The 72,089-nt window shown below is 37.2% G+C and overlaps 3 protein-coding genes and 1 non-coding gene across 4 annotated transcripts; 2 read left to right on the top strand and 2 right to left on the bottom strand.

Moving 5' to 3' along the window:
* Positions 1–1,758: 1,758 nt before the first annotated feature.
* On the top strand, positions 1,759–2,244 carry LOC131604973 (secreted RxLR effector protein 161-like). The gene has a single exon (XM_058877382.1). It carries the CDS (start codon positions 1,759–1,761, stop codon positions 2,242–2,244), a length of 486 nt encoding a protein of 161 aa, XP_058733365.1.
* Positions 2,245–2,799: 555 nt separating this feature from the next.
* LOC131604974 (uncharacterized) lies at positions 2,800–4,128 on the top strand. Its single transcript, XM_058877383.1, has one exon. It carries the CDS (start codon positions 2,800–2,802, stop codon positions 4,126–4,128), a length of 1,329 nt encoding a protein of 442 aa, XP_058733366.1.
* Positions 4,129–26,959: 22,831 nt separating this feature from the next.
* On the bottom strand, positions 26,960–27,066 carry LOC131608359 (small nucleolar RNA R71). The gene has a single exon (XR_009285624.1). It is a non-coding gene; the product is annotated as a small nucleolar RNA R71 (small nucleolar RNA).
* Positions 27,067–46,498: 19,432 nt separating this feature from the next.
* LOC131601821 (mitochondrial fission protein ELM1-like) lies at positions 46,499–52,049 on the bottom strand. Its single transcript, XM_058873715.1, has 10 exons — positions 51,667–52,049; positions 50,029–50,261; positions 49,431–49,527; positions 47,922–48,071; positions 47,680–47,806; positions 47,441–47,553; positions 47,281–47,344; positions 47,083–47,176; positions 46,869–46,977; positions 46,499–46,736 (listed from the first exon to the last, which is right to left on the bottom strand). The coding sequence occupies exons 1-10, from the start codon at positions 51,853–51,855 to the stop codon at positions 46,635–46,637; spliced, it is 1,278 nt and encodes a 425-aa protein (XP_058729698.1). The 5' UTR covers positions 51,856–52,049; the 3' UTR covers positions 46,499–46,634.
* Positions 52,050–72,089: the final 20,040 nt, after the last annotated feature.

Raw genomic sequence — 72,089 nt, forward strand, 5'->3', positions numbered from 1 at the left:
ATAGAGCTAAAGGAGAGATCAAAGGGGTTTGAAAACTAGAATGTCCTGGAGTTCCAAAACTGGATAATGTTATGCTTGTAAAAGGACTGACTGCAAATCTGATCAGCATCAGTCAGCTATGTGATCAAGGATTCAATGTCAGATTCACCAAAGATGAATGTGTAGTCACAAATGGAGAAAATGAGGAAGTCATGAAGGGATTCAGATCCAAAGACAACTGCTACTTGTGGGAGCCTAAAACCTTTAGTTATTCCACTGTATGCTCTATGGCAAAAGAAGAAAAAAAGGTTAAATTGTGGCATCAAAAACTTAGACATCTACATCTAAGAGGGATGAAGAAGATCATATCCATGGAAGCTGTGAAGGGAATACCAAAGCTGCAAATTGATGAAGGAAAAGTATGTGGAGAATGTCACGTTGGCAAACAAACCAAGATGTCACATCCAAAGATCAAACATCTTACCACTTCCAAAATTCTGGAATTGCTGCATATGGATTGATAGGACCAATGCAGGTAGAGAGTCTTGGTGGGAAGAAGTATGCCTATATGGTAGTTGATGATTACTCTAGATACACCTGGATAAGCTTCATCAGAGAAAAATCAGATGTGTTTGAGGTGTTCAAAGACCTATGTACAAGACTTCAAAGAGAGAAGGAAAGTGGTGTGGTCAGAATCAGGAGTGATCATGGGAAGGAGTTTGAGAATGCCAAATTTGCTGAATTCTGCTCTTCTGAAGGAATCAGTCATGAATTTTCCTCACCTTTCACTCCTCAACAAAATGGAGTAGTGGAAAGGAAAAACAGGACTATTCAAGAATCTTCTAGAGCTATGATCCATGCAAAGAGGCTACCTATGTACTTTTGGGCTGATGCAATGAATATAACTTGCTATGTTCATAACAGAGTCACATTGAGGAAAGGAACTTCTTCCACACTATATGAAACATGAAAAGGAAGGAAACCTACTGTGAAGTACTTTCATGTATTTGGAAGCAAGTGTTATATCTTTATAGATTGTGAGCAAAGAAGGAAAATGGACCCCAAAAGTGATGAACGTATATTCCTGGGATGCTCCACACCTAGCAGAGCATATAGAGTATTCAACTCCAAAACACAAGTATTGATGGAATCCATCAATGTTATTATTGATGACCAACATGAAGACTTCAATGTCACAGAGGATGTTGGAACATTCTTTGAAACTCAAGCTGAAAGATCAGTCAAAATTGAAGACCTCAATGATTCTCCTCCAGAATCTGAATCTGAAGCACCCAACAAAGGACCCTCTATTAGAATTCAGAAAGATCATCCCAAAGAAGTTATCATAGGAGATCCCAGCATGGTATAATTACTAGATCTAAAGAGATCATTTCCAACTCATGCTTTGTATCCAAAATTGAACCAAAAAATGTGAAGGAAGCTCCGACTGATGATTTTTGGATCAATGCCATGCAAGATGAACTGGAACAGTTCAAAATAAATGAAGTATGGGAATTGGTCCCTAGACCTGAATGAACAAACATTATTGGTACCAAATGGATATACAAGAAAAAGTCTGATGAAAAGGGAGTTATAACTAGAAATAAAGCAATGTTGGTGGCTCAAGGCTACACTCAAGTTGATAGGGTAGATTTTAATGAAACTTTTGCACCTGTTGCAAGACTTGAATCAATAAGATTACTCTTAGGAGTAGCCTGCATCTTGAAGTTGAAGTTATTCCAGATGGATGTAAAATTGCCTTTCTAAATGGGTACTTGAATGAGGAAGTGTATGTGGAACAACCTAAAGGCTTTGTTGATCCAAATGTTCCTAACCAATAATGTTAGTCACAAAAGAACACCTGCACCTACTCATTTAAAGTTATCTAAAGATGAAGGTGGCACTAGTGTTGACCAGAGTCTGTATAGGAGCATGATTGGAAGTCTGCTATATCTAACAGCTAATAGACCAGATATTGCTTTTGCAGTTGGAGTATGTGCTAGATATCAAGTAGAATCCAAAGTAAGTCACATAAATCAGGTCAAGAGGATTCTCAAATATATGAATGGAACTTGTGATTATGGTATATTGTATTCTCATGGGTGTGAACCTATCCTATCTGGGTATTGTGATGCTGATTGGGCTGGAAGTGCTGATGATAGAAAAAACACATCTGGAGGATGTATCTTCTTGGGAAACAATCTCATATCATGGTTCAACAAGAAGAAAAATTGTGTCTCTTTATCTACTGCTGAAGTTGAGTAAATAGCAGCTGGTAGCAGCTGTTCTCAACTAGTTTAGATGAAGCAAATGTTGACTGAATACAATGTCACACAGAATGTCATGACATTGTATTGTGACAATATCAGTGCCATCAACATATCCAAGAATCCTATTCAGCATAGTAGAACCAAACATATTGATATTAGACATCATTCATAAGAGAGCTTGTAGAAGACAAAGTGATTAGCTTAGAGCATGTATCCGCTGAATTACAACTAGCTGACATTTTCACAAAGGCTCTAGATGTTACTCAATTTGAGAACTTGAGGGACAAGTTAGGAATATGTATCTATGAGGAATTATAGCAATTAAAGGTGTTGGGGAATAATGTTTTGGACAATTTAAATAAACAATTTATATTGTGGCTGCTGATTGGATAAACCCTTAAGTTCCCTCCTATTTCTCAATTCTTTCAATCTCAACTCCACGATCACTCTCTCTATCAAGAACCTCCATCACCCTCTGAACTGTTTCATCTCCCTCACTCTCATTAACATCCAACCAACAAATTTTCATAACTTCTCAAAGATTCTGAAAATGTCTCAACCTTCAGAACCTTCTTCTCCCCAGAAGACGTCCCCCATCTCCGCTCCTGAATCAATTCCAAGAAATGAACCTGTCAAACCTAATCAGGTTCTTGTTGTTTCTCCCTTAAAAATGGTGACTACTGAAGATCTTGATGTGAAGAAGGCTCACACCCCACATGCAAGAAGAGCTAAAGAGAATGTTCGTGGTAAGGGAACTAACCCTTCATCTTCTACACCACATGAAGAGTTGACTAAGAAAGGATCTGAGTATGTTCACAATGCGATTGCAAAGATTGTTACTAGGATCTTGGATGAACAACATCAGGTTCCTGGAATAATCGTTCCTTTGCAATATGTTATTTCTAAAACCCCCCAGAACCCTGAACTCAATGAAGATACCATAGGGAAGACTGCTGATGATGATGGTGTTCACACAACTGGTGGTGATGCTCACATGGCTGATGATGATGTACACATTCCCAATGATGATGTACAAATGACTGAGGAGGAAGAGGATGATGTTGGAGTTCAAAAGAATAATGATAATGCTGATGTTACTCTGGATGTCACTAACAACACTGAAGATGGACCTGATGCTGATGAATGTATAAATGTTGTCAATCTTGATGATTTGTCTGATAGTGATTTGGTGGCCAATGCGAACCCTAGCATAGCAAAACGCCTCATGACAAGAAGAGGGAAGAAGGTTGTTGATCAAAGTCCTCCCAAGAGGGAAGTTGTCCTTAAAAGCACCTCTGGCCCTATCAAGAGGAAAGTTCCAAAGAGTACCTCAACTGGACCCATCAGAAGTAAATATGTGTCCCAATGTACCCGCAATGGACCTTTTAAGAGTAAGGTTGTGCCTAAGAGCACCTCTGTTGACCCTACCAAATCCTGGAGCAAGGTTGTTCCCAAGAAAATGAAGGCTCAAGTTATTGCAGAATCAGATTCTGATGTTGCTATGGATTATCAAGACACTCCATTGAAGAAGAAACCAACCACTAGCAAGCTTGTTGCTAGTGTGCCTGAGGTACCTATTGATAATGTCTCTTTTCACTATCCTTCTAGTGCCAACAGGTGGAAGTATGTGTACCAGAAGAGGATGGCCTTGGAGAGGGAGTTGGCTCAGAATGCCCTTGAGTGTAAGGAGATCATGGACCTGATTAATGAAGTTGGGTTAATAAACATTGTAACTCATTTCTCTAAGTGTTATGAGATGCTGGTGAAGGAGTTTATTGTGAATCTATCAGAAGACTGTGCTGATAGAAAGTCAAAAGATTTTAGGAAAGTGTGTCACATTCTCCTCAACTGTTATAAACAACTATCTAGGAAGATCTGATGAAGCTCAACCTGAGCTGGAGGTGTCTGACAACAAAGTATGTGAGGTCATCACTAGTAAGCAGGTGAAAATCTGGCCCCTAAAGGGAAAAAATTTTGCAAGCAAGCTCAGCATAAAGTATGCCATGCTACACAAGATTGGAGCTGCTAACTGGCTGCCCACAAACCACAAGTCAACTGTTGCTACTGTCCTGGGAAAGTTTATATATGCAGTTAGAACCAAGACAAGGTTTGACTATGGTACTTACATCTTTGATCAGACTATGAAGCATGCAGGCAGTTTTGGTATAAAAGGTCCTATTTCCTTACCATCTATTATATCAGGTATCATTTTGAATCAGTACCCTAACATTTTAAATGAAAATGACTCTGTCTGCAAGAGAGAAAGTACCCTGTCCTTCCACTACAAGCTGTTTCAAGGAATCCATGTTCCAGACATTGTCATGACTTCTGCTGAGACATCCAAGGGAACCTCAAAGACAAGTAAATCTGAAGTAATATTAATGCTCAGAGAAACTTGCAAGGAACTGGATGCCAGGAAGGTGGCTCTGGAGAAGATGATAAGCACATTGGAGATGGATGAGAATGATACTTTTGTTGATGTTGCAGAGACAAAAGGACAAGCTGACAGGAAAATAGTAGTGATTCTGATGACGAGAAGGAAGAAGAAGAGGTCAGTTTAGCTGATGGCACAGATGAGGAAATTGATGATGATAGCTCCAGTGGCTCTGAGTTTGATGACTAGAGTATTTCTGGTCTTTTTAATGGTGATTTTTAATATTTTTGTTGAATTTTGATCTGGTCTGTACTTAATATGGATATCTAGTTGCTTTGGCAACTTTTATGGCCAAAAAGGGGGAGTGAAATGTCACCCTAGAACAGATGAACAACTTTTCCTGATTAAGTTGTATGGATATCTAGCTATTTCTGAAGTTCTAAAGTTCCCTCTAATGTGATATTGTAGCTAACGAATGCTAATTAGTTATGTGTTCTGATTGGTTGGTATTATAGTTAATGATGTGTAGTGTAGTTATGTGTTATGATTGGTAGATGTGTGGTAGTGTATTAGCTATCCTGTATGATGAAGTTGTATGATGTTTTTTTGCTGCATGTGATCTCTGATATGGTGACAGGTTTTTTTAGCCAAAAATTTGCCAAAGGGGGAGTTTGTAGATGTTTGTGATTGGCTGCATTTTATGGTAAAACATAGGTCTGTGTTAAGATGTCTTTACTGATGTCATGACATGCTTGTGTAGTGTACTACAGGATTTGTGTGCTAAGCTAATACAGAGTTTTACTGGATGTCATGTTGAATGTTGTGACATCAGTATCTGGACATAATGGGTTGTTATGTTTTATGTTATGTTTCCTTATTTAACTCAGGCTATATTTTAGGAAACCATCTATTCAGTGCTGATTGAATAACAATAAGAGACCACGCCTATGGCTTATATTGTAGCACCCTGAAACTGTGGAAATTAGGTTAACTTGGTTAACTCTAACTTATATACTTTAGGCCCAAGGCCCAGAATCTGCCTATGAGAAGATTGCTAATCCTACTTGCAGAGGCAGAGATTTTGAAGTGAAAAATTCTGTGTTTTGTTAACTGAGTTTTTACGTGTGTTTGTGTCTTAGTGTTTTCTTGTAATCCAAACAATAATCACTTTGATGATTGTATTGGAATAGGGTGTTTAAGTTGTAATTGGTTGTGTCACTCTAAGCTTTTAAGCACGAGTATTGTTCCTCTTGATTGAAGCTTTTAAGCAAGATCAAGATTTGTTTGAAGTGGGTCTTCAAGTTGAATTTATTTGTGTTTGCTTGTTTGTTATCACTGGTGTGATTGAGGGGGAGTGAGTAGGAACTCAGGTCTAGAATTAGATTGATATTGCATTGGGTAGGTCTTAAGTGAGGAGAGTAAACTGGTTGTTTAGCTCTGAATTAATACTACTTATAGTGGATTTCCTCCCTAACTTGGTAGCCCCCTGAGTAGGTGTTGTTGTACACCGAACTGGGTAAACAATTCCCTCTGTTCTTTACTGTTTTTATTTACTTACTGCTAAAAAGTAATAAACTGTTCAGTTGTGGATGTCATAACATCCGATACGACATCGATTGTCTGTTACTAGAATTTTCACTATTGATTTTATAAATTTTTTGACGTTCTTTAAAATCTAGGTATAGTCTACCTGTCATGTCTATATTTTAGACCTAGATTAATAAGTCGTTGTTACGTCTCGCCTATTTTTTAGGATTGGATTGAATGGTTAATCAATTGGATTTTGTTGTGTGTGGAACGAGAAACAATTGGATGGTTTCAAGAGAAACAATTGGATGGTTTCAAGAGAAATAATATGGGTCGATTTATTTTAATATAGAAATTTTATGCCTTCAAATATGAAAGTTATATTTCAAAATTATAATTTGTAAATTCTAGTGCTTTGAAATATATTTAAAATCGTGTTTATACTCATATCATATTCTTGAGTTTATTGAAATTATATATGTTTCCTAATTATTTACGTGTCACTCATAAAATATTATAATTATTTTGTAATAGGCAGTCTAAATTGTATCATCCTTAAATTATATCAATTTATAATTAAATTCTTATATATGTTATATAACGATTTACTTTTTATTTATGAATTGATTTTGAGATGATTATATAATATTCTAAAAGTCATCAAAGGTCAATGACTCTGCATATAAGAGTGAATGTCACATTCTCTGAGGTTAGCTGTAATTTAATTTTAACATATTTTCAATCTCTTGTGACTAATTATATAATTGCATATAAGGAGAAATTATTTTTCAATATTGTCCTCTCCTTTTGAAAAAATATAAAAAGTGCATTTATGTAAAATTGTTAATTTTCCAGAATATTTTGAATTAAAAACACCTGATTTATTGTCATAAATTTATTTCTTGTTATATACTCAAATAAATAAATAAAATATAGTTTTATGAGTATATTAAAATCTTATTATTTTGAGAGTTTTATTCCGGAAAATTAATTAATCACTATTAATTTGTATAATTGTAATCTCGCCTATCGTGGATACAATTATACACATTTTCCTATTTTGAGTAAAATATAATTATTTTTATTTGTATGATTATAACTAACCTATCATGTAAACAATTGTAGAAATCTTGTGTGATAAAATAATTAGATTTATTTTAATTATAATAAATATTATATTGATAATGATTCTATCCTATCGGTGTATTATTATTAATATAATTTATTTTGTTCAATGTACTTGTTATTTATGATTATGTAAATTATGATTCGAGTACTCTATCGGTATTAGAATTTTCGGTGACGTAATATTTGTACATTGTTGTTATATTTCTTATTAGAGAAACTATTATTTAATAACAAAAAATTATTTTAAAGACATGTAATACTTTATGAAATTAAATAATTTATTGTTAAATTTTTTTAATTATTAAAATTTATTTCAATTCTCTATGTATTATGTAAGTGATTGACATACCCTATCGGTGTGACATTACTTGACATGATCAGTTGTGATAAAGAAAATAGTTGAGTATTTGTATAAATATGTTAAAACTCTTACATTAATAATTCAACTATTTTTCTCTATCAAGTGGGAGAATTTAACATGTCAATTATATAGAAATAAGAAATAAATATTAATTATTTAAAATAATATTATTTTATTGAGACTTATATTGAGGATAGTGTAGTCTTATGTTATTGATGGAAATTTATGACTACTTGTGTTATATCTTCAATATTAATTGAATTAAAGTCTCATATCTTTCCGCTGCGTAGAACATAATATGTTTCTCAAATGTGTGTAGTTATATTTGTAGCATTTGAGTTTTGAGTGAGTTATTAAGATATTGTATATAATATTATATTTAAAATTATAGAGATTTGATGTCATTCAAATGATGGTAAATCTTTTATATGATCATAGTGTTTCATGTGAAATTATATCTTGGGTTAATGAACTTTTTTGTCCCTTTAAATATTTCAAATTTCGTTTTTAGTCCCTCCAAAATTTTCCTTCAAGAAATCGTTCCTTCAAAATTTTTCTTCCGAACTATTGAGTATGATATTGTATTAACAAGTAAATATCAATACTCCTATCGAGTATGATATTGTATTATGAAGGTACTTATGATTAAATGTAATTACTCTCGTAATAGGATAAGCCTATATGTAATTACTATTCGTAGACCTATGTGGATATTCTATGACCTATAATTTAAAGGCTTAATTGGTCTCTGGGTCCTTTAACTTAATTTAAGAGTTCACTTTGATCCCTTATTTAATAAACGTTACATTTTAATCCCTTAAAAACTTTTCCGTTAACTAATTTGATCCATTCCGTTAACTTTTAACCTTAAATGTGTTAGGTGTGAAACTAGTGTTGAGTGTCCATCATAGACTTTATTTTTTCTTTTAGTTTTAATCATTGATTTTTTTTGATGAATTTCACACCTTGGATCTTGAGAGTCCACTAATAATTACATTACACCATCAACACATAATACTCTTTAGGTATCTTCATCTTCTTCTTCATTTTTCTTCATCTTCTTCATCACCATATTCATCAAAAACTCATAAACTTCCAGAAAAAATAAAATTTATCAAAAACTCATAAATTTCCAGAAAAGATAATATTCATCAAAAACTCATAAATTTCCAAAAAAATAAATCTCATCCAATATTGATAATATTTTAATAACAAACAAATTGTACACCTCTCTTCCATAAAATTAAAATCACAATGTCAAACTTATGGCTACTACTCTTTCTATTTTCTATTATGTGTAAAGAAACAAATTAAATAGGACTTGTTTGGAGTTTATTTACAGTCTCTGATAGAAGAGTATTATATGATTTATATGATTAGTATTGTTATTGATAGGGGTAACAATAGGACTTATATTATTAGTATGTTATTGGGCTTTTGTGTATTTGGGCTTTGAATGGAACATCCATTATGAGAACTATATATGTAGTGTCTTAGACACAATTAAGGGTACCAATGAAAAATCAAAGTTATCTTTTAATTCTATTTTCTTAGTTTGTTTACTTGTTTCTCTTAGTTTTGTAAGTCTTGTTAGGGTTAGCATTTTTGCTTCCTAACAATTGGTGCTTTCATCCATGTACTCAAATCCTCCTATGGATTATTCTTATCATACACCTTCATTTCCATACCACTCCACCATAGACACCACTCCTACCGCACCATCCTTTCCATCTTTTCCATGGGAACTTTTTACACCTTGTTACACTCATGTTGGTTCATCATCACCAAGTTTGTATCCAAATCATGGATACTCACCCCATATACCTAACCCATATCCCTCTTATTCAATAACACATCCTTCATATTCACATGTTTATCCAAATCGGAGTCACGAACCGCACAACTACCCACAAAAACAACTTTTATCTTCACACCAACCATTCATTCAACAACAAACACTCACCGAGTCCACCTATATGAATAGTTATTACCCAGAAGCCACACAACAATTTCACTTGTCTGAAACTAACTATCAGTTTCACTACCAAGCAATTTCACCAATCAACCCTGCTCCTCAACAATTTAGGCATCCAAATCATTGTAGGGATAGAAGGGATTTTGCAAAACAAATTCCAGTTTCTCACCCCTGTTTCAAAAAATCGTCAAAAAAAATCCCAAAACCGCCATTGATTGACAACAAATCACAACCGGGATTATTAAATCGAAGCAAGAAAATGGGTGGTGGAGGTAGAAGAGGGAGCGGCAGGGGAAGATACAACAACAACGGAAGCAGCAGTGGAAACCCTAATTTCCGCAAAGGAGGTTCAGTCGCTAGAGAAGCACTTTTCATTGAAGGCTTACACGTCTCTTACGATGCTGGTTTGAATATTCCAACTGCAAATCAAACCCAAGTTTATTCCATCGACAACAAACGTGGAGATCGAATACCTGAATGTGTTCAAGAATTGTGGAAACAACAAGTTGCTGATTTAAGGTATGCAGTTTCGGATACTAATGAGGATTTATCTAGTAAGCTGGAAAATTTTAGAATAGGGTTTAGAAGAATGAGCAATAATAAAGGCAATGTGGGTCATGAATTGAGGCTTTCTAATCATATTGATCACCCTGGTCCACCCTCTGGGAGTAATCTTCATTTTGATTATGACGATATTGATGCGATTGGAGAATCTGATAGCAAATTTGCCGTCGGCGCACCCGTCTACCTCTCCCCCATCCTTGAATATCTCGCTGCTGAGGTATTGGAATTGGCTGGGAATGTTGTGAGGGACAACAAGAAGACTATTGTTCCAAGGCACATTCAGGTTGTTGTTAGGAACGATGAGGAACTTAGTAAGCTATTGGGAGCTGTAACCATTGCTAATGGTGGTGTTTTGCCAAGTATTCACCTCTTCATCGATCAAACTTTGACCACCGCTCCCCTTCCAGAACAACTAGATTTAAATAGTTTGTTATCAACTGATAAGTGTTATTTGACATATGACCTTAATGCACCCTGGTTGCAATCACCATCCTCAACGCCGCTACCGCAAATGTTGCCCAAACCACCTGATCAAAGTGTTGCTACAAATCCAATCCGTGCAACCATTGAGGAAAATTTAGAAGAATCACCTAATCTGTGTAGAACACAATCAGAGCAACCCGATTTGTGTGGAACCAAACTGCCGATGTTCGCGGAAGAGTCGTATTCAGACTTGAAGTCTTGTTTCACTTCTCCATTACCATCGAAGACATCCTATTTCAACTCGTATGAGACTACCGAGAAATTATTTTTCTTTCTGACAGATTCAACAGGATCCAGCACTGTGTTGAATGCGTTCATCCCTAACACCGACCCATATGACACAGGACCACCGAAAGCTACACTCATAGCCACAACAATGATTCTCACAAGTGGCTCACATTTCATTTATGTCGGAGATGAGCACGACTTGTTTTCTGCTGAGAATAAAAACACGGATACTCCAATTCACGAGGCTTGCCGACAAGAGAATGATAATGTTTTAATGTGGCTGCTGGAAGTCAATTCAATGGCTTCTTGCAAGGTTATTCCTACTCGGTTTGATCAAGCTTGTTTTCATATTGCTGCATCAAGAGGTGACTCAAATGTTGTTAGAGAGTTGTTGAACAAGTGGCCAGATCTTACTCAACTTATCGACGAGAATGGGAATTTGACATTGCATCATGCTTGTAATAAAGGACACAGAGAGATTGTATGGATCATACTCAAACGCGATTCAAATCTTACTTTACTATACAACAACAATGGTTATACACCATTGCATCTTGCAGTGATAAATGGGAAAATCTCGGTCCTCAATGATTTTGTGTCGGGCAGTTATGATTCATTTCACTTTCTCACAAGAGAAGAAGAGACATTGTTTCATTTAGCTGTGAGATATAGATGCTATGATGCCTTGGTTTTATTAATGCAAATTACCAATGGCATAAATCTATTGCACTGTCAAGATAGATTGGAGCTGATGAGAAGCTATGGTGATCTTTATGTTTTCTGCTGCTACGGTTTTATTTACATTAGTGGAGTTTTTCGCTTCATGGTGTGGGATCCAGGAAAGATTAATGTAGCCATAACAATTTAACATCTTAAGTTTTATTTTTGAACCTTGAGGACAAGGTTCAAGTGAACCCCGCGGCAATGATAGAAGAGTATTATATGATTTATATGATTAGTATTGTTATTGATAGGGGTAACAATAGGACTTATATTATTAGTATGTTATTGGGCTTTTGTGTATTTGGGCTTTGAATGGAACATCCATTATGAGAACTATATATGTAGTGTCTTAGACACAATTAAGGGTACCAATGAAAAATCAAAGTTATCTTTTAATTCTATTTTCTTAGTTTGTTTACTTGTTTCTCTTAGTTTTGTAAGTCTTGTTAGGGTTAGCATTTTTGCTTCCTAACAGTCTCTCATGTTGATTATTTATAATGTCAATGCAAATCATCATGGAACTTGGAAATGAATCGGTGTCAGTGTTGAATGCAAACATTTTGAAGAACCCAGATTATGCTTCCCTTTTAAAACCAAACATCCTCCCCACAATTTTTTTCCAGAAACCCATTTGAAGAACTTACCTTAAATCCAAATAAAACCCAAAAGAAATTTTGTTGCTATTGCTACCACAACTACACGAAGAAGACGACGAATTAGAAGATGAAAAAAAGGATCTTCAATGTCATAAGCAACAACCCTTAGTTAAAAATTTATAATTAGTGTTATAATGATTAACAAGATCAAAAATAGGATTAATAAATTAGAGATTAAGTAATTGTAATCTATATTGAGTTTTAGGATCTAGAAAAATTCTTGGAGAAAAGTTCTCAGATTTTAATTTTTCTGGAAATTTGATGAAGATGGTGATGTAGAAGAAGATGAAGGAGGGGAAGAAGATGAAGATAGGTAAAAAATGTTAGGTGTTGATGGTGTACTGTAATAATGAATAGACTTTCAAGATCCAACGGTGTAGAGTTCATCAAAAAGATCAAATGGTTAAAATTAAAAAAATAAATGAAACCTATGGTAGATACTAACAATAGTATCACACCTAAGACATTTAGAGTTAAATTTAACGAAATGGATTAAGTTGGCTAACGGAATAGTTTTTGAAGTACCAAAATGTAACGTTTATTATATACGGGACCAAAGTGAAATCATAAATTAAGTTACGGGACCAAAAGATGTATTAAGCCTAATTTAAAACTCATTAGTATAATCACTACCCAAAGACTTATACACATGAGTAAATCTTATGATATTTTGGGTTAGTGAGAGTTTATTATTAGCATATTCATATGCTTGGGAAATTCTATATAACATATTTCTCTTGACTTAAATATGTTATTCTAAATTCACCATGTTTAAATAAATGCGAGTCTTTAATATATATGATACAATTTCTGCACTGTTGAAGCTTACTTATCTTTTTGATTGATTAGTGTTTTGACCATTGTTGATATTCTAATATTGAAACTTATATTAGAATAATTAATTAGTGTCATCCAAGTGGGAGATTGTTAGGTTAATTATTTTAATTAATCAAATATGGATTGACACATTTAATTATTAGTAAATTATATTATGGTCAATTGATATTAAACACTAATTATATATGAATTATTTGATTGGGTTTTGTGCCTGAATGGACCGTGATGGGTTGGACCATTCAGTTAAGCCCAGTGAGAGGTCCCTTCCCTCAACCGTTTAGTTATTTAAGAGTTTCTCCATTAGACGATTAATATACTATGAAAACCCTATACGGCAATGAGGGTAGTAATCCTCTCATATCACTTTTTGACGGCATTCTCTCAAATCCTACAAGGTACACCGTTCCTATCATTGTTGATTATTATTTAATATAACAATATACTGTTAATTTGTATCTATTTGAAATTGTTAAATCCATCACTTCTTTCATTTGTTCAACACTATTTCCATCATCACCATTCGTTTCCTTGAAGCAAGTGCAAACACATTCAAGTTCCAAGAGCTGAATTTATTTCTTAGAAGTTTCGTGCTCTAATTTGAAGATTATTCATCATCATCATCAAGATCTAAGGAGGAAAGTAGCTTGTAGAATTGTCTTTGTTTTGATCCAAGATCCGTTTCAGGTAAGTATTCAAAACTTTCTAAGCATGCTAGAAACACGTATTAGGACATTTGCATCTGGGAGCTCCTTCCACCGGGAGGCTGGGTGATTAGAACCACATGTATGAGGTGGTTGATTGTTGCATATGTTTGATCTTGCAAACACTACTAGAAAATTCGCTTTTAGTGACCGATTTAGTAGCCAAAATTCACTAATATTCTTTGTTTTCTTTTTCTATTTTTAATCCTCTTTATTATGTTATTATTTCCTTTCCATTTTTTATTAAGATTTTAATTCTCTTTCAATTTTTAATTTTTACTAAATTTTCATATTTTTTATTGTTTTAGCATATAACATATTTATATAAAACTATATGTATATATGTTTAAATATAAAATATAACAATAGATATGAACTGGTGTAGTGGCAAGTTCTTATTTAAATACACAGAGGTCACAAGTTCAATTCCTATGAATAACAACTTTTGAATTTATTTTATGAAAAAGAACACTATAATCGGTCTCGTCACAAAAGCTTAGCGACTAGCACTTTTTCAACCAAAAAATAATGGTCACTAAACCGGTTGCTAAACACGTTTTAGTGACCGATTTTTAAGCCTTTTCGGTCACCAAAAGAGAAATTTCTAGTAGTGAAATTTGTAATTTCTTTGACTATGCGATGATTGTTTACGATGCGTTTTGATGTCACGTTCATACTCTATGCTTGAAAATGAACTGAATGATGTGTATGGTGTTGATTCTGGGGAAGTTTTGTTAAGCTACAGTTTTAGAGTTGTCTTCGGATAGCATGATATAGGATTCAAATGGAGATATTAGTGGTAGACTCAGACTCAATGGTGAATTCCGAGTCGGACGGTGCCGGTTTTACGTTTTTCTAGGCGGTTTAGGTGAGCTCATGTGGCAGTGTGATCGGAGAAGACGACCGGAGCTTAACCCCAACGTCTGGTTAGGGTTCAATATGTTTGCATCCGTTTGGCATAGGTGGCGCATGTTTATTGCTTCTGTTTCCATCCTTTTGCAATTTTTTCTTTTACCATATGATTAGTTGATGTGTTGGTATGTTGTGATTGGCTCTAGCATTATTTTGTCTTCTTATGACTTAAGTCTGAGGGTGGCCAATTGATTTCATATCTAGATATTATCATGTCACATTTGATTATTTAAAAACTATAGTATAAAATACATAATGCATATTGATAATAAAATGGAATGGTAGGGTGTTGTTAATGGGCCACAAGTTGGATTCGTTTTGGGCTTAATCTAATATTGTTGAACATACTCCCTATTTGCTAATACCACGCGTGCGTGTTAAATTTGGCCCTAGCGCCACTGATTTCTACACCCATATTTTTGGGCCCATGCACCAATGAAATAGAAACTTAGTTCAATAACAATTGCTGATGCAACTCCATGTTGAAAATGTTAGAAATTGTTAAATATTGTTTCTTTTCTAATTTCTGTTTGGTAAATCATTTTCTCTTGAAATCAAAAATGTCCAAAAATATATTTTGAATACTTTGACATGTTAGGATAATTCAAAATAATTTTATGATTTTTTCTAATTTTATTTTCTATTTTTAATAATGTTTTTTCTTGCACTTGTTCATGAACTTCTTTGTTTTGGTACCTTATGTGAACTACTTTGATTAGAGGGCTTAGAAATTGAATTTTGCCACAATTTTTTGTGTGAATACAGTAGAGACACATGTGATGTCATGTATAAAAAATCAAGCTTTGATATTAACTTTTGGTAGGGTTTTAGACTAATTCTTTGACACTCGACCCATGTATGCTTGTAAATGGTCACTTGCTTGTTTTGGCTCATAAATAAGGATGCACTTGTGCAATAATTTGAGGTTATTTTAGGGACATATTAGAGGACCATTATAGGTATTAGGACCAGTAATTTGTTATTTTTGTAAATCATTCCTTTGTGCTTTAATTGAAGCTTCTTTTCAACATGTAAGCAATTGTTTTTTGGTTGATGATTGTAACACAACTTGTCATATTGACTTGTAATTTAGTGTGAAGCTTTTGACATGATATCTCAGGTGTTTGAGAACCTTTTAGAGGTTCACTAACTTCTGAATTGGTTGAATTCCTTTCATGAATAACATCCTTCTTATCGCCTTCACCTTTTGTTACTTGGTTAACCTAGTTAACATGTATAGGTGCAATGAATTATTTGGTTAAAACTTGTTCATCAACATGATTTGATGAGAGGTCCTTAAACTATAATAAAATGTGTAGTGGCTGCCTATAGCTAATCTCTCTTAGGTTTCGTATTTTCAAAATTTCAACTCTTTTCAAACTAACTTAGTTAGGTTTCTTTTTGAAGTGTGTTCATTGCTTGCGTATAGAACTTGTTTGTTGCTTGTTCTTAGGTGTTGTCAAGCACTTATGTTGTTCTTTGTTATCATATATTGTGAAGTTGTAATTTATCTCCTTATCCATCTTGAAATTGCCTGCTCCCTTAGGATAGTGACTCTATCTTAGTTGAGATAAGTCACATAGACTTTAGGTTGACATCTTTGACCTTAGGACCACCATTGTATGATAACATTAGGATAGAGATTCCCCTTTGTTAGTCATTACCTTCATCTTTTTCTTTCAACTTTTAAAACATCTAATAAGTAACGATGTGAATCATACTACTTTTTTTAGTGGAAAAGAAACGAGTGGGGTGTAGACCCTAGTCTGTTTCTTTACTACTTGCCTTAGTGGGAGAGAAACGAGTGGGGTGTAAACCCTAGTCTATTTCTCTACTACTTATATACTTTTTGTATGATTCAAGTCACAAATCTTTCCCTTAAAAAACAAATAACCAAAAAACACCTGAAACACTTAATAAATACTCAAAGGTTAAGCAAAGTAAAGAAGTGACGCGAGGCCTAGTAGTGGGTCTCGTTCATCATTGATTTATATCAAAAAATACAAACCAATTCATTTTTCTTTTCTTTTAAGAACATACTATTTCCTTTCCAAGAATTAGGCGTATAAGTCTCCCAAGGTCGAGCATCGGTGGAATGCGAACTTAGTATCATTCACCTAAAAAACACAAAACAAACAGAAACTATTGAGCCGAACTATGGTGCTCTAATTCCTCAAAAGGGATACGTAGGCATCAAGTCGTGGGGGCTTGAGCACAATTTTGTAAATATTGGTTCTTTTCCCCGTGTTTTCTTTTCTCTCTTTTTGCATGCATTTCCCTTTGGCAGTATGCTTTAGACATAAGTAGACACCCATTGATTAGAAACAAACATTGTTGGATCCCTTCGAGTACGAAGGACGTGAGGGGTGCTAATACCTTCCCCTCGCGTAACCGACTCCCGTACCCTGTTCTCTGGTCGTAAGACCTTGTTCTTGTCCTTGTTAGGTTTCTTGACATTCCTTTCCCTTTAAGGGATAAATATGTTAGTGGCGACTCTGTTATTTTTCTCAGTAGCGACAACCCTTTGAAATATTCTTTGCTTTGCTTTTGCTTTTAGTTCGTTAGTATTAATCCCTATTTAGTTGATTTCTATTGTAATTGATCACGGTATTTTAAAAAACATTAGATTTTAAATTTTTCAATATTAGTGACTTAAAGAAAAAAATCAAATACTCGATATATTACATACATGAATACAAAAATACAAAGGATAAAAAGATGTGTAAGTACCAAAACCAAACAAATAAACATACATGGACTTAACCCAAATAATTTTGTATTTGCAAGGTAAAATAACCAAATTAAGTCAATTATTAAGTATTAACTCCATGTTACCATCTGAGAAATATTAAATATGTTTAAATTTAAAGTCTAATCCAAATTTGAGTGGTGTTGGTGAGGGCATGTGGGCTCATACCAACAAGTCTAGGGATAAAAAATACGTTTGACAAAAAATTATTTATTTTAAATATATATTACTAAACAAGAATAATCTTATTGGTTGATCAGAATCTGAAGTGGGCTAGAGACTTCGTCTACAATGCTAGAATCAAGGAGGAGGGTTTGTACCTTTAAGGCACTCTGATGCTAAAGTCAGTGAAAGTGAAAAGATACGTGAGAGTATTTTTAGGGATAAGATGTTGATTACCCGACCCTCTCAAGAGAGAGGGTATTGATAGTGCCCCCTGTAGCAACCTGCCCTAAAAATTTAGATTTTAGAGTCGCCACCTATTCTGCCAGGGAGAATAGGAAACCCTGCGAAGTTTAGAGATCTGGATAAGTTATTATAATCAGGTCAAGGGAAGGTGTTAGCCACCTTTAACCCTTTCCTAAGGTTTTGTCTAAGGCAAAAGTTTATGGTTAATAAAGAAAGGTGACAGAAAGTTACATAGGGAAACCTTAAACCTATTGAAGTTTTGGGGAAAGGAGTGACTCGCCTTGTTACCAAGTGCCTACGTACCTCCTTATGGAGGATCAGAGTCTACGTAGTTCGGGAAGGCAGTGTTTTAAAACCCGGACCAAACCGGCCGGTCCGACCGGTTCAACCGTAAACCAGTAGCCAAGGCGGTTCGGTTATGTTATTGGACCAGATATGCAATTAACCCGGTATGACATCATCAAAACGGTACTGAACCGGTTAAAACCGGACAAACAAATGACCCAGTTTTGCAAGGTTATTAAGTAATATGCAAAATGCAAGCCACCAGAATCGAACTCAGCTTCTTTGAAATTAATGAAGTAGTAAGTGCCATCAGACTACATACAGTTTGACGTCAAAGTTAGCAAACACATTATAATTACTATAACTTAAAGTTGATTTATTTAAAATAAATATATATATATATAATTTAAAATTAAATAATTAAATAGTATATACATGATTTTTAAATATTAAATTATATCATATGTTTTAATAAATACCCGGTTCATAGTCATGCGGTTCAACCAGTAACCCACTGGTTCGACCAATGACCCATTAACCCAGTATCATGACCGGGTCGATCACCGGTCCGGGTCTTAAAACATTGCGGGAAGGGTTGTACGCCTTAGACTTAGTATGAGGGTGTTAAAGGTATTTTGAATTACCATACGCAGTTTCGTAATTGTCGCAGTTTTGAAATTCGTAGTTTGTTATTTGACGCAGTTTGTGAAAGGAATTGTATTTTGATGTGGCGTACAACCCTGATTGGTATTTTAAACCTTAGTATTGTTAATTGCGTTGATTAATAGCTTTAATCAATATAATTAACAAATTAACAGGTATCGATTTTATTACTAATTATCATAACCGATTGATTCGATTACAACCGTTAGCAAACTAATTTGTTTTTTTGGATTAGATTATTTGAATTGTTTAAGGGTAATTGTTATTTGAATTTAAACACCTTAATTTTGTCAATTGTGTTGATCAATCGATTTGATCAACATAATTAAAAAATATGTGCTTGAATTATCCTACGTAATTAATAATGAAAAGTATTAATTTTGTTGCTAATCATCGCAATCGATTAATTCGATCAAAACAATTAATAAATTGAACCTTAACCTTCGGTTAATGGGCAACACCTACCAGTAATTACTAAGCCTAACTGCACTAAAGTAAAATGGCAAGGGAAAGTCAATTGATTAAATGAACATAATTAATCTAAATTGTTAAAAATAATTATTAGCCTAAAAATAACGCGAATGAGAAACCCTAACCCTATTTGACAACATTCACCTGAGGGAGAAAACCTAATGAGTAAAATAAATCTACAGGGTTAAAAACCTAAAAATAAATTAGCCTAAAAATCCTAATTTCTAAGCTATCAGACTAATTAACCTAAATAAATTAAACTAAATCTAGGATTATCTAAATCATTTAATTGGTAGTTTGAAAAAGGTTGAAACAAAAAAAAAACAATTTAAATAATAAATAAAAATAAAAACAAACTGACCAAAAGGAGAAAAGAAAAAGAACTTGGATGGGTGTGTTGATCCTGTGCATTGCACCTCTGGAGTGTCCATGGTAGTCCTGCAAGCTCTGGGGCGTTGGATCATACGCTGGTGTTCATCTAGTGGTGAATTTGTGAAGGCACATCGTGAGCACGCGTGGGTTGTATACGCCGGATCTGGGAGTGTGAACCTGCAAAGAAAATTGAACAAAATATTGTCTGGGCTGAGGGTAGAACTCACGCCCTTTAAGTCATACACGCCTCTTACTTGCCATCTGTGCCAGTTGCTTTAGTCGTTAGTGGAATGGCCAGAATATAATAAATATAAAACAACCTCATTAATTGAAAAGGTCAAAGGTATCTGAGCTGGGGCCCACGCTTTCACGCGTAAACCAATGAGAAAGGCTGAGAGCGCGTGGAATTTATGACTGGCCATTCACAGCGTGACATGCGTGGTCAAAGAGTCTATTACACTGTTCATCATCTTCACCAAGTCCCCAGCCAAATTTTGCTACGAATTTCACACCATTCAGCTACGGTTTCCTACCCAGAATTCGTAGTTAATCCTTCCTTTATAAAAAACCTGCAAAATCAAATCAAACAGAAAAAGAGAAAGCCCAGATCGTCTTAATTTTTCCCCCTGGTCATGAATATAATCTTCGTTGGGTCCAAAAAGCCCTAGAATATTGAATCCAACGGTGGAACCAAGCTATGCCCTAACCATGGCGGATGCATGTACCTGCGTGAAAGCTCGTGAACAAGGGCTCAAAGCTACCCTAAATAACTCCCTGAACTCATACAAAACGTTAGCTTGCATTGAACTACGTAAAAACATGAATTATAAGAGCAAAGCATGTATGAACATGGTGAATGAAGTAGCTATGTTCTAAATGTCGTGAAGCTTAGATATTGATCCACTCTAACCCTATACCACCTTAGGAGTAGAATGGAATGGTTATTTGGACCTGGAAAGAGTTGCAACCAAGAAAACGAATTCCACACTCTTCTTTGAATTTTGTGACTTTCAAACCCTAGTTGCCTCACCCAATTTTTCGTCCTCTTCTCATTAGGGCTTGCTGTGAATATATAGAGATATTTTAGGGTTGAATTCTTGGAGAAAAAGTCATGTGATTTGATGATGTGAAAATAAAAAGATTTTGAATAGAATCTTTCTATTTTGATCACCATGTTATTTCATGCAAATTTTCTTTTTAATCTCAGCCATTGGATTGGATTTGATCTGAATAAATCAAGGGAAAATTTTGGTGTATCAATCATATAATTATTTTATGATTTTTATTTGAATTTTAAATGATAAAATTCAAATATAAATAAAATAAATATCATAATAATAATAATATAAATTGACCATTGGGCCTCCTTTGGACTCAAGATCACGTGGTCAAAACAAATGTTAAGGCCCATTACTTAAAAATACAAAATTCTTCACTTAGGTTTTCATGCATTTTCTCAAAATCGACCAACTTGTGCAAGCCATAACTCATTCAATATTTGTCATATGGGGATGATATAGGACTTTTTGGAAAGAACAAGATGTCCTCTACAAGCCACTTTGGAACATATTTTTCATTTGGAGATTTTATCTTGATGATATTGCTCCTGACAAAAAATAGTTTTTTGCGATCTTCTAGAAGGACCTGTAATGTTTTGGCCCATATCTCTCAAATGGTGCATTTCTTGGTCTTGGGTCCAACATAAAAGTTGTAGATAATTGAATTTCCTTGAGAATGGGCTTTGGTTGGGGAATTTCTGATAAAGTATGAGAGAGATATGATCAGTCAAAGTTTGGTTGACTTTCTCCTAGAAAACCCTAAATTAGCAACTTGGTTTTTTGATGATTTCTGAGCTTTTGACTGAGCAATCTTGTGAGTTTGAAACTTGTTGTGAGGATTCTTTGAGGCACATGAGAGGCCATGATACATCCTTTCTCCTTAGCAAATCCAAAACCCTAATTCGAGGACCCTTTGATTAGGGGAGTGTGCATTCAGTCAAGTCTTGAGCTTTTGATACTTGTATGAGCTTGAAAGTAAAAATGTGATGGGCAAATTTTAGGGTATGAAACCCCCAGCGCATGGCTATTGTTCCCTATTTTGGGTTGAGCATCCAGGATCCAGGCCCAAAACAGGTGACTTCCAGGAATTATGCGTGAAAGCAGGGAAGAGAAGCTCGTGCTCACCATCCTGGAAGGCTTCCCAGTGAATACTAGCAATTGGTGCGTGCAGGGATGCAGGTAAGGGCATCAGTGATTTAGATAGCCTTGGGACCAACTGACCACTTGTGACCAGCCGAGGAGCAGAAAGAGGAAAGTTCTTTTCCTTTATCCCACAGATTAGGCCATGCTCGGCCATTGGACCAGTCCAGAACAAAAAATATTACCAATGCTCTTTACTGAATGTTTTTTTTATAAACATATGTCCAAGTGAACAAAGGAAAAATTGCATAAACATAAACATGGTGAATGCAAAATAAAAAGGCATAAAATATAATAAAGAGAATAAAGTAAAGTTAATTGTTAATTGTTAATGGTTAGTAATTGGTGATCAATGGTGAGTGATTAATGAACTTGGGTTCAAAGTCAATGAAAACTCATTAGAAGATTGATAGAATCAAAACTTCAACACGATAAGTTTCAAAAGTCTTGAACCAATTATCATACAATCTCTGCCATTTGATCTTTTTTCTTATACGGGACATGATGTAGCGCTATGTTAAGCAATCGCCAAGTAACTTATATAGAAGTCACCCTACAACGAGGTCGGTCAATAACAATTTATGTGTTTAAGAGCAAGTTAGAGAGATGATATAGAAGATCATCCTCCAAAAACTTGCAACACATATAAAATAACAATAAAAAACAAGAATGGGATTTTGATAAAGAGCGAGGGGAATGGATTGAAATTTAAAACCAAAAGTAACTAGATGAATTTCTTTTGATTTTTATGGAGTATCATCTTGATGATTCATTAGAGGATTGATAGAATCAAAACCTCTACACAATGAAGTCAAACAAGACTTACACAGTTACACCCACTAATCAAAAAGAAAAGGAGATGTAGGGAGATAAGTATCATAAAAAAACCAACAAAAACTTATACTATCATTAATATCATTCATCTAATATTATGTATTTGGTTCTTTCAAACCTATCAACATCCTAGATCTAATGATATTAATGAAGTTAAGTCAATATATCACAAAATATTCACAAAGTCAGAAGCAAATATAAAGGAAATAAAAGGATTAATTAAAGCACATAAAAAGGATTTTAAAATGGTCTTAAATAAGAAATTATTGATGAAATACTTAAGTGGTATCCAAACACCAAATAAATTTCTCACAAGACCATAATAAAATCAGAAAAACTATATATGATTTTTAGAAAAAGGTTTCATAATTTTTCAGAAACTTAAAATTATTTAAAAATGACCAAAAATGATTAATTAATGGGAAATTTGGGTTAAATACATAAATGGTATCATAGCATCAAACAAAAATCCCAAAAATTAACCATAGGTCAAACACAAGTCAACAAGTGTTGACAAATTTATTTTATAATTTTTGAAAGTCAGAAAACAATTTTTAACCAATTAAAACAAAGCTAACAAAGCAAAAATCAAGAAAAATATCAAATCTCAAAATAAAATTCCACAAAAATATTCATTAAATCAGAAAATAATCAAGGAATTTTTAAGAATTTTTTGGGAACTTTTAAATGTGATTTGGTATTTTAAAATGAATTAAGAAGCAAAAAGGATTTTTTAAAAAGTAACTAAAACAAAATATCAGATCCAGTGGAGTAAGTCACACCATAAAGAGATGCGCTCATCAATACAAGCCTTCAGACCCATTCATTAATACGCTAGCAAGATCTCAGCATAGGGTGCATCATGGACCCCAGTCAAAACGCGTGCAAAAGCATTAAAAGGGTCAAGCCAATAAAAATATTTCAAGTGGCGTGCTATCATTGGCTAGATGATAGGCTATGATACAACCCCGGTAGGACCGACCAAGCACGCGCACCCCCGGTACGAGCGTTGCGTAATGATATGAAACGAAAGGCAAGATAACACTCATATAACGAGCAAGTCCTCTGCCTAGCAGGGAACCCTCAATTGAGCTCCACCGCTGTTGTAACATGCTGGCAGAATCCCCAAGTCATGATGGGCCGTTCATGCCAAGGAACTCGGACCAAGAACGAGGAGTCGAGCACCTCTAACATAGCCCGGAAACTTAATCCGGTCACCTTCACCGTTCCCCACGCCGTCAAAACGATAAACTAAGTCGAGCAAACTTCCAAACATTAAAATGACAGATATGCACAACCCTTCGACGGGCACGAAAAACTCTTAGAAATAATCAAAACATTCGCGGTCCTCTGGCGGACGAGTAAAACAATAAAAAAGTTAAACATCAGCATAATAAACCGGCCACGAGGGCCATTGTACTTGGTTACACCAAAAGGGGCTGAAGCCCCAACAGAAATTAAAAAAGTGGTCGCAAGGGCCACAAAAGTACGAGGATTACATCAACGGACCCCAACAAGATTACAAAATATGACACGCAGGCCGAACAGGAATTGGCATAATTATTGAGAAGAAGGCTGGTGCTCCTCGACGATGGGCTAAATGATCTGGTCTTGCAGTTCCTCACCGCCTGAACCTTGCTGAGCCACATCCTTGAGCCCGAGGTCTTCGGCAATAGTAGCAAGGGAATCCTCCACAATCGCTGAGTCCTGGAGATACACGGAGATCACCACTTGTCCGTCGACCACAATGTAGGCAAAATTACATCCCTCGGTCCGAAGAGTAACCTCAGGGTTTAGGATCCTCAACTTAGCAATCACATTCGAAAAGTTGGCCTCAGTGTTGACCAGACCATTGATAACACGATTTTATATCGTATATTTAGCCTAAAATCCATAGATATTTATAGCATTTTCCATTTATTATGTCAATTTATTATGATATTACGCGTGTATTTGCTTTGTTTCAGGTTTTACACTTCAATTCCGACTATTTGCGAAAAGGAAAGAAAATCGAGCTTAAATGACCAATATTTATGCTTAAAAGACGAAAAGGGTGCTGAAACTAAAGAGGGGTGCAATTAGGACCCAAAAGGCCCAAAAGAGACGAACCAGCCCACAAAGGAACAAAATTGCGTGGCCCAAACCTGCCCAGCAAGTGGAGACGCACGTCTCCACATCCTCCATGCCACGTCAGCAAAGGGAGACGCACGTCTCCATGCTCCTACATCTTCTCCACTTGAGACGCACGTCTCAAGTCACGTACCCAGTCTCCCTGAAGAATAGGAGACGCACGTCTCCAAGTCCCGGTCTGCAAAAAGTCCCGTTTTTCACGCAAAGCAACTGCAAAGCCTCACCTATAAATAGAGGCAGTCACTTCAGTCCAAAGGGTCCGATTTCCTGCCAACGAAGTGCTGCCGAAATTGTACCGCGAACTGCTTTTCTTTATTCTGTTTTCATTTAACCGTCTATTTTCTCACAACGATTTCTACACTGGAAATTGTTGTGAACTTTTCATAGATCTAGCCTTACGTTAGATTTATCGCTTTATTTTCCTTGTTTATATTTTCTGCCATTTAAATTCCGAAGAACGATCCAGCCAACCTGTGGTGGAAGTTCGAGTACTTCAAGATTCAATTCAATCCAGATTTATTTTAATTCAGGTTTTTTATTTACCGCCTTATTTATATTATTTATTTGCATGATATATTATATGCCATTTAATATGCCTATTATTATGAACCGAACCGATTTATGCATGTTTAACCGTATTAATATGTCTGGCTAAAATACTAAAGGTGTCGGTATGTAAAGTAAGTTAACCGTAGGGGTCCGAAATAAATTGGCTTAAATTATGTTTTATTAATTATCACTTATTTTTGGTTTATATGTCTAGTTTAATTAGTAAGTCTTAAAACCAATAGAGCGAAAGTTTGAGGGATTAGGACGGTCAAAGGTTAAAATCAATAGAGCGAAAGTTTGAGATCTTTAACTGGATAGTAGACATAGGACATTAGTTTTAAGGATGGCGAAAGCGTATTAAAACTAATTGGAACTTATTTATTTTCAAAAATTGTTTTTACACTCGAGCGGGATGGCGAAAGCGTACGTTAGGGGTATTAGCTTGCTCCGAGTCAACAGAGCGAAAGTTTGAGATTAGGAGATTTAAATAGATAACAACCTCGTAAAATAGGCATTTTATTAATTACATTGTTTCCAAAAAGCTCTTCTAAAATCTAATGGGATGGCGAAAGCGTACATTAGGATTAGGACAGTAGTCTGACTCAACAGAGCGAAAGTTTGAGACGAGGATTTTTAATCAATTGGAATTAGTAAAGATTTTTAATTTAATTATGCAAAAGCCAATGGACCTTCGGATTACCTTTAGTTAAACGAAATACATACTGACACCTGTCTTTTATTATTACTCTTTATTTTCTCACAATCACTTTCCCTTAGGAACAATCGAAAATTTTAGTACTCCTAGCTTTACATAGTAACCTTAGATAACGGTAGATCGATTCATAGTCCCTGTGGATTCGATATCTTTTAAAACTACACGACACGACTGTGCACTTGCAGTTATCAGATTTATAGACACGTAAAGTCGCGATCAAGTTTTTGGCGCCGTTGCCGGGGACTATTTAAGTCGATATCGTAACTCACTGTTACACCGTAGAGACTAGGAAAATTCTTCCCTTTCTTTTTGAACGATTGTATGCCAAATACTCGTTCACAAGGAGGAGACTTAATACAACGAATTAACGAGATCGAACGTTTCATTAACGTTAAACGTCGAGCTCGCAACCTTCCCGAAGTAGCAGAAATTCCGATTAATCAGGAATTGAATTTTACTGATCAAATCAATCAAATCACCCCGAAGTTAGAGATGGCTGCTATTCGTCCTCTTAGAGACTATGCCGCTCCTTCGCGCGCTGAACCGCATTCAAGTATCGCACCACCTGCGATTGAAGCGAACAATTTCGAGCTGAAACCTTCACTGGTCCAAGCTGTTCAACAGAATCAATTCTCTGGAAGCCCTGTAGACGACCCCAATCTCCATTTATCCGTGTTCGTGCAATACGCCGACACTATCAAAGCCAACAACGTTAGTTCCGAAGCTATTCGATTACGCCTTTTCCCTTTCTCCTTGAGAGATAGAGCGAGAGCGTGGCTTCAATCCCTGCCTTCCAATTCCATAACTACGTGGGACGAATTGAAGAGAGTATTCTTAGCAAGATACTTTCCGCCTAGCAAAACTGCTATGCTTAGAGGTCAAATCAACGGATTTACCCAGAAAGATAACGAATCGCTTTTCGAAGCTTGGGAACGTTACAAGGACATGCTTAGAATATGTCCTCATCATGGACTCGAACCATGGCTGATCATCCATACCTTTTATGGTGGTCTCTTATATAACACTAAAATGACTATAGATGCCGCTGCTGGCGGAGCATTAATGGACAAACCCCATGATGAAGCATACAAACTCATAGAGAACATGGCACAAAACCATTACCAATGGGGAGGAGAACGCGCCGCTCTAGAGAAAGCCCAAACCAAAGGAGGAATGTACGAAATTAGTGGTATAGACCGCGTTAACGCTAAAGTAGACGCTTTAACTCAAAAGATCGAGAATTTGACCATCACTCCTTCAGCCACCGCTGCCGCTGTAGCACCTAACTGCGAGATTTGTGGATTGACTGGGCATGTAGTTGCTGAATGTCAACTCTTGACTGGAGTCCCATCTGATCAAGTAAATTACGCTCAAGGAAACCCTTATTCTAACACGTACAACCCTGGATGGAAAAACCACCCGAACTTTTCTTATAAGAACAACAATGCGTTGTACGCGCCTGGACAAGCACCTGCTGTACCACCTGGCTACCAAAAAGCGCCTGTAGCTGCTCAAAACACTCCTAGGAAGTCGAACCTAGAAATCATGATGGAGAACTTCATAGCTTCCCAACAACAAACCAATAAAGACTTCCTGAATCAAAACATCCACAATAGCGAGCAACTAAAACAACTATCGAACAAAGTAGATGCTTTAGCTACGCATAACAAAATGTTAGAAACTCAAATCTCACAAGTAGCTCAACAACAAGCACCTACTGCTGCCCCTGCTGGCACGTTTCCTGCTCAACCACAACCTAATCCTAAAGGACATGCGAACGCGATAACACTACGAAGTGGAACTAATTACGATGGACCCATAGATCCTAGAACCCAAAACGTACCCATGTCACAACAAGAGCCAAAGGAAACCCAAAAGAAAACAACCGACGAACAAACTGCTAAGACTGATGAGACCAATAACGAAGTGGAACCCGAAAAAGAGAAACCTTATGTTCCACCACCACCTTATAAGCCACCAATTCCTTACCCTCAAAGATTAGCTAAATCAAAAACCGAAGCGCAATTTAAAAGATTTGTAGAACTTCTGAAGCAATTAAACATAACCATACCATTCACAGAAGCCATAACTGAGATGCCTTCGTATGCTAAGTTCTTAAAAGAAATCTTATCAAACAAAAAGAAACTCGAGGATAACGAAACTATAACACTTACCGCTGAATGTAGCGCTATCATCCAAAACAACATGCCTCCAAAACTGAAAGACCCTGGTAGTTTCTCTATACCCTGCGTAATTGGAAAAACCATCATAGAGAAAGCCTTGTGCGATTTAGGAGCTAGTGTTAGTTTGATGCCTCTTTCGACCTGTAAGAAACTCAATCTAGGTGAGCTTAAAGCAACAAGAATGTCTCTTCAACTAGCAGACCGTTCAGTTAAATATCCTGTAGGAAGACCATTTTTAGCGACCGCTGGTGCAATTATAGATGTAAAGCGAGGAAAGCTTACTTTCGAAGTAGGAGAAGAGAAAATAGAATTTATCCTTTCCCAATTCCTAAAAGCACCTTCTATAATTGACACATGCTGTTCTGCTGACATAATCGACGAGTGTGTCAAGGAAATAAAATCCGAACCAAATAAGGAAACCGAAACCCTAAGAATTCCTATGCCGCCAATTTTTGAAGATGACAACTGGCGTGAGGAATATCAAGATAACCACCTGAGTGAATGCTTAGCTTTAACCCCTGATCCTATACCTGGACCAAAGAAACCTGCTATAGAGCTGAAGACACTTCCTACCGATCTTAGATACGAATTTCTAGACGAAGAACTAAACCGACCAGTTATAGTGAACGCCAACTTAGGACGAACTGAGACTGAAAAATTACTTAATGTCCTAAGAAAATACCCTACCGCTTTAGGATACAACATATCAGATCTAAAAGGTATAAGCCCTTCTCTGTGTATGCACCGCATTATGCTCGAAGACGATAGTAAAACCTCTAGGGAACATCAAAGGCGGATAAATCCTATTATGAGCGATGTGGTTAAAAAGGAAATCCAAAAACTGCTAGAAGCTGGAATAATATATCCTATATCCGATAGTAAATGGGTTAGCCCCGTTCACGTCGTACCAAAGAAAGGAGGAGTCACTGTAATCACTAACGCAAAAGGAGAATCTGTAGCACAACGTACCCAAACTGGATGGAGGATGTGCATTGACTATAGGAAGCTAAATAAAGCTACCCGAAAAGACCATTTCCCTTTACCTTTCATAGATCAAATGCTCGAACGCCTAGCTAAACACTCACATTTTTGTTATCTGGATGGATACTCCAGATTTTTCCAAATTCCTATCCACCCTGACGACCAAGAGAAGACCACATTCACCTGTCCTTATGGTACATTCGCCTATAGACGAATGCCTTTTGGACTCTGCAATGCACCTGCGACCTTCCAAAGATGCATGATGGCAATATTTGCCGACTTCCTAGATGGGATAATGGAGGTCTTTATGGACGACTTCTCTGTCTGTGGAGGAAGTTTTGAAACATGTTTAGAAAACCTTGAAATGGTGCTTAGACGATGTGTAAGCGTAAACCTAGTCCTTAATTGGGAAAAATGCCATTTCATGGTGCGACAAGGAATTGTACTTGGACACATCGTATCAGATAGAGGAATCGAAGTAGATAAAGCAAAAATCGAAATTATCGAAAACCTTCAACCTCCCAAAACCGTTAGAGAAATAAGAAGTTTTCTGGGACATGCTGGTTTTTACCGACGCTTCATTAAAGATTTCTCTAAAATAACCAAACCCTTAACTGAACTACTCATGAAAGACGCCGAATTTGTTTTCACCGATAAATGCACTGAAGCATTTCAAACGCTTAAACAAGCATTGATCTCTGCGCCAATCATGCAACCTCCCGACTGGAATGAGCCTTTCGAAATAATGTGTGACGCAAGTGATTATGCTGTAGGAGCCGTTCTAGGACAAAGAAAGGATAAGAAACTACATGTCATATATTATGCGAGTAGAACCCTAGACGAAGCTCAGATGAATTATGCCACGACAGAAAAAGAATTATTAGCTGTCGTATTCGCATTAGACAAATTCCGTTCTTACCTGGTAGGAGCCAAAATAATCATATACACTGACCACGCCGCCATTAGGTACCTCCTAACCAAAAAGGACGCTAAACCAAGACTTTTGAGATGGATCTTGTTACTGCAAGAATTCGACCTAGAAATTAAAGATAAGAAAGGCACTGAAAATGTCGTAGCAGACCACCTCTCTCGATTGGAAAATCTGAAACCCGAACAAGTACCAATTGACGATGATTTCCCTTATGAAAGACTCATCGCCCAATTAGAAGCAAATGAATTCGAACCATACCGTCCAAACTCTGAAACCAACAAATTAGCTGAAATAGCTTTAGCCCGATCTGACGCACCTTGGTATGCAGATTTCGTAAATTACCTAGCTGCTGGTGTGCTTCCTCCTGATCTAAGCTACCAACAGAAGAAGAAATTCTTCCATGACCTAAAACATTACTATTGGGACGACCCACTCCTTTTCAAAAGAGGCCCCGATGGAATCTTTAGACGTTGTGTACCCGAGGAAGAGATAAGAAGCATAATAACACACTGTCATTCTGCACCGTGTGGAGGACACCATAGCACATCTAGAACCTGCGCCAAAATCCTTCAATCTGGACTTTTCTGGCCCAACCTGTGGAAAGACGTCTATTTTGCTGTACTAAGCTGTGATAGATGCCAACGAACTGGAAACATTTCAAGACGCGATGAAATGCCTCAAAAAGGCATTCTAGAAGTAGAAATATTTGACGTCTGGGGAATAGACTTCATGGGACCGTTTCCGTCATCGTTTGGAAATCAATATATACTCGTAGCCGTCGATTACGTTTCAAAATGGATAGAAGCTATCGCTTCTCCTACAAACGATACACGAGTAGTTATTAAACTTTTCAAAAACGTCATCTTTCCTAGGTTTGGTGTGCCAAGATTGGTAATTAGCGATGGTGGTTCCCATTTCATTTCAAGAATACTTGAGAAACTCCTTCGAAAATATGGAGTAAATCATCGAATAGCCACACCATATCATCCACAAACAAGCGGTCAAGTAGAAGTATCTAACCGCGAAATAAAACAAATATTGGAGAAAACTGTTGCTATATCGAGGAAAGATTGGTCAACCAAGCTAAATGAAGCTTTATGGGCTTATAGAACAACTTTCAAAACTCCAATAGGAACTACACCATTCAAACTCGTTTATGGAAAATCATGCCACCTACCAGTAGAGTTAGAACATAAAGCCTATTGGGCCATTAAGAACTTAAACCTAAACTACACTGCCGCTGGTGAGAAACGACTTCTAGACATAAACGAATTAGAAGAACTTAGACAAGACGCTTACGAAAACGCCAAAATCTATAAAGAGCGAACGAAAAAATGGCACGACAAGCGTATATCTAGGAAAAATTTTAGCATAGGCGATAAAGTGCTCTTATTTAATTCTAGACTAAAATTATTTCCTGGTAAGTTACGATCTAGATGGTCTGGCCCTTTCGAAATAACTAACATATTTCCGAGTGGAGCGATAGAAATCAAAGGAGAAACCGTCAAACCTTTTGTCGTAAATGGGCAACGTCTTAAGTATTACCATCATCTCGAATATGATGAAAACATCGAAGTTTTTAAACTTGACGAACTGCCCGCTTTTTCGAAAAAATAGTTTTCTATTTTTAAATCGTCGAGCTTACGACATTAAACAAAGCGCTTGGTGGGAGACAACCCACATCTATTTATTCTTCTATTTTATTTTATTAAAACTTTAACTTTTCTATTTTTTTTTATTTTTATTTTTCATTTTTAAAAACTTTATTCTATTTTTAATTTTAATTTTAATCATTTTTGATTTTTCATACATCTTATAATAATTATTATAATTATAACTACTATCTTGATTTGAGAAAATATCTCCGTTATAATTATATCTATTATTATAACTTGTTACCTAAGCTTAATTTTAACTTTTTTATTTTTTAAATTAACACTAGCCTAATTCTAACTTATCCTAATATTTTCAACTTCTAGGTTTTTCATTTAATTACTAACTACGATGCAAGAAGTTGACAATATGGAAGTTGTGTTCCGTGGTAGAGGACAAGAAGCAAGATTTAACAAGCTGGCTGAAAGACACATGGAATTGACTTGCTATCCTCACCAACCAACTATGGTGAAGCTTGGTATCGAAGAAAGCATCCTACACCTGCTTAACCAAATCGGTTGGACTGGTTCTCACTTGTTCCGCAAGTTTAGCACTTATCGGAAGCTCACTCTGGAATTCTTGAGCTCCCTGACCTATCTTCCAAACTGTGGACAAGGACTGAAAAAAGGAGTTATTCTCTTTAGACTCTTTGGTATGGAGTTTAATTTCTGCATCCGAGATTTTGCTGAAATGTTAGAACTACCTCATGGACCTGATGCATACGCCCAAGTAGCTGAAGAAAATCTTCCATACTGGGAGTTGGAAAAATACTGGGGAAAGATCACTGGAAACGACAACCCTGAAGAGAATGAATTTCAATCTGAGAACATCCACAATCCTGCTTTCCGCTACTTTCACAAGATCCTTGCTCACTATATTTTTGGCAAACCAGATAATGTCACTGAAGTAACTAGAGAAGAGTTGTTCATCATGTTTTGTACATCTCAGAATCGCCCGGTCAATGCCATCGCATTCATGCTAACAAACTTCGAGCGCATCACGCAAGACGAAGTTTCACCCATTAGGATTGGCGGATTTGTCACTATGATCGCTAATGCCATAGGAATGAGAGTGCCTTTGCTTAGATTGACACCTTTTGGTACCCATACCTCTATGGACATCAATTTCTGCTTTAATCGAGGTAACATCGGTAATCTTGGACCTGATCGTTTTGAATTGCTCATTGATAACAAAGTTTGGTATCAGTTCACCTTACCGAATCCTAGGACAAGTGTGCACAACCCTACCAACTGGCTTTACTATGGTCAGATTCCTGAGAGAGAGCCATCACCTGAGACTCCTCAAGCTTATGAACATTTTGATGAGGAAATGCCTACATCTGAATCTGAACCTGAAACACCTCCTGGTTATTATGAACCTCTTCCTGTTGATGAACCCATTCCTGATTATGAACCTCTTCCTATTGACGAGCCTGTATCTGAATATGAACCTGAAACTCGTTCTGAAGATTCCGTTGAAGATCACACTGTTGATATGACTGATGTCGAGGTCGAGCAACAACAACCCGCTACATCTACCGCTTCGGTGAATCAAAGAATGCCTAATCTGAATACGCACGAACAAGCAATCAATGCGCTACAACAAGATGTACAACATGTGCGCAACGAGCTTCACACTTTGCAAATGCATTTCTTCGATTTCATCGACACCGTCAATGCTCAGTTCGACGAAGTTTTCAAACACATTCAGTCTAATCAGAACAACAATAGACGTGGCTAGATGTTACCGTATTAGATTATTAGATTTTTATTTCTAGTTTTAGTAATTTCTATTCTTAGTTTAGATTTACATTTTTCTGCACTTTTCCATTCTGCTATTGTTAACACTCAGTACTGGTTTAATTTTAAATGCAATATTTTATTCACTACTGCTGCTGTGTTATAATATTCTGCTGCTGTGTTATAATACACTGCTATTAACTGCTATATATATTTGCCTGGCTATCACTCTTTGCTGTTAATAGTATTAAAATAAGACATTGTTCTGAACTGATGGACACTTTTTGCTGTTAATGGTATCAGTCAGCACTGTCTGGTCACCTGCATGCGTGACCCACTTGTCTGCCACAGGAGACGCCCGTCTCCATCTGTGTGGGACCAGTTGGGACGAAACAAGGGACAGGAGACGCACGTCTCCATGCTCTGCCCCAGCAGACTGGCTGCCTGAGACGCACGTCTCCCAAGGCTAGCAGTCTGCATTTGACCACGCAGACCATTCCTCTCTCCCTCTTGAATTTTGAATTTGAATTTCAAAATTCATTCTCCTCATTCTTCCCCTATTTATTCCATTTAAACTCCATTAACCTCATTCATCCTCCATCATTCACCTCTTAAACTCCATTCATTTCCCATTTCTCTATTCTATACAAAAATTCAAACACCACCATTAATCCATATTTAATTCTCCATTTACCACACCATTTTCAAACCTCACTATAAAACCACACCACCACCACTCTTATTCTTCACAACCTTCATACCATTTCTTTTCTACCATTCTAATACCATCTTTATTTTTCATCTTCAAACTCATCATGCCTCCACGTTCAATCATCCGTAGTGTGCGTCCTGAGAGACCACCCCCTAACCTTAACAATATTATATTCCGCGAAGACGACAATGATGCTCAAAGAACCAAATACCTCGCTTTCTACGAACGTTCGGTTGTTCCCACAAAATTTGTGAACACCGAATGTCTAGAAACTCTAGGCCTCATTGATGGTGTTACCCGTTTACTCACTAAATCTAGCCTACACCATCTCTGTACCGAACTCGTACCCACTTATGAGCCGCTCGTCTTAGAATTCTTGAGTTCTTTCAGTTATGACACTCCTTCTGATCAACCACTCTCAACCGGTAGCATCCAATTTAGGATGTTCAACCGTGAATATACACTGGATCAAGAAGTTGTGGCTACGTACTTGAATTTCAATACATCACCGAATGCTCTCCGCAATATCTTTCAAGAACTCAATGGTCGTTCATGGGAACAACATGCCTTCGACCTATGGTTTCACCTCACTGGCGAAGTTCAAACTGGTTGGAGGGCCCTACACGCTTCTCACATTCAAAACCCCGCTATACGTTATTTTCAACGTGTTTTGGGGCATACTATTTTTGCGCGATCCAACAACCACAAGGTAAATCAACATGAACTATTCTTCCTTTACTGTGCGCTAAACAACATCCGTTTTAATGCCGCACCGTTTATGCTCCAACACATCCAAGGCTGTGTCAACGCCCCCGCTACAAATCCCTTTTTGTTTGGCGGAATTATTACTTCCTTGGCCTGTGCTTTAGGTCTTGGTGACGAGCTCCTTTCACTCTCTCATCTCATGATGCCTGCTCAATCACTTGACCTCACCTATTGCCGTGACTCCCACTTGGTTTCACCACGCCATGATGGCCGATACACCTTGGTCGTCAACAAAGTTCTGATTCCTTATGTCATCCTTCCATGTCCTGAAAGAATCAACATCCGTTATGTTCAGCGTTGGAGGCTTATTGAAGACAATCCTCAAGATAACCAACCTGATCATCCTAATGAACCTATGGATGCAAATGAAGAAGAGCTCAACCAAGGACAAGCTGATGTCAACCAACCTCCTCCAAACAACCCTCCGCCTATCACTCTTGAAGCCATGTATGCTGCTATTCAACGCCAAGATCAACTCGTTCAAGCTATGCAGACAAACCAAACTGAAACAATTAGGCTCATCCGAGAGATGCAACAGGAGCACCGTGACTATGCTATTAGGAACGAAAGTCAATACGCTGAAATTGCCACATATTTGCATGATCTTGACATTCGTGTTAATGACTCTCCTGATAGACGTCGCCGTGTTCGTACAAGAGGCGCGAGCAGTTCTCGAAACCGCAACAATGAGGAGTAGTTCTTGTGCACTGAGGACATTGCATCATCTAAGTCTGGGGGAGTCGTATTATTTATATTTCCTTTAGTTTTATTTCCCTTCAGTTTATTTCCCTTCCTTGTAATGTTTTTCTAATTCAATAAAGAATATTTATGGAATTTAAGTCTTATATGTATAATCCCGTAGTTATTTCAATTTCTTCCATTTTCTTGAGCCATAACAAAAATTTTTTGCTCCTAAACGATAAACGCAAACCCCACACGTTCAAGAAATACGAAGCTACTCAATCACTCAACGAACCGAAACTGAATTAATCAATATCCTTATTGTCGCAACACTCTAAAACCCCCGAGTATACATAACCGATTTGAATACCCGTTATACCAAAACCATCGACTTTAAGTTTTGAAATAACCCTTAGTAGTTTATTCTAGCAGTCGGCACCGTCTTAGATACAAACTACGCAGAGAGTCGATGAATATAAGTGTATGATCCTCATAATAATTATGTGTTCAGCTATAAGAAGAAATGCGCCTACTAAGTAAGGTGATCCTCACAAGATCATTTAACCTAACGGTCGCAAATCTCATATACAAAGAATTTAAAAACTCACTGTCGATTGGTTCAGAAGTCATCTGGTAATGAACTTGGTAGGAAGGACTATTGTCCGATTCCCCACAATCTACAAGTGAATGCTAAGGAGTATACCACATATTGTGCCAGAACTCCATGAGAAGGATCATAGTCACTAACCGACTACTCTGCTATGTGCGTGTCAAGATAATGGGCTTAATGTGATTGCGCGCGAATGAAAAGGGTGAAACATGATGACAAGTCAAATAGGTCGAGCTATAATGGCATGATTCGGATTGGTATGCATACTGGGAGTTGTTTAGTGTTGTTACTATAGGTTTATTGCTAAGATTCGTTACTTCCGAATAAGAACACTATGTAGCTAAGTATGACTGAACGACGTGGTGGAAGTGTGTTTCATTTATCTTTATCTTCTTATTTTGCTTGAGGACAAGCAAAGGTTCAAGTCTGGGGGAATTTGATAACACGATTTTATATCGTATATTTAGCCTAAAATCCATAGATATTTATAGCATTTTCCATTTATTATGCCAATTTATTATGATATTACGCGTGTATTTGCTTTGTTTCAGGTTTTACACTTCAATTCCGACTATTTGCGAAAAGGAAAGAAAATCGAGCTTAAATGACCAATATTTATGCTTAAAAGACGAAAAGGGTGCTGAAACTAAAGAGGGGTGCAATTAGGACCCAAAAGGCCCAAAAGAGACGAACCAGCCCACAAAGGAACAAAATTGCGTGGCCCAAACCTGCCCAGCAAGTGGAGACGCACGTCTCCACATCCTCCATGCCACGTCAGCAAAGGGAGACGCACGTCTCCATGCTCCTACATCTTCTCCACTTGAGACGCACGTCTCAAGTCACGTACCCAGTCTCCCTGAAGAATAGGAGACGCACGTCTCCAAGTCCCGGTCTGCAAAAAGTCCCGTTTTTCACGCAAAGCAACTGCAAAGCCTCACCTATAAATAGAGGCAGTCACTTCAGTCCAAAGGGTCCGATTTCCTGCCAACGAAGTGCTGCCGAAATTGTACCGCGAACTGCTTTTCTTTATTCTGTTTTCATTTAACCGTCTATTTTCTCACAACGATTTCTACACTGGAAATTGTTGTGAACTTTTCATAGATCTAGCCTTACGTTAGATTTATCGCTTTATTTTCCTTGTTTATATTTTCTGCCATTTAAATTCCGAAGAACGATCCAGCCAACCTGTGGTGGAAGTTCGAGTACTTCAAGATTCAATTCAATCCAGATTTATTTTAATTCAGGTTTTTTATTTACCGCCTTATTTATATTATTTATTTGCATGATATATTATATGCCATTTAATATGCCTATTATTATGAACCGAACCGATTTATGCATGTTTAACCGTATTAATATGTCTGGCTAAAATACTAAAGGTGTCGGTATGTAAAGTAAGTTAACCGTAGGGGTCCGAAATAAATTGGCTTAAATTATGTTTTATTAATTATCACTTATTTTTGGTTTATATGTCTAGTTTAATTAGTAAGTCTTAAAACCAATAGAGCGAAAGTTTGAGGGATTAGGACGGTCAAAGGTTAAAATCAATAGAGCGAAAGTTTGAGATCTTTAACTGGATAGTAGACATAGGACATTAGTTTTTAGGATGGCGAAAGCGTATTAAAACTAATTGGAACTTATTTATTTTCAAAAATTGTTTTTACACTCGAGCGGGATGGCGAAAGCGTACGTTAGGGGTATTAGCTTGCTCCGAGTCAACAGAGCGAAAGTTTGAGATTAGGAGATTTAAATAGATAACAACCTCGTAAAATAGGCATTTTATTAATTACATTGTTTCCAAAAAGCTCTTCTAAAATCTAATGGGATGGCGAAAGCGTACATTAGGATTAGGACAGTAGTCTGACTCAACAGAGCGAAAGTTTGAGACGAGGATTTTTAATCAATTGGAATTAGTAAAGATTTTTAATTTAATTATGCAAAAGCCAATGGACCTTCGGATTACCTTTAGTTAAACGAAATACATACTGACACCTGTCTTTTATTATTACTCTTTATTTTCTCACAATCACTTTCCCTTAGGAACAATCGAAAATTTTAGTACTCCTAGCTTTACATAGTAACCTTAGATAACGGTAGATCGATTCATAGTCCCTGTGGATTCGATATCTTTTAAAACTACACGACACGACTGTGCACTTGCAGTTATCAGATTTATAGACACGTAAAGTCGCGATCAACCATCATCGACGGCCACCCGATAACAATGGACCAGATCAGCATGAGTTTCTGCCCCTTTGAGATCTTCAGGCTCATCCTCGAGAGGAGCAGCGTCCGCCTCCAGATTAGCAATCCGCTCCTTGAGGGCCCGCTTCTGAGAACGACAAGTTTTGAGCTCCTCCTCAGATTTGGCCAGAGCCTCCTTTGCCTTGGAGGAACCCTCCAGGTCGGCTTCAACTTTCTTCAGCTCTGCTTCAGCATCACTCAAGGATGACTTAACCCTGTGCAGTTTGAGCTCTAAGGAGGTCTCCCCGTTGGCATAAACGGAGGCGATGCCAATGAGCCTCATTGCAGCAACAGCGTATAAGGCCAGCAAGAGCTTCCTCGATGGCTTGTCCATCTCCTCCTTATGGAGAGACTCTGCCCGAACAAAATCCAGGGAGCAACCTTCAAAAAAATTTGGCTAATAAAAGACAAGAGGCACACTAAAATTCGACTTCGGCCGCTTCATGGTCAGGTCGACCAGATCACTGTTGGGACGCGACCTCTTCAACCTCGAGGACATGGCTTGCGGGGAAGGTTGCCCGAGCTGAGGAGCAGTGGAAGAGCCCCCATAGCCACTGTTGGTGACATCCGCTGCCTGGAACTTTATGACCTTTTTCTTGGACTTGGCCGCCAAGTTCCTTTGCATCCTCTCGTGTGGGTTTGACATCTCACCTGAAACATGAAAAGAAAATAAAATCAGTATAAACCAGGAAAAACCACCCAAATCATCGAGCGAATTAAAGAAAACAAATCAGCTACCCAAGTAAGCCCGGATCTCCTCGGCCGTCTTGCACTCGAGAAGCTCCTTAACACTAATAATACTTTCTCAACCAAGGGGTTCCCATCCTTGTCGAGCAACAGAGGACCCCCTACCAACTCTCTGCACGACCCCTAAACTCTCAACAAAAGGTACAAGTTTCTCATAACTGGCCAAATCCTTGTCATCCAAGCACTCAGTTTAACAGTGTACGCATCTGTCCCGTCCATGAAGTGACTCTCGCACCAACTAAAGTTAAACTGTTGGACCAGCTGGTACCACAGTTCCCTTCCTCGGGACGACCATCAGGACCGAGCAAGGCCTCCGAGTAGAAAGTGTTGAGAAGGGCCTTCCTCGAGATCGGCTGAATAAGAAAAACTTGTCATTGAAACCCCGAACTGATTCAGAGAAGGCCTTAAAAAGATTCCTCAGTTTCTTCAGAGAGACCCATGAATATGGGCCGTCAGCAACACCCCTCAGAAGGTGAAAGCAGCTAAAGAACAGGAGAAGAGACGCCCCAATCTCAGATGCTCACACACCAGCTTGAATGCCTTCATGAAAGCGATGGAATTGGGGTGCAGTTGGGAGGGCGCCAAATGCAGATGATGAAATACCCCTATTTGGAGCTCGGTGAAGGGCAGGCGGAACCCCATCTCTTTGAAACACACCTCATACATGGAAAATCTTTCCTCGGGGTACGCCGTTAATATCCTATCATTCTTCGAAGGGAACACCACCCTCAATTTCCTCACGGCCATAGACGGCTTCGCCTCCCCGGTTACAATGGTGAAAGTCTCCTCGAGGCAGAGAGCAAATTCAGAAAGAGTGAAATTGGGATCATCGGTCACCCAGGCGCCCCCGAAAGTAGTAACCTCCTTCGCCGAAGCAGGGTTCTCCCCTTGATCGGCAGACGTCCGGTCAGAGGAAGACCTTTGCGAAAACAGAGAAGTCGTCAAGCTTCCCGCACTCTCGGTGGGATCCTCGCTCATGGTGTAGTCATCAGAACGGCTAGACATGTACCTGAAAAGCAGTAGAGAACAGTGAATTCGAGTGAAAGGGTGTGCGCCTAGGCAACAAGGACGATGTCCTCGGCCAGAGCCCTTAACTCAAAACAGCGAACAAAGGTGTCGGGGAAACACCCTCAACGACAAACGAAGGCATCGAGGAACGCCCTCAGTGACGAGCAGGTTAAGAGCACTACCCATTAATACCCAGATACCGGTGGGGACCCCCTCTCACGCTCACGCAGCTGCCTTCTCAAAAACAGCACAAACATTGGAGTAATGACGAGGCAACAAATAGTCCCCACCTAGACGGCGGCGCCAGAGTTCCAAAACCGACTAAACTGCTGTCTACCACCAATACGCTACCTGAAAAGTCCTAGAACTATGTTTCTCCTATCCTAAACCACATACATTTCACCTAATAACAAAGGCAAAGCATAGAAAAGTAGAAGAGTAAGCATATTACATGTTCAGACAGTAAGCGAAGGCTGGTCAGAAGCGGTAAACGGTGGCGAACGGCGGCAAGGAACTCCGAGCAAGCTTCGAGTAGAGATTCAAAGAAGAGAGAGAAACAAAAAGTGCTAAAATGGTGGGCTCCCCTATTTATAGAAGGGTCCCCCAGCGCGTGGTCAAACACGCGCCTAGTCTACTTCCAGCTTAGCCATCCTTGCACAGTAGTATCTACACACGTTTCGAGGCACGCATGCGACGTCACCTTTTCACATCCCATCAACTGCTCAGATCCTCGGAACAGAGTTTTCTCTCCCCGAATACCAACCTCCTCGAATTAACATGAAACACTCGTTCCTACGAAGCTCCGATTGCCTTAAGTCATCACTCCTATGCTTAGAGCAACGACTTGGGGGGCTCCTGTTCTGGACTTGCCCGACACTAAGAAACGGCCCAATCCGCGTCCACCTTTGAGGCATCCCAAATGACCTAGACCCAATCACTCGCGAGCAGGGAAAGCGCTCTTCCCCATGCCCGACACCGAGCACGACGTCACCCAGCCTTCCCTAGGCGGTCATTCAGCTCCCATGTCTCACTCTGTGTCGAACAGGATCGCCCCTCTGCTCGCCTAACGGCTAGTGTCGAGCAGTCCCCTAGGATTCCTAGGGTTACTCCTATAATCCTGGCAGTCACAAGTTTTGGGCCTAAGTCCACGACCTAGCCCAAAACTCAGACCGTTAGCCACGCGTTAGGGGTATTATATAAACTCTCTCGCTTGAGAGGGTCAGGTAACACAATTTTTCATAATCCTAAACACTTACTCGTATATGTGACCGTACTGACTTGATCGTTAGAGTATCTTGCAGGTACACCCCCCTCTCCTCCTCCTCGACATCGTGTAAGACGTTCGTGGCCCTTTTTAGTTCTGATCTCTAGGTCAGTACACCACTATTATTTTTTCACATTTCAAATTTTTAACACTCTTTTATTTGAAAATGAGTCATTAAAAATATCGTCGAATACAATGAAAAAAATTGTTATAATCAATCAGTTAATTTATTATTATATACTTTCTAATTAAAAGTTATAATACTTATAATATATTTATTATAAATTAACATTATAAAAATATACATGATTGTTGAATAATTAATTAATTAAATTTAATATATTTTGTTTGCAAATCATAAATCAATTGATGAAGAAATATGATATCGTAAGATTGGACGTCATTACTATTGTTTGAATCATGGACTTCACGGTAGAGTGTATGTGAGTTTTCATGATGAAAGCGACCTCATCTTTGTTTGATTGAAATTGGACCTCGCGGTAGAGTGTATGTGAGTTTTCAAAAAAAAAACATGTCAATCTTTGGAGAATTTAACTTGCCACCCCCTTTTTTATACCTGCCACTGCCCAGTTATATTTAATCCAATTTTACCCTTGTTAAAAAAATGTGAGAAACAAAGAATTTCCGAAGCAAATTTCCGGTATGCACCTCAAAATTTTCGAAGCAAATTTTCAAATTTTCGGTTATCGAAAATTTCAAATTAACTAAATTTTCGGTATTTTGTAATTTTTGGTTTTTTAAACGTTGAGATTTTGCCGACACTTTTAGAGGGTCCTGGTTGCACCGATACATTTGTGTGGTCTAGAATGCACCACCATTTGTATATATAGGGGTCTTAGGGTTATCGAATAACACATCATTTCAACAAAATGCCTCTTCCTCAATATTTTATTAAAGTATCTGTGTATTTCAATGGCCGCAACCCTGTTGTTCATACCAAGATTCCAGAAGACGCTGAATCCTTTGCCACCTTGAAAGAAACGTTGAACAATTTGCTGCTTGATTCTGATAACAGAATAGTGACAAAGATCGAGTTTCGAGAGGACTAGATTGATACAAATGGAAGGGTGAAATACAACTTAATCGAGTTGAAGAATGATGAAGATGTGAAGGCCATGTGAAAATCATTTCTCCGTAGGATAACTAAAGGTCCGATCGAGTTGGATGCGCAGATCCAAAGATCCGTTGACAACATAATGAAGTGTCTGATTCGTCCAGAGTCTTCCGGTAGTGCCTAGGTTTTCATGTTTCGGAGTACTGTTTATGCTTGTTGGTTGTCATCTGATATTTGTTAACTATGTTTGTTTGTTATTGATGTTATTTTCTTTATCTACTCGAAACATGTACTAGCCAAAAAGATTATGCAATAAATAAGATGTTCGTACAAAATATACAAGTAATACAATCATAACAAAATAAATGTACATAGGTCCTCCACGGGCAACATCCGTCAACCTAGCTAAAATATTGTGAACCTCGCCGTCAGGGTTCACCAAACCCATGAGGCTATCCTAGTGAACAGCAATGTACTGCAGGCGGCTGTCCTGGTCACCAGCGAGAGGTGGAGGTGGTGGTGGTGGTAGTGGTGAAGAAGCCCTGGTACCTGAAGGCACTGGAACATCAGATGTTGCGGCAGATGGGCTGATCCTAGGGTGTGACACACTAAGGAACCACTCCAGGTATCCATCCTAATACTGCCCAGGCTGCTGAACCGCAACAGCTGTATCAAGGATCTCAAGGGGGAGCTGAGGATGTGACTCTGAAACCAACGATCAATGCCACCAGCTGGAGCCTATGGGTTGGCCGTGGGATGCCCTGTATATAACCAAACTGGCATAGACACCTCTCATGCAAGTGTCTAGCCACATGGCTCTCCCATCTGACATACCCTGAATATAAAGAAGATACATCAAAAGGAATATGTTGGCGGTGACCTGTATACGGTGTCCAGATGACATCATCCAGCGTCAGAGCATCCAACCTCCGCCTGTACTCCATCAAGGGTTTGTCTCCTGAAAGGGTCTGTTTGGCCTTCCACCTCCTCGCACAAGGGTCAACAGCCGCACAACGCTGGGTATTCCGCTCACAGATGCGAGGGAAGTGCTCGTAGATCCAACACTGCAAAAATAAAAATAATCAAACCCAGGTAAAATATAATAAAACACAAAAAACCATGTAAGAATATATACCTGTAACAAGCTCAGATAACAAGCAAGTTGTCTGGTGTCAGGACATGATGCGGCATCAAGCGTTGTGTAGAGCATCGTCAATGCAGCCACTCTCCAAGCCCAACATCTATATAAACTCCAGACTTGTCCGCAAAGAGAGTACATGCCACTAGATGTAGCATGTACGCCCTAGCAGCAGCCTGGTACCTCCTTACATCGACAAGCTCCTGATAAACCCTCCTCAACCAAGACATCCTGAGGTGAAAGCCCTGAGTGTCATCAAACTCCTTGAGCACAGCTAGCTCATCAACCTCTAAAGCATCCATCACCATGTGCACTGCCGTCGCCCGGTCTCTCGGGGAAGTTCTTCAACTTCAACCCATGAGAAGTGAGCTTCAGCACTGGACACTCCTGTAACAAAAAAAATACAATTAAAACACAATAGTATAAATCAAATTGCATAATAAAAATTGAGCACTTAAGCAATGTTACATACCTCGCCTTGCCATATCCTATAAGCGACATGGTTAGCATATCCTGTCAAAATGGACCTGTCAGAAGGTCCTCCTGGAAAACCTCCATCAGTGTGTACTGATGGCTACGTAGATGCACCTATGGTGGTGTTTGTATCATGCACCACCCGCTCCTCAGCAACCCCTTCCTCAATCACAGCCACCCGCTCCTCAATTCTAGGCACCTCCTCATCAACAATAGGTACCTGCTCCTCAGCAACAGCCACCGGCTCCGCAGCAACAGCCGACTCCCGAACAACAGCCACCGCCTCAACCTCAGCAACCTCATCATGATCCACCTGCTCGTCCACAGCAGTGGATGCTCCACCACCCCGACAGAGAGGTGCACCGAACCCCTACCCACCTGCTCAGCCCTCTGTTTTTGGTTAGAACCGGTCAGAGGTCGCGTTCAGCACGTAAGACTCAGGTACCATCCTCATCAGCAGCCGTCCGAGCACGAGCATCGGCTCTATCAATGGCCCCACCCGCAACAATATCGTCACTGCCTCTAGTCCTCACCAAAAAAATATAAATATAAGAAAATAGCTTCTTTTTTTTAAAATAACAAATACCGGGATTTTCAAATTTTCCAATATGGGAAAAAATATCGAAAATTTCAAATTTTCCGATATTTTTAGAATTTTATAAATATACCAGAAATTTCATAAATCTACCGGAAACTTACTTGTTTTCGCCAAATTTCCAGTACGCTCCCCAAATTTCCGGTATCACCCAAAGATTTAAAAAATCTGGTGTTTCAAGCAAATTTCAGAAAATATGGTAATGAACTTTTATTGGACATTTAGGTCATTTCATTCATTTTGAGGGTGTCAGGAATAATTTTGGAAGTGGCAAGTTAATTTCTCCAATTCTTGTTATTCATGACGATGAACATGATATTAAAATGAGACATCATAGTTTTTTTATAATATTAAAGATAAATTTTTAATTTTTATTAAATTTTTAATCTTTGTTTAGAATGAAGATAATTATTTTGATCTTATTTAATTTTGAAATGTTCTTCATTTAGCCACATGCATGAAATACCACAAATACTAAAAATGTTCTCATTTTTAGATGTATGTCTCTTAAATATTGGATTAATAAATGAAAATTAAAGAAAACTAAAATTGATACATATTTTTCTTTCTTCTTTAAAAAATACTATTTGTTTTTTTTAATGGTTGGATTAATCCAACCGTTCATAATTGCAGACGAGGGCACAAAATTGGAGAATCCAATTCCAATTCTTTTTACATAAAGGAACATATAAACTAAAAGATTCCTTAATCTTGTTATGCAGATGAAAACTCATTACTAAATAAAATTTATTTTTTTTCATGTTACCATTGCATAATCCATTAATTATATGAAAATTATAAATTCAATATGAATCAAAAATCAAAATAGTGAAAAAAAAAATTCCATGTTACCATTGCATAATCTATTAATTATATGAAAATTATAAATTTAATATGAATCAAAAATCAAAATAGTGCATGCATTGCAAGAGATCTATGATTAACCTTCTAAAATTCAGGAATCAAGACATTTTTTTTGAAAGTTCCTCCCTAAACCCTAAATATATTAGAGGCATTGTAACACGCAATAAAAATTTATTTCAAATAAAAAATTAAGGGAGTTTATATAAATGAAAGTTCCTCCCTCCCGCACTTCCACGGACAGGTTCACAAATATTTCAGTAAATAAATAAACTTAAATAAATCAATAGAAACCATTCATAATAAATTTTTTAAAATAGTTATGTCCAAATGCTTTATACAATTACCACAATATGCAACCAACACCCTTACCATTAGGGTCATACTATCTTATATGAAAGAGTATAATTAGGATAAGCAAGTATAAGTAATAGACCTTTTTAATGGTTCATCTCTGCCAATAATGCTAAAAGTTTCACATTTTAGTTCATTATAGAGTGGAAGATGAGCCTGAGGAGGAAAAATTTAGGAAAGTAAAATTAAAGAATTAACTTTTAAATTATAATACATACAATTTCATCAGAAATGGGTGTGACAATAATGTAGAATCCACATCTTCATTTACCTTGACATGTCATATATTTGTTCTTCAGCAAATTCGTTTTATTTTCCTCATTCTTTCAAACGCCAAAATCATGTGACTAAACTTATATTACACACATTACATCTTCAAAAATTGCTATGGTGAAAAGAATAAAATATTTCACTTGTATTTCCTATTTGGGGAATTTTGGTTGGCATTATGTTCAAACAATGAATGGGAATCCCATTCAATTAAAAAATATATTTGATGAAAAGTATAATAAACTTCGAATTGCATTTTATATCTTCAGCTTCCACCCTCGGGCAGCAAGTGCTTCACGAACTCGGTTAGCTGCATCAGCAGTATCGTTAAGGGGTGGATAGCTCCAACTCTCTGATATCTGGAAATTAAGAAAACACACATCCAGTATAAAATATACATACTTGACAGTATATATAATTCCAGAAAGGCACCCTTCTACAATAATATTCAATTCTTGCATGGGGAATAAAGGTCATTGAGTTTTACTTACATCCTCAGAACCTGTAAACGCCCGAACAACTCCCCGCTCTCTCAATGATTTGTGAAATTCGGAAAACTTCCATTTACAACGCTCAGACCCCACAACGTAAACGGGCTTTCTGTGGAACAAACAAAATAATTTATTATCATAATATAAAATACTTGAACCAAGAGAAAGTATTTAAATTAGTGTTAATTTTAGAAATACTTATTCACAAGCTTACCCTGTGCTGCAAGCTTCACTTATCATACTAACAGAATCAGCCGTGACAACAAATGCATCAGCCCAAGCTAGATGGCCCATGTGAGGGTTAGGTCCTGAAATTGGTATATTATTGTCAGGTTATCTAACCACTTAATATCTTTTTAAAAAATTAAATGTTTGAGTAGATAATCTACTTGAAACCTATATAAATTTTTACCTTGCCCATCCCAAATATAAACTTTTGGATTATTTCCAAGTTCTTTCGATATAATGTTGGCCACCTGTTTAAAAAACCACAGAGAAGGAAGAAAATGTGAGTAGATAACAAAAGTGTTGCTTGGTGATGATATTTTGAGAAACTTAAGGATTCACCATACTTTTTGAGGAGTCTTCTCTGTAAAGGATATTCTAACACTTCCACAACTAGTAAGAACACTGAGCAAAGAGGCTACTAACTGCTTTGCAAGGTCTCCACCATATCTACAGTTACCTAAATCAATTAGGGAAATTAGTCAAATAATCAAAAAATATTGGCCACTATGGTTATGAAAGCTTAAATCCTTTTCCTCTAAGTTTTACTACATATCCAAGGATTAAATTTACAAATGGAAATTACTTGTTGGTCCTCCAATGTTGACAGCGAGTAATGGCCTGTGAACATGTGCAAATTCATCATGCCAAGTAGCAGCAGCACTACGTATTGAAGTGAAATCTATTTGATGTAAGGCTCCAGTTGTGAGAACCTGAGTGTACATTAAAGTCATAACAATTAACAGGGGCCAAGATAAAGTAAAATCATAGTCTCTCCCTCAAAGCAACAAGCTATTAATAGTCATATCATATGCACATTATACATACCACATGACTATCCGGAGGATCACGGGGAGTTACCCAACTTCGAATAAGCCGGGGAACTTGTTCTTGTCCTTGTGGAGTCAGAGGATAATAGTCATGCTTAGGTGCAATCACCATGTCAAACCTATTCAAATGCAATCTTGGATGTTGTATCTGGCCATTAGACATGAACAATGAAAAATAAGATTAAAAATCAGAGCCAACATTTTAGATAGTAATAAAGGTCAGAGCAAATACATGGGTGCAATAACATAGCGCCATATTAATTAACAATGAAATGTAAAACAGAATATGGATACTCCAACATTTATTTAAAAAGAGCACATACGTAAGTTTTATTACATTTTGGATCAAAGAGAGGACATTATCATTTATTGCTGATTTGGTTCATGACTAATTGAGTCTAGGACAAGCATGTCCTCCTGAACTTGATAAATTTACACTAAAAATCACACAATTTAGGCATGACATCAACAAGGCTTTTAAGTGCAGACTGCATAATGTTATGCAGCGGCAATATTTTGATTGGAGCAATTGTCACTGTAAATTATGGACATCATCAGCCCATATCAGCCGGCAATACAATACAAACACAAGCAGGAGCAGAACTGCAACTTAAACCTTGAAAGTGATAATTATCATCCTTAAAGAAAATAAAGTAAAAAAGACAGAATTTCATAAAGGAAAGAGATCGCAGAAGTAGTAAACCATTCCTTTAATTTTCTAGCAAGATCATGTCAAGGATTTGTAAACTAACCGCCTTAAAGATTGAAAGTAGACATGGAAAATTCCTACTCCACTAAGTCATTTGTTACTCCTAGTGTTCTGGAATGCATTCACAACCCCCCACTTTTATCAATCACCAGCTAAATTTTATTCTAGGTGAATTTGTAGGCACTAAGCTTATTTTTAATTTCACCTCAGTTTTCGTCAAAACAAAAACCAAATTATATAGCATTATTGGAACTGAATCATATGAATTTGAATTATATTCATGAATCAAACACTACCATAATGCACTATCATGATTCATATCTACTGAAAGATCGTTTAATTCAAAATCCTAATTAATGGTTTGCCTTAAAAACATTCATTATTTTCTATCTCTAACTAATGTACTGTCTTCCATCTGAACTATCCTCCTTATCAGTGCATCTAGGGTCTTTTTCACAGTTCACACATGTCCAAACCACCTAACATAAGATTCTATCCTCTTTTCCATAATAGGAGCTATACCTACTTTTTCTCTACTGATATCATTTCTAACCCATTTTGATCTTATTTTTTTGTTGGAGTTTTTCAGTCCAACAATCTGTTTCATACAACAAAGAATGCAGGTCTTATGGTTGTGTGATAAATTTTTCTTTTGATTTAAGTCATACATTTTAAGCACCTTCGTTTTACCGATAAATTGTTGTCCTAAATTTTTATGAGTGCACTGAAACATAGCTTAATTTACAAGATATAAGAGTAGAGGTAGATAAAAGAAAAACATGTGTTAAATCGGCAGACCTGAACGACAAAAACATTTTGAGATGCTAAGCTTTTTATGGAACTTGCAGTAGAAATGGTATCTCTTCCACATGCAACCACCAACAAAGGTCCCTCCCTGGACATATTATCAATTATATCATTATTTGTAAGGAGAGAAAGAACTAGGTGAAGATACAAGAAAGAGAATACAAGTAACAGGAAGTACTAGAACGTGAATCAGCAAAAATATTATAATGCGAAATTTAGAATACTGACTGAATTTGTGTAGGTCAATTAACTAGTCAAAAAATTAAGTTTCTGTTCAGTACAAGTGTCGAACATAAATTAACTGGAAGTCTAGTACTGCAGCTGTCTTAGTAGTATAAACTAATTAGACAAGAAATAAATTGTCAAGGAAGGAACTGGTAACAAGCAACACATTTAGTACCATATATATGAAGTAATTTGGTATACTGGCTTTGTTAAAAGGAAATTCATCATTCCGAAGATAATTAATAGTAAAGCCACACAAATATTTGAATCTGTCTTCGTAAAAAATCAAAGTATGCAGCCAAGCCATACACATCATTACAGCTTAATTCAGTTTTGCAGATAAAAGAAAAGGAAAAGAATTTACTTCTCATAAGTTTCTTGAGCAAATTTTACTATCTGCTTTGTATCGGCTTCTAAGATACCTAACAAGCCATCACTGACACCATTTTCTGAAGGCTTGAGCTTCTTTGGTTGAGATCTCAACAGTAGGTGGGAATAATCGCCAACCATTCTTACAATATAATATATTTTCTTATGGAGGGAGACTGGAAGCCAATGAAGCCACTCATTTACTCCTCCTTTAGGCCTGGTAACCCGCTGTGGCAATAATATAATGAGAAAGTTATTCAGCTGTGAAGTGATCATACGAAAAAGCATGGACACATATCATAATTATCAATAAGAGATAAGAGATCCAATAAAATCTGCTATGTGAAATAGCACATAGCATTCGAGGAGAATATAAAAAGCATTGCTGCATACAAGTAAAAGTTGAATAACTTTGTTTTTAAAAAAAGTGAATTGAGAGGTTTGAAAATAGATCATGTGCAGAACCTCGCATGTTGTCTCTTAAAAAACATGAATTAAGAGATTTATAGTCCTTGCTGGTGTTGGATGATAACACGTTGACAGGCAATGGAACCAAAGCACAACTTACATATTGAGAAGTTTACATATAAAGGTGATCATGGGATAGTACCCTCCAACACTTAAGTTTTCTATTCTAAAAACAGGTTGTGTACAGTTCAAACAAGAATTTTCAGTTTTATTTTTCAAACCAAAGAAGAAAAAGCCTAAAATTATTATTTTTTCTGTTATTGCCACTACAACTGTTATGGCCAAAACTGGAATACGACTATTTCCCTAATACAAACTGGTAGTCTTGCAGTTTTCTTCATAGATTCTCCAAAATCTGCTGACGCTATAGCAGCTATTTCATCAAACTGACAAATAGGTCTCTTGTCCATAAGAATAACTTATTATCTTCCTCCGTTAATATGTCACAAATGCATTTTTCCCCAATCAAATGTCAAAATGTAACAACATATTATTAATGTGACTCAATTCTATAGCTTACTGTTTAATGTACTAAATAACATATGGCTATTGTTTGGATTCAGCAACACTGAGGCCATTGCCTCTATTTGAGAACATTATTCAAGGAACATCACCCGCATAGAGGTGTCAGATTTGGATATGACACCGATAAAATAACAATTGTTGGAGTTTTGCACTGCATAGTATCATTCTCTATTAATAAAATCTTCCTGATGCAAGAACAAACCTAGCCAAACATAATCAAACTTCTTTTGCAATTTAAGCTTCTAAACTAAACACGACAGCACAGACACACGTTGGCACCGGTAATAATTTTAAAAAATTAATAAATTAAACTTAATCACAAGTGTTACTGTCGGCACCAAAACCTACACACCTTTTTTCAGAAGTTTCAGACCTACAGACCTATTTACTCATTTTACACTTTCTACATTGGCAAAATTCAATCTCATAATTATCATCTAACAACAACACTGCATGCTAGAATAATTTGTAATTGAATGATTAAATTCACCGTTTAGGTTTTCATACTCCAATTTCTACAATCCAAATCACAGTTACTATAATAATAATCGTACAATTAAGTTCAAACCTAGTAATAATCATACAATTAAGTTCAAAACTAGTTTCACAAAGTAGCAGAGAGAGGTTATTATATGCTTACATATAAGAAATAGTTATCGGAGAAGCCAAGTGCGCGAACCAATCCGATACTCTGATTCTCGGAGGCGGAGAAACCGTTTCCAATAACGACGGCGCGTCGGACGAAGGTATGAACTCCGGATTCGAAGATATCAGGAGTACCTCTATGGGCGGTAGGGCTCGGCGGTTCAGGAAGTTGAATTGGTCTCATCGATTTGATTGAACGTGTAAGACAAGATGTGAACAGTTTCAGTTCAAGAATTTGGGCGCATGGATTTTCTTGCGAAAAGGGGAGAAAGTTGAGAAAAATTGGGATTCTGGTGAGTGCAATACGGTGTTGTGGCTTGGCTGGTTGCGAAAGAGGCGTAAGTCTTAAGACTGTAACCGGCGAGTTGGCAAGACAACTACCCTTTTTTCTTTTTTTTCTTTTTTTTAATGAACATAACTAGTAAGATACCCGTGCTTCCGCACCGGTAAATTTATTTAATATTGTATGAAATTAATTAGATACTTTTTAATAAATGATTTAATTATAAATAAAAAATATTATATAAATTTAATTATATTAAATAATTATATAAAAAAAGAATCTGGAAGATGAAGATAAAAAAAAATGTAATTTTAACATTTAAAAATAAAAATTATCACTCAATTTATAGTAATTGTTGATTAAAATAAAATAGATACTTTGTTGATAATGACCCGTGAAATAAAAAATTTAATTGATCTGATATAAAATATATTTAAATACAAATGTAAAATGAACAAATAATCATATGAATTTAATTGTACTAAATAATCTTTAAAAAAAATCGTGAAATGAAGAAAAGAAAAAAATTTAAAAATAAGGATATTATCTCTCTAATAAAAAATGATTGATTAAAATAAAATAAGTATTATGTTGATAGTGACCCGTGATATTACAATATTTTTAATTTTATTAAAATTAAAAAATAAATTATTTTTTAGAGTTGATACATAAATAGAGAAAAAAAATTAAAATGAAAGTAAGAAAGTGTGGGAAGAAAATTTGAGAGAAATTTGAAATTTTAATTAAGAAAGAGAAAGTGTGTAATGATCGATTAAAAAAAATTAAATATTGTATTGATAGTGACCCGTGAGATAAATAAATATTTAATTTTATTAAAGTTAAAAAAATAGATTATTAATAATTTTTGTGATTAAATGAAAAAAAATTAAAATGAAAGTAAGAAAGTGTGGGAAAATGAAATGTTAAAGAAATTTGAAAATTTAAGTAAGAGAGAGAGAGAAGAAGTGTGTTGGGGAGAAAAAGTTGGTTATTGAAAAGTTAAAAAGTTGGACCAATGAGAGGCCGACAATTGGCGCTTGATTATTGAAAGGTTGAAAAAGTGATATGTGATTTTGTTAGTTACCGAATTGCCCTTTTTTATTTGTAAAATTTTTTTTAACTAAGGGCATAATAGTCAGATTGGTCAATCTTTTATTAATTGTTTGTATAGTAGATTCTTGGGGTAAAAGAAACTAGAAGGCTAAAGACCCATGGGTCAAAATCTCATTTTATTGTATAGAATTTCTTTATCCACCTCCCTATCTTCTTGGTCATCCCTGGCGAAAACCCTAAAATGCCCTTAAACTTCGGAAGAAAAAAGGTAGTTTCGGAAATGCACTTCTGAAAACATATTTTTTTTAATGAAAAAAACTGATTTCGGAGATGTACATCTGAAATAATGTTTTTTTTTCAGAAAATAGGTGAATTCGGAAGTGCATCTCCGAATTCACCCCCCTTGGAAGAATTCGGAAATGTACTCCCGAAATAAGGTCTGATACAGAAGAAAAATAACAAACAACAACGATTCAATTTATGTAAAGGGTGAAGATTACAAAGATCACATTACATAAAATTAAAGTTACATATTGTTAAACACGGGTAGGTGAGGATGAGTCAACATTTTGATAACGTCGGCCCCCGATCTTTGAAGTTTCACATCCAACTCGATCGGACCCTTTGAAGAAAATCGGTCGAACGTTGTCCATAAAACTGCTAAATCTTCGTCGTTCTTGACTTCAAATTGGGTGAATTGAACGTCTCCCTCGTCGTTAAGCGATGACGAGCGGTACTCAAGCTTGACAACCTTCCTATTTTCCGGATATTGCAATAACGTGTTGAGCGACGTTATCAATTCCGCGAACGGCGTGCCGCGTGAGAAGCGAAATTGGAACGGCATCTGGTAGCCACTGGTGAAGTAGACAAATGCTAGGTGGGGGTAGGTTTGTGTCATTGGTGTTTTGTGGTATGATGAGGATGAAAAGGATTGTGTTGTATTTATAGACTTATTGGAGTAATAATGGCCCAACAAACCTTATCTTGCATTCAGTGGATGTTTCGGAAATGAACTTCCGAAATAAGTCCAAAAACATGTATATTTCGGAAATGAACTTCCGAATTTAGCATAAACAGAGGTGAAAAATCAAATTTTGTGCATTGCATTCTGTTTTGAGATAACAATAACAATTACATACAAAATAGGCACAACATAAACAATGACAACATTAAACATACTTATATTATATATGTATTGAATCGGTTTGATTTTACATGGTAAACGACAATACATACAAAAAATGACACGCACCGGTCATTACAAAAAAAACGATCCGGTAAAAACTAAAATTCGCCGAACCAATCGGTGGCGCTTAGATCTAAAATCGGTATGTTCTTCGACCGCTCTCTATTTTCCTCACGCTCTTGCTTCATCATTTTTTCAAACTCCGTCATTCTTTCAACTTTCAACGAAAGGATCCGGCCAAGTCTCCGCCTCATTTGTATGATGTGCCGTCCACTGACAAGAAGTAGCCGGTATAGGACACCCCGGTTTCAAAAAAACTTGCATGAAGTGGCGCGATCTTAGATACCCGATACATATGATGCAGCTCGACGCGTCCAAAGGCGGTCGGCTATGAAGTGGAAAGAATGTCTCACATAATCCAATCTCGTCAAATCGACACACACCTGATCATACGCACTTGCTATGAGATGGCCCATATCGGGGAATGACATCCACTTCGAAACCGGGGCGATACCGCTTAGTGATGGAACAAGTGAATTATGAAGTTTCTCAAAGTTTTCTTGATTTTCATAGAGTCGGCGTAGATGTCCCTATGCGAAGTCAACTCCGAAATAAGTGCTCGTCGAATAAGAGTGTGATTTTATTCTCCTTTTCCGAGCAAACCCGCAACGGCCCGATATCCACAATTGTCGTCGGCTCCAACATCAACTATGTTATCAATATATTTGTGCGTAAAAAGTGGCATCTCATCAATGTAAATCATGGGAGATTTTTTGATCGGAGGTGTGCGAGGCGGCTTCGATATACACGCTCCTTTGTTACCACTACACTTGGATTTTGGTGCTGGTGAATCCGGGATCAATGCATCAACATGTTCAAAGTAGGAAGGAGATCGTTTGGTTGATGTGTCTTCTTGGGTATTTTTCGGCTTTTTCGGCGCACCTTTCGTTTTAACCGGTTGAGATGGCGGTTTCAAATCGGTGGTCTCCAGAAATGCAATTTTTCGCAATTGTTCTTTATGTGCATTTTCATTGTGTCATCCGCTTTAGCAAACTTATCCATTATCACTTCCAACTCGTCGGAGATGGTGATTTTGGAATCATTTTCTTTCGGCGGCTCGAAATCATCAAAACGAAGCTTCTTCCAATGGTCGATTACCTCATCCATGCGTATCGGTGAATTCAACTTCATCTTTTTAGAAAGTATACAAGCACATGGAAGCCCGTATATTTTTCTAATTGTGCACCCGCATTTAGAACTATCCGGACCCGTTGTCTCCGCCCGTTTCGCTTCATGAAACATAAAATTCAATCCCGAACAGGATATGTTGTAAATCAATTGCGAGAATAGATTTTGGCCCTTAAACCGGTGTTCCATAATCGTCTTGCTCCGACCGAAAGATGTTTGAATTTCATTGTGTTGATTTTCGAGCATTTGGTTCACGGTGTCCCATCCCCAACAAAAATCCCCCTTGCTATCACCCAACCATCTCTTCAACGCCGCATATGCGGATTCAACTCAGTTAGTTGTAGTGCAACCAAGATGTCTTACTCGATCCGTCCAAGCACAAACAACTTTTTCCTTTACTTTGTCAAGGATAGTGGATTCGACATAATGACAAAAAGTCTTAATAGAAACGCACAACGACCTAAAGTGTACCAATTTCTCGGTATATATCTCTTCGGAATGTGCATCTAAAACCTCCCTCCATGTGACCATAATCCTATCCACCATAACATCGGCTTTGATGACTTTACCGTTTTCATCCGGCCTATCTTTCGTGCCAACCGTGGGTTGGTGCTTACTTCTCACGTTGCACGTTATGTGATACCGACAAAGTAATGCGGTCGATGTCGGGAAGACGGTATCGACCGCAATCATCAAAGCATGGTCTCGGTCGGTAACAATGACACTTGGCATATTCTTTTGATCAACCAACAAAGACTTGCATATTTCCAAAGCCCATGTAAAGTTATCTTCTTTTTCACATTCCAAAAAAGCAAATCCGACCGAAAATGTCTTGTCCGTCGAGGTCACACCGACAATCTCTAGAAGCGGAAGCCTATACTTGTTGGTCTTGTACGTCGAATCCATCACAAGAACGGTTGGAAATGTGTTGAACAATTTGATACTTTCAGTATGAGTCCAAAAAATGTCATGCACCGTAACTTTGTCCTCGCACGTTCGGAAGCTTGACACGTATTGGTTATCGCCTAATAGTTTCAAAAGTTGTTGCATTTCCGACCGAGGGCCCATTTTCAAGACTTTAAGATTGTGCCGCTCATTGTATACTTGCTTGATATTTGAAACGCTATTCGGTTTTTTTCGCTTCAAATCGGCAAGTATGTTTCTCGGCGCCACTTTGATAATCGATAAATCCGAAATAACATTCTTCTCTTTGCGGGACAACCGACACGCCGTTGGATGCCCGTGTAGGTTGGCATTCAAGGCATGATTATGAATTCCACAAATGACGCTTAAACGCCACAAATCATCAACCCTCCGAGTCACGCACAACTTAAACGGACACCCACACTTTCTCGATCCTGTGTCTTCGTGTTTTAACACCCGGTTTGTTGGTACATACCTCTCACCCCTCTCGTAGTTCAAAACGACAAAAGCTTTCCGTCTACTTTTTCTATTGTCGGACCTTAAAATAACAATGCCAAATCCAAGTTTACTAGCTTCACTACGAACCCAATTAAGCAATTGTTCACGACAAGCAAAGCTCTGATCATTTGTAAATTATTCTCGTACATCCACCGCATCGATCATGGATTTAACATCGTTAACCGGATCATTATTAACGTTGACATCTTCTGGAACTACTACGTCATCGACGACAATGTTGTCCGGATGCACCATACCTAAAAAATGCAAAATTTAGCAAAAATGGTCAAAACTGTTTTTTTTTTAATACTGCCAAACATGATTTCGGAAGTTCATTTCCGAAATTTGTTAGGTGACTTATTTCAGAAATGAACTTCCGAACTGACGGAGTTTTCATCACAGAAATCAGCAACAAGGTAGTGAAATAGGGGATGAAATGAGAGATGTTTACCTCAAATTGTAGCTTTCTATGCCCCATTTAACGTGATCAACGGTTTGAAACTTGATTTTGAGACAAAAAATGGATTGATATTGATGGAAGTTTTGGAGAAGGTTTGGGTTTGTTTTGGAGAAAAATGATGAAATAGTGAAGGAAGGAAAATGGTATATGAACACATTATTTCAGAAATGTACTTCCGAAATAATAGCTGACTGTTAAAAACAAACGTATTTTTTGAAATTTTATGCATTTCGGAAATGCATCTCCGAAAACATCAATTTTTTGGAGATTTCGGAGATGCACTTCCGAAGTCTGAAAAAATTTAGAAAAAAAAATACTTCGAAGCTGCATCTCCAAAGTAGGGGCAACTTGGGAATTTCGCTGGGGGTCACCCCCATAGAGGGGTCAATAAAGAAATTCTCTTATTATATTCTTGATTAAGATTTGGGTTTTACTTTTTCACCATATTTTAGCTAGAGGATCTCTTAATACACCCTTAATACACTCTATGTACTTGAAAAATATCCTAGGTAATTTTCAAAAAACCCCTCAGTTTTCAGATTATATAATTGGACGCACTTTTTTTAACGTTAGTTTGTTTCGGAGATACATTTCCATAAACTGTTCGGAGATGTATCTTCGTATTTATGCAGAAAGTAATAACATATTATTTTGTAAATGTTTCTCTTATCAAATACTTAGAATGTATTCTAAGATTCGAAAATATTAAGGATATGAATAAAACGACATATACAAAGTTATAAGTCAAAATTACATAAATTCAATCCAAAAGTTACAACAAAGTTGATATAACTAATACAACCCAAAATGAATCAAGAGTACAAAAATAATAATATACTGCGTATGATGGACTATGAGTCGCCCTCGCCCTCGTGCCCTCTGTTCCTACGCTTCCTCTTGTACTACAGAACCTCCCGAGCCTCAGCCATTCATGGCATCTATAACGCCCTTCGTCTTAGAGCCATCCGAAAAGAGTCTTCCGTCAATATATGTCTGGTCAATCTACATGATACGACGACAACTAGGCAAGACATCAATAACATGATCTTCCCTAGCTTACTCCTCCTTTAGTATCTCCTGATGAGTTGGCCTAGGTGGATCTTCGGGAGCATCATGTACCATATAAGGATGTGACACCCGGAAGAACCACCAGATGTAACCGTCTACGTAGCTCCAATTGTTCTCAGCGACGGTACTTTGTGCCTCCTCTGGTACCATATGATTAAGATAATCATCAAACATAGCATCTATATCTCCGCATTTCATAGTGGGAGAAGCAATCACAAGAGGATCTCTAGGAATGTCCTACATGTAGCTGAATTGATGCATGACGCACTGAGGCAGATAAGGAGTCGTCAAATATGACCCGCAAGCCAATTATTCTGAGTATAAGACAATGTCATCAAAGGGAATCGTTTGATGGTGATCGACGTAACAATGAAATTGTATATCCTCAAATACCAAGCGGACAATATACACTCTGAACGGCTATGTCGCTTGATTCCTTCTATGTAGGGCGAATTCATAAGCATGCAGCTTATCTTCAATATAAATCGGCTCAAGTGACCAACTGGAGATGCGTAGGAAGTGCTGGAGGATCCAAGTTAGAAAACACGAATCATTAGTTAGTAACAGCGTTGCAATCATTAACAAAATGGCACATGACTGATATAAGATCAAGAAATGTTATCGTCAAAAGTGTGATACTGTCTATCACGTGTCTTGTCTTCCACATGCAACCTTCAGATAACTTAGAGTACAAGTAGACCAAACAAGCGCCCCTCAGTTGTACTCATGGATATGCTTAAAGTCCTTAAAGTACTGCAAATATATGACATCCACATAAGTGGCACTCTTATCCACAAAAATGACAGTGCCAACCAAATACAACAAGTATGCTCTTATAGCATACCCTTGATGCATCCATATTTGCTTTATCACCAACAACTGTATGTGGTCTCGCTATCTCATTTGTAAACACCTTCTACAAAAAGCTAAACCTAGCATGAGCCCCACGTGTGAAGTCAAGCTCCTTAATGGCATCCTATGGGTTAACTTCTATATAGTCTACCATAAACTCCAATACATCGTGTAACGCCCATTTATTTTTATTCAATTATTTAATTATTCGATTATGAATTATTTGGTGAATTTGTGATTTATTTGTGAATTTGTATTGTTGGAGGGGTGTGTGTCTAAAAGTGTAGGAACATGAAGGTGTGGCTAAACATTAGTGTTTATGCTATTTTATTAGAAGTTAAATAATAATAATAATAGAATAATTGATTAAATAATTAATTGGGCGTATTTAGTGTTAGCATGAGGAATAGTGGGGGTGTTGTTGTTAAGCCCATTAGTGAGGTAGAAGTTAGTAAGGGGTTAACTAAAAGAGAAAAGAGAATTGGGAAGAGGAAAATTAGACAAAACGTGAAAAGAGGAGTTATCGTAGAAGAGGAGAAATGGCACAAAGAGGCTAGAGCAAGGAATCCATTGTAAGAGTAGGGAATCACCAATTCAAGGTAAGGGTGGAGTTCTAACTCTATAAGGTTAGGTATGATGATTAGTAGATAGGAATGGGATTTTGATTTCTATGTTGATATTCTTAGGTTTTGAATGGGAAATCCATAGAATTGATAAATTGATGCATGTTTGATGATAATTTCTTGTTGCTATGTGATGTCTATGTGTTGTATGGTTTCTATCTCATGCAATTTGGCCTTGTTGCTGGTTCTTACAAAATTCCATGTTTTGATCGTAAATTCAGTGTCAAAAGTGATGTCGTAGAATTGTGTTTTTATGATCCCAATTGATGTTATATGAATAGAGGAACGTGAATATATGATTCTTTCGTAAAACCGGAATGTCTAAGATGGGTTTTGGGGGGGAAAGTGGCTTGGAAAGTAGCTGGCCGTAGTAGAATTTTTCTGCATAATCGCTATTTCGCTTAGCGAGACCTGGGAGAAAAAGTATATTTTTAAAATTTGAATCGGGTCTTGAATACCAATGACTTATCATGAGTTTTAGTGAATTTTTCGTATTTTTCTGGAATCATTTTAATGGTCTTTGAGCCGAGTGTTATGAAAAACCGAACACTTGAATTTTCTAAGTTTATGCATTGGAGTGGATGATTGTTTGAGAAAGACATCTTGAACCTTGTTTGTTGATTGTTGTTTATAAGTATATGATGTGGTTGTATGATGACGAAGAGGTGATACCTATATTGGCGTTTGTAGAAGGCTTATGCCTTGTGGTTGCATAATTGTGTTGTTACATGTCGGTATCGCATACATTACATTGTTGAGGGCTTATGCTCTATTGTTAGCCTTGATGGGAAATTTGTTGTGGGCTTATGCCTTGTTGCTGCCTATATTTATTGGCATTATATTGAGGGCTCATACCCTGTTGGTACCACATACATCTGAGTTGGTGTTGGTCTTATTGCATTTTATAACCAATGAAGTGATAATAGAATGCTTGTATTGAATACTTGCTTTTTACATGTTGATGGATGATGATAATTTTGTGAAGTTGGTGAAATGTGTATGACTTTATTCTCATATGCTTATTATCATACGTTTCTTTATATTGTTATGATATATCACCCCTTCTGTTTGAATGTTGCTTCTACATGGGTAACGTGGAGGTGATTCAGAGTGAAGGATGGTTACCTTCAGTTAGTTCGAGTTGGCATCGTTGCTCTTATACATAACACAAAAGGGATGAACACTTATTTGTTTTATTTGTTGGATTTTAAATGATTGTTGGAGCCTTCTTGAATATTGAAGTTGGCATTTGTTGAATTAAGGTGTTATGTTGGTTATAATTGAATCAATAATATTTTCTGCTGCGTAATAAAAGTTATTTTGAAGACTATGTTATTTTGATCGGTTCATCCAACATAAAATGTGTTATGCATCCGTTAATAATTACGAGCAAATGCATATGTTTTGAAAAATGTAACATCATAGTTTTGTGATGAAAATTTTTACTCTGATTTTACTATTATTCATTGGGGTAAATTAGGGTGTTACATTAGTGGTATTAAAGCAGATTGGTCCGTCCGGCTAAGTTGTCGAGTCAGTAGCATTGTTTGATAATCGAGTATTATCAACTTAGTTTTATAATTGTTGTTTGTTGTTGGTGTAAAACAGAAGATGGTTGGAAGGAAAGATGTTGTGATTTCTACTGCCTTGGAAGCGATGGCTTAGGCTATGCAGAATCAACCTAACGTTGGTGCGAATGATAAATCCCGCAGCTTGGCAACTTTACAGAGGGAGAATCCTTCTACCTTCAAAGGCAATTATGATCTCGATGGGGCACTAACATGGCTCAAGGAGATGGAAAGGATTTTTTGAGTGATGGACTGCTCTGTAGCAAAGAAGGTACGATATGGTACCCATATGCTGGTGGGAGAAGCTGATGACTGGTGGCTAGAGACTCGTCAGAGGTTGGAGACTGCAGGTGAAGTTATCACTTGGGTTGTATTCAGTAGGGAATTTATGAGGAGGTATTACCCTGAGGATGTCCGTGGGAAGAAGGAAATTTAATTTCTCGAACTGAAGAGGGAAATTTGTCGGTTACGGAGTATGCTACTAGGTTCATGGAACTGGAAAAGTTCTATCCTCATTATAACAAGGCAACTGTTGAGTTTTCCAACTGTATCAAATTTGAGAGCGGGTTATGCCCCGAGATCAAGAAGGCAATTGGATACCAAAAGATTTGTAAATTTTCAAATTTGGAAGATAGCTGCAGAATTTATGAGGAGGACCGTAATGCTTACTATAAGATCATAAATAAGAAGAGGGGTAAGCACCAACAGAATCGTGGGAAGCCTTATGATACTCCAGCTAGTAAGGGAAAATAGAAAGTTCCTAAGGGTAAGATGACTAATGGGGGAGATGCTCATGCTGGTATTGTATGTTTCAAATGTGGGAAGCCAGGTCATAAAAGTAATGCATGTACTGGAGATGTAAAAATGTGTTTCCGTTGTGGTAAAGTCGGGCATGAAATAGATGATTGTAAGCACAAAGAGGTAATTTGCTTCAACTGTGGCGAAGAAGTACATATTAGTACTCAGTGCCAAAAGCCGAAGAAAGCACAATTTGGTGGTAAAGTATTTGCTTTAGCACGAACTCGGACATCTAGCGAAGAGAAACTAATCTGTAATACGGTGGGAGAACTGACTTTTTAAAAATGTGCGGATAGCAAGAGTCGCCATCGACTTTTATTTTATCCAATTGGAAAGGCAAAAAGAACAGGAAAGACCTTTGAAAAGAGATTGAGTTTGGGGGGTAGGTTATACAAAGGGAAGGCGTAAGCACCCTTTGTATCCATGGTTATCCATGGGCTCTTAATTGCTTAGCTCACTTTTTGTTTGTTTGTTTGAAAAGTGTCGTGTGTGATTAAAAAAGATTTTGATTAAGGACTTTAGCTTGTACATAAGTGTAGCCTTTTGGAAATTGTTTTGAAAGGAAGTGTATGAAAGCATTCTTAATTTTGAATTGATTGTGAGCAAGCAGTTAAAAGCTACTTACCCTAAGTTTGTCTTTCTTGTTCTTTAAGTTTTTCGTTGGAAAGGGCTATCCATATAAGGAGGGTAGGTAGTCCTTTCATTGGATGTGTGGGTCATCGAATCCTTATAGGGGCTATCCATACCATAAAGAGGGTAGGAAGACCTATGTATAGGATGTGAATAGTCATAAAGGCAACAAGTAAGGATACCTTAGCAAATCGAAGGGACTATCATCATTTAATCGAAGCAACATCGAGGGACGAAATCATTTTATTCGTAGGCAACTTGAAGGGACTGTGATCTTTATATCGAGGGACTATGATGATTTTGAATTGAAGGCAACAGGTGCTAAGGTATCCCTACATCCGAGGGACTTGACTATTTAATCGAAAGGCAACATGAGAGAGATTACCTTAAAGGTGAGTGGGTGCAACAATCACGTGAATTGGATTCATATATTTATCTTGCATTAGGTGAGCTATATTCAATTAATTGTTTTGTCATTCCCTATTTTACCAACCACGCAGTTAATATCATACAAAAATTTAAAGTGCGGAAATTAAATCCTACGCTATTACAAGGTTTCAGGGAGGGGGATTACAATACCAAAACGGGGGATGCGGAAAAGTAAAATCCTAGTTTAAACTATTACAAGGCTTTGGGGCAATTACATAATAATTAATAAAAATAGGCGGAAAATAAAAGCCTAATTACTATTACAACCCTTAGCAGTTACATAATATGGAAAAACTACGGAGAAATAAAATACGGAAAGAAAAATCCTAATTATGAGAAGAAGAGAATTTAGGGTTAAAAAAAGATTTACTTGTTAATGTTAAACTAAATCTAATTAAATTAATGAAAATAAATCTAATTATCTAATTATGTACAAATTAAATCTATTCTAATTAAATCTGTAATTAATTTTAATTATTAAGTCTAAAAAATCTAATCAAATCCTAATTATTAAATTAATCAAAATTATGTTAAAAAAATAAAATAAAATAAAATCAATTAAACCTAAATCTAATTATTTTAAAAAATATTCTAATTACTAAATCTAATCTAATTAAATTTTAAATTGTAAATTAATCCTAATTATTAAATCCAATCAAATCCTAAATCTAATCAAATAAAATTAATGTTAGGGGAAAAAATCAAATCAAACTAGAACTAATATTTTTGTGTTTTTTATGATTTTGTAATGATTAAACTAATTAAAATATCCTAATTAAATTAAAATAAATTAGTTGAAGAAAGAAAGAAAAAAAATTAATCGGTTAAAAAAACCCTAATTCTAATTAATTAATGGAAATCAAGGGTTAATAAATAATTAAAAGTTAAAAGGTTAATTAATAAAATAAGAGAAAATAGTGAAAAGGTGATGAAAATTGGGAGAAAAAAGATTGAGAGACGTCGACGTTACCGGCATGACGGTTGTGGGGCTGCTACATTTTGCGGTCCCGTTGGAGGGATCGCCGACGGTTGAGGTGTGAAGGAGTGATGCGGACCCGGTTGATTCGGTGATTCTGACTAAGTTCCACTTCTCTCTTTTTTTCCCCTTCTACGTCTTTGATAGATTATTTTCCATGTGATTTCATCTTCTTCCCCATATGTATTCTCTCTTCTCCCTTCACACAAACAAAATCAAATCAAAAGAAAACAACACTTTCAAAACAATAATCATGGCCATCAATTGAACCAATAAAAGCTAGCAAAAATAAAAAAAATAAACAACACCACCTGAGGGATCCGATGGCGGTTTGTGGAGGAAAGATGGGCGTTGAACCGCTCGGTTCTACGGTGAGAGGAAGATATAAGTTCTTGAGTTTTTTTTTGAAAGTGTTCTTGATGTTCTTCAACAAACTATGAAATTGTTATGATATTCATGAGAGAAAGTGAAGTTTGATCTTAGAGAGGAGGAGAAAATATTTTGTGTTTGTGAGAAGAGAGAGAGTGGGAATAAGGGTTAGAATTGTTCGTTTTAGATGTGTGAAAAGAGTGACTATTTATACACAAAAAATAGGTTAAGTAAAAAAGGAAAATTAAAATCTATGAATCAAATCAAGGCCAAAAAAATTAATCTGTTTTAATTCTAGCAAGAAATTAAATCAAAATAATTTAATGAGATTGACTTGCCCCCTAAGATATGGAAAGGGTTATTAATAGAACAAATAAGATTAAAAAAAAAACTTTCTTTTTTTGGATTTTTTGAATATTTTATGATTTTTGGTGATTTTTTGACTAAAAAATGCATTAAAGTGAAAATTGACTATTTTAAAAAATGCCTATTTAATTAGTGCAAAAATTAAATTAAAATAATAAAAAAATGCAATTTTTATGATTTTTGAACAATGGAAATAAAGTTAGAATTAAAATTAGAAAACAAATAACAAAGGAGAAATGTTAGAAGTGAGATTCGAGCCCGGGACCTCTCGCTCATGTACCTTTTAACCTCAAATCCTTACCAACTGTGCTACGTCACTTATTCGAAATAAAATGACGTTTGCAAATGTATGAGGGAAAATTTTGGGGTACAATAGCTGCCCCTGTTCAATCTTCTTAAACCTGAGGATGTAGATTGGCTTGTGTGCGTGTCGGAATCTGAAGGTAGAAAAGGATTGAACATTAGAATACCCAGAAATTTGCCCTTGTTGAGGTAGGGACTTTTGTCAGAGATGGGCTTGAAGATGCCATCCAATTGTTGGTGAAGTATTGTCGGAGACGGGCTTGAGATGCCATCTGGACACACTATTGTTGGAGATGAGCTTAAAGATGCCATCTTGACGTTGACAAAAAGTTATTGGAGATGGGCTTGCAGATGCCATCAGTTAATGTATTGACCTGTGTCAGAATGAGTCGTACGTTAGACTGTATCTGTGGTGTCAGGATTAAATTGTTGGCTCGATTTCCCTGAGCGTCGGGATCATATAAGTGAATTGATTGTAGTGACCTTATTGTCATGACTCCATTGTCGTGACTCCATTATCGTAAATCCATTGTTGTGACTCAATTGTCGTGACTCCATCGTCGTGACTCCATTGTCATGATCGTTTTTGAACTGAATACCGGGATTAGATATGTGACTCCATCGTCGTGACTCAATTGTCGTGACTCCATTGTCGTGACTCAATTGTCGTGACTCCATTGTCGTGACTCATTGTCGTGACTTCATTGTCATGACTCCATTGTCGTGATCATTTGTGGTGACTCCATTGTCGTGACTTCATTGTCGTGACTCCATTGTTGTGACTTCATTGTCGTGACTGCATTGTCGTGACTCAATTGTCGTGACTCCATTGTCGTGACTCCATTGTCGTGACTCCATTTTCATGGTCTTTTCTCAATTGGGTGTCATGATTAAGTTTGTCTCTTTCTTTGATTGTGTCAGCACCGTTCATAGTGACCAAATTAGATCTTTGAATGTTGATTGTGTCAGCACCGTTCGTAGTAACTGAATTAGATCTTGGAAAGATGATTGTGTACGAATGGTCTTAAAGATGCCATTCAGTGAGTTTGATAAGACTTTGTCGGTGACAGGCTTGCGGATGCCGTCTGAAAGAGATATTTGTCAAAAGTTTAGAGGGTCATGCTTTCAAAATGTACACCTGATAGGAATGTTCAGAATGTCCGGGGTTCGAGCTTCCATAACGTATACCTGGTGTAGAGTTCAGACTATTCAGGGTTCAAGCTTCCGGGGTGTAACTTGCATAGATATCAGATCATTCGGGGTTCAGGCTTCCGAAACATATCTGGCGTAAAATTCAGATCATTCGGGGTTCAGGCTTCTGAAACATATCTGTCGTAGATTTCAAATCATTCGGGGTTCAGGCTTCCAAAACATATCTGGCGTGGATTTCAGATCATTCGGGGTTCAGGCTTCCGAAACATATCAGGCATAGAGATTCAGATCATCCGGGGTTCAGGCTTCTGAAACATATTTGTCGTAGATTTCAGATCATTCGGGGTTCAGGCTTCCGAAACATATCTGGCGTAGATTTCTCAGATCATCCGGGGTTCAGGCTTCCGAAACATATCTGGCGTAAATATCAGATCATCTAGGGTTCAGGTTTCCGGAACATATCTGGCGTAGATATCAGATCAACTGGGGTTCAGGCTTGTGAAACATATCTAGCCTAGATATCAGATCATCTGGGGTTCAGGCTTCCGAAACATATATGGCGTAGATTTCAGATCATTCGGGGTCCAGGCTTCCGAAACATATCTGGCGTAGATTTTCAGATCATCCGGGGTTCGAGCTTCCGGAACATATATGGCGTAGATATCAGACCATTCGGGGTTTAGGCTTCCGAAACATATCTGGCATAGAGATTCAGATCATTCGGGGTTCAGGCTTCCGAAACATATTTGGCGTAGATTTTTAGATCATCTGGGGTTCAGGCTTCCGGAACATATCTGGCGTAGATATCAGATCATTCTGGGTTGAGGCTTTCGAAACATATCTGACATAGAGATTTAGATCATCCGGGGTTCAAGCTTCCGGAGTGGATTTTTTCCAAGAATTTGGGGTTCGAGCTTCCAGATTGTACGCTTGATAGTGATTGTTTGATGATATCTGTCTAACTAGTTGGTCAACCTGAAAGATAAAATTAGTTATATGCAATGTCATGATGCATGTATTGTATTGTGGTATGAAGTTCTCAAAATAAATGAGAATTTTGTATATTGCGTATGTATTTGTAATATATGAATGTGTTTATGACATATGATGTATGAATATGATTTATGCTATCTCCATATCACTGTGATTTTGATGTCTGATCTTTATTTTGAAGATGCCCAGCTGGGGATTTCTGATCTCTGCTTGGGGATGAAAGCAATTTGAGTGATTGGTCCTAATGTACCCAGACTGGGGATAAGAGAGGTGAATAACCCTGTTTGGAGAAGGGATTGAAGATAGCTACTTGAGGAATACTCTGTGGGGATATGATCTTGTGAAACCGGCTCTGTGGGAAGACATGGATGCCTTGAACATTGCCCCCAATGGTTATTGTAACTGTCGTTCCTAGACTTGTATTGATTGGGACACACCAATGAAAATTTGATCGAAGTGTCAAACGGGCCTTGCATAGCTTTGCCCCGGCTAGTAGGGACTTTGAAGAGATTCGCCTTGTGAGGACCTTCTGAGATATATACTATGGGTGGCTTGCTCCTAGTAATCATAAACTTAGGGTGATTGGGAAGTAGCTTCAGACCCACTTGGGTGCATGCCCCTGATTGTTTGGCATTATTGAGAGATTCTTGGAATCTTGACCTGATTGCCCCAGATTGATTGGACAAAGCATGTCATGCCCCTTGTGTTCGTTAACTTTTAATTGAGTCAATGGTAAGAGATGTTGATGCTGAAGTGGTTTCGTCTGTCGGGATAGCTTTTAGTCATTAGTCGTACCCTGTGCAAATTCTTCCTGATGCTAACATTTGAAATTATATAGCAGAAGATGTTTAATAATGGATCCATGAGATGCAATGCATATGTCTGTCTTGAGTTTTTGAAAAACATTAAAGTAAAGGTGTAAAAAGCGTGATATTTGTAAAAACGTGATATCAACTCAGCGTTCATGGCAAACCTTAAGGAGTCAGGGTACCCTTTTGGTAACAGTATGCTTTCGAACTAACCATGCTTCAGTTTGGACTTTCAAGGGTTGTAATGTGGCTTGGTTCACGGTTTAAGAAACAAAGGGTAATGGCTCAAAGTTTAATTGTACCCATCCCACTCTTCGTGATGTTCTTCGATCCTATAATCAATTAACTTTGCGTTTAAGTCTTAGCAGAGCTTTAAAGTCGTAATACTGACATTTGATGATGGTTAAAGCACTGGAAGTTTATTTGGACAGGCAGTCATCCTTTTTTGTAGTATTTTCTTTTTCTTTTGTCGAGGATTTTAAGCAACCTTTTTTTTTTACTTTGTTATCCCTAACTTTTGCCTGAACTGTTTATTTTGAGATTAAAGTCAGCGGGATGCTTCAATTTTTGATAAGTCTCCTTCATAGGTTTTGACTTAACATTTTTTTTCTTTTGATAAATGTTGACTGCCTGACTTAATAGTTGCGGGAACCCATCATTATTTGTGTAAACAACAACTAGTTTAATTGAGTTAACTGAGTAACTACCCTGCCCCAGGTTAAGATCAAGGTTTTAATCTGTACGAGAAAGAAAACTTCTACTTCTTAGGCTCAAAGAGGTTGACGAGGGATTAACATCCTTATATCTCCACTGTTTAGGAATTGAAACAATGTAGGTACATCGTTAACATAGTCCATTCAAAAGCATATTGTATGAGGTTGCGGTATCATTTTCGTCATCCTCCCTCAAAAGGCTTACCGCTTAGCAGGAGTTGAATATCACAAAACATAAACAAAGTAAAGACACAATTTAAATGAGTGATAGAGAAATAATTAATTTAAGACAAACATATGCAATGCACTAATGATGATTATTAAAACAAATAAGTATATCATAAGTCAAATGTTTAAACAAACAAAATAGAAATTGCAAATGAAAGTAGATCTAATGATCCAAAAGTTCGTCCGTCTAGACATTAATCAGTCTTGTCATGACTAGGCATGGGAGCGGTGATCACCACAGGAGTCTTGGGAGGGTTGAACTCAATTTCACTAACATCGATCATATCTTGGATCTTGTTCTTCAACGGCCAGCAATCATTAGTGTCATGTCCAATGCTGTCAGAGTGATAAGCACATCTCGCATTAGGATTATATTAATGAGACAAAGTGTTTGGCTTCCGAGGAGGATCCCTTAAGGTAATTAGCCCTTCTTCTAGCAACCGTTGTAATGCTTCATCCAAAGTCATGTTGATCTTTGCGAATTGTCTTTTGGGCGCGCCTTGTTTACGTTGTTGTTGTGGTGCCAGCATGGAGATCAAAATTGCCCCAACAGATTGGTTGCGTTCATTACGACCTTTCTGCTGGTGCACAGTATCAGCCATATGAGGCTCCTCAGGTGTTTTGAAATCAATGATCCTTTCATCAATTAAGTCTTGAATCTTATGCCTCAATGGTCCACAATCCTCTGTATCATGACCAGGACTGTTTGAATGATAAACACATCTTGCATTATACTTGTGCCCATGAGCAGGATTGACAGGAACTTAATGTGGAGGCAATAGGGTTATCAAGTTCTGATTGAGCAGTTGTTGCAGAACTTGAGACAGCGGCATGCGCAACGGAGTAAATAATTGCTTAGGTTTGGATTTCCGATTACCTTGACCAACTTTCTGCCTATGTTGATCCTTATCCTTCTTGATAAGAAGTGCCTTCAATTCTTCTTGCCCCTTGGCCAAGTTAAGGATTATCTCTTGGAACTGGGCATTCTGGGCTTGAAGATTTCTGACAGATTGCTCGAGATTCATGATGCTGAAATAAACAGTGAGAGAGGATGAGAGACCTGTTATAGAAACCTGTGATGCGATGTTATGATATGCACATGCAATGTTTTCAAGGATCTTTAGGAATTTAGTTAGCAACATTAGAAAATGATCTAGTCGCGTCTTCGTTTGAAGAACTTTGATTCTTGGATGTTCTTCTATGGGAATCAAGCTCACCATATCGAGTGGATCATAGCCTCTGATTCGGAATACTTCTGAATTTGAAGGTACATGGCTAGAGGAAAATAAATCCTCTTGCCCCTTGATAGGTACTGAGTCTCTGAATTGGAAGGTATGTGACCAAAGGAAAATAAATCCTCTTGCCCTTGATAGGAATTCAATCCTTGATAAGAGCACCTGAAATTGTGCACCCTAAATCCCTAAGATCCTTGAAAGGGTTAGTTAACATGCTATGTTATGATGTCATGATGTCATGCAAATGTTATGCATTAGGCCTAAGCATAAAGTTAGTAGGGACAAATAAGTCCTACAAACAATTCCTGCAAGGAAATCGAAGGGTTAGCAACACACAAGCAAGTCACACAAGTGACCTTAGGTTTAAAGGCTCGCGTGAAGTCCATAGGTAAGTACCCTCCCCACTGAAGGTTAGATGATTCAACCTGTCCTAGATAAAGATCGAGTTCTAGGGGGCTCATATCATTGACCTTTCTCGAAGGCACTATTTCACTTCAATAATCGAATCACTGACCAAAAACGTCCTGAAAGTCCAGTCCATATGAGTGTAGCTTCAAGTATCAACCAACTTCAATCGGAACCAAAGCCAGCCATCTCGCTACTTCTAAAAGGCCAAAGTCAAGTTCAACTAGGGTTCTAAGGGCAAATTAGTGCTTAATGACACCACGCAGCAGCCAAATGTTTCCTCAAGTCGGATCCCAAGGAACATCAGGACAAACCAAAGTGTCACACTAACGATGGCTACCATATCAACCATAGCGGTATATGCCGTACAGTCTCCTTGGTCTCATGCCATATACCTAAGGTACACTAGATCCGGGTGTAGGATCTCTCACACAACAATATACCCAAACAGCCCTTGAAATATAAATCAAACAAGACAAACAATTTTAAAGTGATCCTAAAACTTTAAGGTAACCCCTCTTTTCATTTATCCTTAGCAGAGTCGTCAGTTCTATAATACGATGGGAGAACTGACTTTATAAAAATGTGCAGATAGCAAGAGTCGCCACCGACTTTTATTTTATCCAATTGGAAAGGCAAAAAGAACAGGAAAGAACTTTGAAAAGAGATTGAGTTCGGGGGGTAGGTTATACAAAGGGAAGGTGTAAGAACCCTTTGTATCCATGGTTATCGATGGGCTCTTAATTGCTTAGTTCACTTTTTGTTTGTTTGTTTGAAAAGTATCATGTGTGATTAGAAAAGATTTTAATTAAGGACTTTAGCTTGTAAATAAACGTAGCCTTTTGAAATCGTTTTGAAAGGAAGTGTATGAAAGCATTTTGAATTGATTGTGAGCAAGCAGTTAAAAGCTACCTACCCTAAGTTTGTCTTTCTTGTTCTTTAAGTCTTTCGTTGGAAAGGGCTATCCATACCATAAGGAGGGTAGGTAGTCCTTTCATTGGATGTGCGGGTCATCGAATGCTTATAGGGGCTATCCATACCATAAAGAGGGTAGGAAGAACTATGTATAGGATGTGAATAGTCATAAAGGCAACAAGTAAGGATACCTTAGCAAATCGAAGGGACTGTCATCATTTAATCGAAGCAACATCGAGGGACGAGATCATTTTATTCATAGGAAACTCGAAGGGACTATGATCTTTATATCGAGGGACCATGATGATTTTGAATCGAAGGCAACAGGTGCTAAGGTATCCCTACATCCGAGGGACTTGACTATTTATTCGAAAGGCAACATGAGAGAGATTAC

Source organism: Vicia villosa, linkage group LG5, assembly GCF_029867415.1.
Source record: "Vicia villosa cultivar HV-30 ecotype Madison, WI linkage group LG5, Vvil1.0, whole genome shotgun sequence".
Taxonomy (NCBI): domain Eukaryota; kingdom Viridiplantae; phylum Streptophyta; class Magnoliopsida; order Fabales; family Fabaceae; genus Vicia; species Vicia villosa.

Excerpts from the sequence above, each read along its gene's own strand:
- LOC131604974 (XM_058877383.1), top strand. The coding sequence starts at position 2,800 with ATGTCTCAACCTTCAGAACCTTCTTCTCCCCAGAAGACGTCCCCCATC.
- LOC131601821 (XM_058873715.1), bottom strand. The coding sequence starts at position 51,855 with ATGAGACCAATTCAACTTCCTGAACCGCCGAGCCCTACCGCCCATAGA. Across the intron at positions 47,345-47,440 it reads CAGAGAAGACTCCTCAAAAA|GTGGCCAACATTATATCGAA; the intron begins GTATGGTGAATC and ends TTTTTTAAACAG. Across the intron at positions 47,177-47,280 it reads TTATATTTGGGATGGGCAAG|GACCTAACCCTCACATGGGC; the intron begins GTAAAAATTTAT and ends TACCAATTTCAG.
- LOC131604973 (XM_058877382.1), top strand. The coding sequence starts at position 1,759 with ATGAGGAAGTGTATGTGGAACAACCTAAAGGCTTTGTTGATCCAAATG.